The sequence below is a fragment of the Myotis nattereri genome (assembly GCF_964212035.1).
Source record: "Myotis nattereri genome assembly, chromosome: 2".
Taxonomy (NCBI): domain Eukaryota; kingdom Metazoa; phylum Chordata; class Mammalia; order Chiroptera; family Vespertilionidae; genus Myotis; species Myotis nattereri.
Window position 1 is genome coordinate 150,607,639 of NC_138076.1, and position 72,089 is coordinate 150,679,727.

General features: G+C 39.8%; 2 protein-coding genes across 2 annotated transcripts; both read left to right on the forward strand.

Moving 5' to 3' along the window:
- Positions 1–8,802: 8,802 nt before the first annotated feature.
- IL22 (interleukin 22) lies at positions 8,803–13,053 on the forward strand (the record flags this gene model as incomplete). The annotated part of the gene is made up of 5 exons (XM_081083971.1): positions 8,803–8,988; positions 9,401–9,469; positions 9,595–9,738; positions 10,637–10,702; positions 12,976–13,053. The coding sequence occupies 5 exons, from the start codon at positions 8,803–8,805 to the stop codon at positions 13,051–13,053; spliced, it is 543 nt and encodes a 180-aa protein (XP_080940097.1).
- Positions 13,054–35,085: 22,032 nt separating this feature from the next.
- IL26 (interleukin 26) lies at positions 35,086–50,881 on the forward strand (the record flags this gene model as incomplete). The annotated part of the gene is made up of 5 exons (XM_081084319.1): positions 35,086–35,256; positions 35,342–35,398; positions 35,572–35,700; positions 50,643–50,708; positions 50,795–50,881. The coding sequence occupies 5 exons, from the start codon at positions 35,086–35,088 to the stop codon at positions 50,879–50,881; spliced, it is 510 nt and encodes a 169-aa protein (XP_080940445.1).
- Between the last annotated feature and the right edge of the window lie 21,208 nt (positions 50,882–72,089).

Genomic DNA, 72,089 nt, shown 5'->3' on the forward strand with positions numbered 1-72,089 from the left:
CGAATCTACGAGGGCAAAATCCAGGAGCCACCAATTTCCTTTTGCCTCTCTTCAAACACATGATCTCCCTGGCCCCCGGCATTCCCATTCTTTGTGGGAAGTACAGACTGAGCAGAGGAAACCTTGAAAATTATTGCTTAAATTAGAGAAAATGTAGACAGGGTCATAGCTGAAAGATGGAGTTGATTCAGATGAATAATGACATTAAGAAAACTTTGATTAAACTATAAAACACATATAGAAAATGAATAAATCATGAATGTGTAGCTCAATATATTTTTACCGGCTAAACACACATAATCAGCCAGATAAACAAAATATTACCAACATTCCAGCTGTCGCTTTTATCTCATACCTGTGTCTGACCATCCCTACAAGTGGGTACTCTTCCAACTTCTAACATGATAGACCAGTTTTGCCTGTTTCTAAACTTTAAATGAAAGGAATTACACGAGTTGGATATTTTTATGTTTGGCTTCTTTTGCTTAGCATTTGTTTGTGAGATTCATCCACATTGTCTGGGTAGCAGTATCATGTATATTAGCATTGCTGTATAGTAGTCTAGTGTATAACTATACTGTAGTTTATCCATTCTTTTCTGCCCTCAGTCATGTTTACAACTTATTGAAAGGCTCCCATATCTCTCCTGAATTCAGTAAACTAGAAACCAACTCAACAAAAGAACAGTATTTCACAAATCTTATAATGACATTAACAAAATAAGTATTAACTGTCTCACAAAAAAGACCAGAAACAAAAGGAATGAGTGGATAGACAAAAAACAAAACATTTATAGCATTTTCCTACCCAGTCTGTGGCTCTTCCACAGCAGGTTATCATATCTTGAAAAGGGAATATCCATCACCCTAAAGCAGTGATAATTAGATGTAACTTACAAAGAAAGCTGAAAAGTTGGACACCTTTGAGAAAGGGTTTTTATAAATTCACTATTAACCTCATCATGCTAAACTGTAAACTTTTTTCCCCATATGTAAAGATCTTTTCTCAGTCTTTTTAAATTATTTTCTGACCCCTCTCTATAGATATGTTATTATTTTTCTTACTGTTGGCATGATTTTCTGAGAAGCCCTGCAGACACAAATTCCTATCCCAAAAGTTCTTGCAGTGTGAAAAAAGTTTCTCCCAAATATTTAGTTATAGTGCATTTCTGGTAAAACTGTATTCTACGTGGTTTAGTGTAAAAAGAATTCACATTTATAAATTGTGAATTCATTCATCAATGACTCAGTTCAAAAGAAATTATTTACAGACATCTCTTTGACACTGTAAGGGGGTCCAGTGTACTTTATCCAGTCTAATGTTTTTGGTTTGACATTACTCTAAAGAATGCTATTATGCATATTTTTTGTAAATGTCTCTTGTTAACAAACTCATTTCTGTTGAGTATGTAGCTAGGATTTAAATAGTTGGGTCATAGAGTGTGTATCTGTTCAGCTTTGGTAGATATTGCAAAACAAATTTCTAAAGTGATTATAGCAATTTATACTTCTACAAGCAATTTATGAAAGTTCCATTTGCTTTAAATGTTTTCCAACAGTTGGTATTGTCTTTTTAAAAAATTGTAGTCGTTCTGGTAGGTGTGTGGTTTTAGTTTTGCATTCCTTATTTCTTATTCCTAACTCCTCTCATACGTTTATTAAATATCTTCTTTAGGAAAGTGTCTTATCCATTTTTTCTTCAGGGTGGTCTTTTTCTTTTTGATTTGCAAGAACTCTTTATATATTCTGAATTAGAGCTTTTTGTCTGATATACTACAAATATATTTTCTGGGATTGTTTTTAACAACTTACGCTTATAGTGGTTCTAATAACAGATAGTGTCAGTATATATTTATATATTGAAGAAGGAAAGATCTAAATAAAGAGTTATTTCAAAGGAAGAAACAAAAAGATTTAGGACAGTTTGATGACAGAAGATGAAGGAGAAGGGAAACTCATTAAAATTTCAACTCCAGATTCATTCAACAGATTTGGTCTGTCCAAAATAAAATATCTAGTTATGTTGCAGAATCTTTATTTCCCAACTTGTGACTGTTTTTATTTTCTCTTGGTTGCTCCATATTTTGTCCACAAAGAGGGTCCTTATTGTTAATAGCTAATGACTCTTGAACAGTTATTATATCAATAACTCTATGTAGTTGGAGCTATTATTATTCTATTTTTACAGAACCTTTAGATAGCTTAGCTAAGGCCATCCAGTTAAATAAGAGGCAGAGCCAGATTCAAATCTAAGCAGACTGACTAGGGAGATCATAGTCTTAATGGCTATCTCCCTGCTACAATATAGGTGGGGCTCATGTTGACCACGGGACTTCAGTTCTTTAATTCAAACTCAGTGCCAGCCATATCAAATCCATGACCCAAAATGATTTTTAGTAATAAATGTGAAGAAGAAATAAGACTGTAGAGGATGAAAATGGAAAGAGCTCAATAGGGAGTAAAGGCAGCCGTTGTTGAGTCAGAAGACCTGAACTCCAGTTCGGCTTTCTCAAGATGACTCTGGCTTTGGGTAAGTCAGAAACAAATCTCACTGTTCCCAGCTATAAAGAGGGGATACAACTTCTTGTCTTTTCAATATGTGAGGGTGGCTGCAAAGATGAAAAGAGATAAAAATAATGAGAGTTACTTTTTCAAGAAATATTTATTTGTCCCTTTATCTAGGAGAACAATCATTAAATGCCTGCTGGATGCCAGACACTGTGCCAGGAGCTTATAAGAGAAATGGTCAAAAGGTAATTATTGCAATAGTCATGAAGTCACCTTTGCTTGTAATTCATTTAATCATCCAACTAGACCTTATTCCAAGGATTGTGCCAGATAGAGGCTGTGCTCTTCTGGAGCTTATGTTATAGTGAATGAATGGACGAGTAAATGAAAGATAAAGCATGTTGCCCCTTTTCTCTCACCCAGCACCCTGTGCATAGCTTCAGCTCTGCTCCATTTCCTAGACAAAAACTCACTCAGATGCTTTTCTTATTAGACCATACAAATGGACATTCTAATAGATAATACCACTTGTTTATGGCTTTTTATTTATAATAACTCCTCCTTTGGCCATCCTGTTAAGGATATCAAGCACTATTTCCATTTGGTTCTTATATTTAATTCCCTTCCTACTTAGTCAAGGACTGGTAAGCACTTCTACTTTCTTTACAGGCATGTTAATAAACAAATATGAGTACAATTTAAATTCCACATCTCTAATCAGTACTTAGGGACATTCAATGTTTTCTCTCAAAATTAATCTCACTTCAGATTAATTCTAAAACTGCTACAACACAATTGTTAACTATTACTGCACTTTTTAAGTATAAAACATGGGTCCTTGTGTGGTAAAATATTCAGAAACAAATAGATATTTGTTAAATAGAATGAGATGCTATTGGCTTAATATATTTGGTTGTGAGAATTTGGAAGTGAAAATAGAAGTACTTTTCTTTTTAAAACAGTGCGTTTCAGACTTTCCACTGGTTCAGAGTGACATCTTGTCCAACTGACCTAAATTAGTGATGCTTCAGCCTATTTATAGTACACACTGCTTTTGAATTAGGGCAGTGACAAGGGGAAGGGAAAGGGGACATTTTCTCAGGATTGACGTTTGTGAATTGGTTCTGTGTTTGATCATTTGTATTCAACAGGGTCATGAGAACATGAGGGATGTCTGGTTTTCTAGACATTTACTGGCCCATGGTTTTCCCATCAGAGACTGAGAGAGTCTGATAAAATTGCACCAAATATAGAGTTTTGAATATGACTTTTTAAAGTTATGTTTTAAAGTGGCATTTAGCCTATGCAAATGGTTATGAGAAATATTAATAACCCAAACTTATTAGAGATTTGGTGTATAAGATTCACTGATGTTAGTTAATTAACTATGACTTTGAATATCTGGTGTGATAAGCAAGTGTGAATTATGATGTTTTAATACTTACTAGTCAAAAAAATAATGAAATGAGAGACTCAAAAATCTATGACACTGGAGGCAGACATCAGGAAGCCAATGTCAAATTCTGTTTATAAGCATTAGAACAGTGAGGAATTTGTATAAATATTGCTTTCTTCTGTAATTGAAATTGATTTTAGTACTACTTGTTATTAGTAGAGAGGAAAATATAATCATTTATATTATAACACATTCCTGTGGTAGAGTCTTCCCTTTAAGATGACATATAGTACAGATTTACAAGTTTCAATCCTCAGGAAAAAGAGAAAGGTGGCTATGGTTAACAAGTGTCTTTGTGGGCAAGGTGTTAGCAGATTGAGGTAGCCATGGGAGAAAGTTATCTTGGGCACTGTCAGTGTTATCTTCAAGCAGCACTGGGAAGTAAATAAAGTTTGTATTTGAAAACCCTAGTCTCCAGCTTTGTTCTTTGCTGTGTACCTCTATCTCGCCTTTCCACTGACCTTAAAAAAAAGACCATGCTCTTCACGCTCTCAGGAGAGGAGGCCCCCAGTAGTCTCATTCTCCAAGACCACTTGGTACTCACACACACCAACTTGAAAGTGATTACTAATAGCTTAATACCTTGCTTCTTCTATAAAGTATCTAGGACTTAAAAATAATATACAAGACTTCAGTGGAGAAAAATTTGAAACATGATCAAAGTATATAAAAGAAGATCTTAAGTAGTAGAGAGATAGTAAAAGCTCTTGAGTGGAATGAATTCATATTATAAAGATGTTAATTCCCCTAAAATTAATATTTGAACTAAATGATAGCTGAATTAAAGTTTCTACATTTTTCTAGGAACTTTAACAAATTTATATAAAATATATATATGAAAGTCTAAGAATAGCTAAGGCAGCCCAGAAAAAAGTAGAGCAAAGAGGGTAGACTTTCCTGTCCAGATATAAAGACACTCCTCAGTAATAAAAATATTATAAAATTGGCTCAAGGATAGTAAGAAAAAAGTAAATAAACCAATGCAACAAAAGAGAGAGCTCAGAGATAGAGAGAGAGAGATAACTACTTATTATAGGAAACACATATGATAAAGAACTCACTATTTAGTAATTGTGTTGGAAAAACTGGCTCTTTTCTATGTGGAGAAAATAAAACTGGCTTCCTACTTTCCAACATGTACAAAAAGAAATTAAAGACCTGACTATGAAAGACAAAACCACAGAGCAGGTAAAAGAAAAGATAGAACAACTTTGTGACCTAGGGAGAGAGATCTTTCCCCACAAAGCTTTGAAAAGTGCAAACCATAAAATGAAAAATAATGTCTTTAATCCAAATTAAATTTTCTGTTGAACAAAGGACATATAGACAAAATCAATAGAACACCAACTGGGAGAAGAGCTTGTTATGCCTACAAACTAAAAGAGTAATTTATAAAATATACAGGGCACTCTTATAAATCATCAACGACAAAGCAACAGCAGACCACAGCCCTCTAGAACAATAGGCAACTGATGTTCATGGAAGGGGAAACCTAAGTGGCTACAAGTGTATGGAGAAAAATGTAAATTAAAACAACAATGAGATACCATTTTATACCCCCAAAAGCTGGCACAGTTAAACCTGCATAGTAGGAAGTGTGGGTAGGGACATAAGAAAAGAGGAACCTTTCTTCACTGTTATGAGAGAATATATCTGTGCTGCCTTTCTGAACAGCAATCTGGCAGTACCTAGTAAAAGTGAATAAACTTACCCCTGTGACCCAGTGGACCTACTCCTGGGTTGCCATTTCAAAGGCATTTTTTTTTAAAGTAGAATAAAATGTGGGAATAAGTAGAATAAAATGACTTACATGAGGTTCCTTCGTGCAGCAATGCCAGTAGAGCTGGCAATTGGAAGTGGTTTAGGTGCCTATCAAAGGGGAAACAAGTAAAATGTTGATACACACCATGGAATGCCATGTTAGATAAAGGAGCTACATATAGCAACGTAGTTATATTGCAAGACCATAATGCTAAGTAAACAATTAAGACAAAGAATCATTCCTGTAAAAAAAATTTCCTACATGCACTAAACCACATCCTGTTTTACAGGGATGCATACATATTCAGAAATATATATCAAATGCATTAGAGCAGAAACCTATGGCAGGCATAGAGGTGGTGGTGGGTGTTTGGTATGGAGGGAATGAGAATAATGAGGGTAGAATCACATACACATATATGCACACACACACACAGAAAGAGGGAGAGAAAGAGAGGAACCTTGTGTGGAACAATGATCATATGTGTTGTACTGAGGAGTATGAAGAATAAAGAATATTTTACCTGGGATACCGAAAGTCCTACTTTTTCTAGAGAGATGTAGAGTTCAAAGGAAGGCATTGTGGATTTCCAAGCATCTGCTAACAAGTTGGAGCGTAGTTTTATCATGTGGTCAGTGAATATTTATTCATCATCTCTCCATGCTGGGCACTGTTCTGGGTGCTAGGGATATTATAATGAATGAGACAGACTAGCCTCCCTTCTGGTTGGTGATTCTGGTTAGTCTTTCCTGGATTCGGCTAGGTAAATTGTTTCATGTACCTAAGATCAACCTTGGGTACAGTCTATATGAGGCCCGGGGGCATGACTCTGGGCTTGCCCTTTATCTGTGTTGGCTTCTGGGAAAGACTTGAAAATTCATAAGGAAACAACTGAAGAGAAAACCCATTATGATCTGAAGTTATGTAACACACATATGTCTTCAGCTGTTTTTTTTTCACAGGAGCAATTTTATTCTATATTCATAATCTCTCCTAATAACAAATATTTTTGAGACTCCTTGTATGACTATTCACAAATCTATATACAGCCAGAGAGCAGATTTCATTTTAGTGGGTTTTGGTTAAGTTCACGAAAATCTAAATCTTGGACTCCATTAATGCTACCCATTAATGGTTGTTCACCGGGGCCCTACAGTGAATAATAGACATTCTAGTTTTGTTTCACAGCTATTTATTCCCTATTCAGAAATAATACTGAAGCTGGCAACTAGTACTGGGTCAAATCCCAACTTTGGAAGTGCTACTATAATGGCAGTCTCAAAACTACCTCTATGCATGTTCCCACAGATATTTAGTAAATTATTTAATTACACAGAACTATTTATTCATTCATATGTTCCTAGTGAGTACTTCCTGTGTATGTGCATAAAACTGTTTTAAGGTTGGAGGTTAAAAAATTGAAAAAGACAGAGACTCTTCCTTCAAAAGCATATAATTCAATGATGTCACAACTTATTTTTCCATGGGAACAAAATTCATTATACTTCTCAGGTTCTCAGGCAAACCAACAAAAGCCTATTTAATACATAGACTCGCTTAACTTTGGTGCTAATATCATTCTATAGACAAAAATGGTCATATCTTATATAAAGAAAAAATTGGATAAAGAAGAGTTTCATCATTTCCGGCTCATGAACAACCCCAAGAAAATGTTTGGAACAAGTCCAATTTTCATTTACTTTTCCCTACCCTTCCCTTTTGCATAGTTCTCTTAAGGTCATCTTTCCAAATGCTATATCTTCATGCTATTCTAACCCTTCACTGTGGCTCCTCACTTAGGTCTGTGCCATCTCACAAAATGCTCAAGTTTCTACAGTTACTCACGTTCCTTATTCCAGTTCTTCAACACTCCTGATCTGCAGCAGCTGTGAAGAGAAAAATCTATTGAACTAATTTGTTCAAATTCACATTCCTTCTTCTAACAATAGATCAGTGCACTTGCTCTCTGCTCCCACCCTTTAGGAGGTTTTCCAGTCTAGATTTTAGGTGTTATTTAGAAGTCAGTGTAGTTTTAATAATTTAAAGTCAACATATTGCCAAATTCTCTTCTTCAGATAGTCATATATATATATATTTATACACACAAATTTGTTATAAGATTTTGGAAACATTATTTTGAGACTTGCGTGTTGTTCAGAATGAGTGCAGGTAAAATTTCAAGATGAACTACTATACCACTGTATTTTTAAAATACTTGCATGTTAAGAATAATAGTGATAAGATTGTTTGACATTAATATTTACAAAGTTAAATTGATATTAATTTTAATTCAATGAAAAAAATTTAAGATATACTTCCATCTACCATAATTGTTATGATCACTTGAAAAAAGAATGGGAGGAACATAGTGCTTAGATTAGCCAACACTTTTATTTTTAAAGTGTGAGTCTTCTTCAGGATTTAGCATATTAAAAATAAGATAAAAGTATTTTAAAAAATGGAATTATCTCCAAGATGTCATCATTTTAAAGCAGAAGATATAGGACACAGGTCATTATTTTTTGATCAACTCTAACGAGATAAGAATCTATAAAGCTCGAAAGGAAAATGAGTCCGTGACCAAAATGCTTACTCAGTTACTATAAATATTATATGAAACATGGACTCTACAAAGACAAAGCAATTTTTTTCTTTGAAAAATATGTCAGGTTTAGAAAATTCTAGGATTTACCTGTAAAAGCACCGTCTGGGACCCAATAATGACGCTTTAGGGAAACACTTGCATATCAAGGTGGGAAGGATAGGAGGCGGCGTTTTGTGGGCTCCTATGGTGGTTAGGTAGTTCTCAGAAGATGACACTGGAAATTAGATAATTGCTGATGTCATATTTTCACAGTAAAAAAATTGGTGTCCCAAGGGCTATAAAAGCAGCGGCTTCTACCTTTCCATCACAAGCAGAATCATTGAAGCAGGTAAGTGTTTCAGGCAAACTTAGTATGATTGATTCATTTGTTGTGCTACTTCTTGACACTTAATTATCTTCCTTTATGTTCTTGTTTTCTTGATACCAGGTTCTTCTTCCCACCTGCCAATTGCTGGAGAAAGAGTTGTCTTCAATGGCCACCCTGCAGAAATCTGTGAGCTTTTCCCTTATGGGGACCCTGGCCGCCAGCTGCCTTCTTCTCATTGCCCTGTCAGTGCAGGGAGGAGCAGCTGTGCCCATCAGGTCTTACTGCAAGCTTAATAAGTCTGACTTCCTGCAGTCCTATTTCAACAATCGCACCTTGAGGATGGCCAAGGAGGTACTCATCTAAATCTCTCTCTTTCATATCTTACCTACTTGGAACCCAAATAGTTCTTACATTTTTCTGCAGAGCACATCTAAGATCTTTAAGAACCCACCATTTATCTCTACTAGTAGACCAGAGATTATTTTGTCTCATCATAGACTCTTTGGAGATTGGGATTTATCAGAAGACCTTCCATTTTGGCCTTTAAAATATGTACATGGAGTTTTACCCCCAAAGGAGCCCAGCTGACTATTCATTTTCTCTGGACTCCTCTGTGCATTGTTTTAAACTCATGCACAATCTGAGTTCTTTCCTTAGTCTTCATTGGGCTGCTCTTGGGAGAGGGGATAAAGTACATCTCTACTTACAGACTTTTGTTCTATCTCCTCAATGTCCAAACACTTAGTCTCTTCTTCTCTTCCAGGTTAGTTTGCTAGATAACAACACAGATGTTCGTCTCATCTGTGAAGATAAACTGTACCATGGAGTCAATGTAAGTCATAGTAGTGATGAGCAGGGCAGTGTGCCATCCATGGTTACTTGGAGTGGTGGTGAAGATGGTTTGGATCTTCTGGATGGAACCTAATAGGATCCCTGCTGTCTTAATTTTGCCTGCAGGAGAATGAGCGCTGCTATGTGATGAAGCAGGTGCTGAACTTTACCCTTGAAGAAGTGCTGTTCCCCGAGTTTGATAGATTCCAGCCCTATATGAAGGAAGTGGTGTCCTTCCTGGACAACTTTAGCAAAAAGCTTAGCCAATGCGTAAGTTCTCTCAGCTTAATTTCACCCACTCCTAGCCACTCCTAGTCACCTGCCTTCTCTCCTTTAGAGCCCCTCCCTCAAAATCCTCATTGCCTCCTTCTATGCTGGCAGTAAGAGGTGCCTCAGTGACATCATTATAGGAGTCATTTGGAATCACAGAGTATTTGCTTTAATTGAGTCATATTTTGAATTTATGGTAATGAATGGGGTCTGAAAGACAAGTACATAGAAGTCTCATTTGTCCTCGGGAAAAGCAACTCAGGTTATGTGAGATGCAAAAGGTCTTTGAACACCTAGATGTGGAATTGGATCCATTGAATAGACATTGATCAAGGGAAGGGATGGTAAAGAGAGAAAGAGGGAAATAGGAAGGTTTAATGTTCCCTGGTGGGTGGGCAAAGACTTCTACCCTGTTGATGTCATGGGAAGTGATAAAATCAGAGGTGTGTGAATTCTATGCCCCTGAACGTTTAAAACTATGAAAAAACTTTGAGTGAAGTGGGCAGAGCAAAGGGGACGTAGTACCTATTGAGGAGGGTCCACTGTTCACAGACGATGTTTTATGTCTGTTTCTTGCTCTGAGCATGCATTTTTGACGAGGTACAGCTAGGGTTTTAATCTTGACCACATTTGCATAAACCACTCTACTCTTTCCACAAACTTAAACCTCAGTAAGATTTCCCAAAAGTGAATAAGGGAAATGACTGGATTTTGGTGTCCAAGGGAATTCAAGAGCTCAGAAAATTTAGGTCACTGGTGAAATCTGGGTCATTGTGGGCACAAATGCTAAGAACTTTAACTCCAGGTGAATTGTAACATACCTCAGTTGGGGACGCTGAGATTCATAAAGTATCAGTACAACAATGTTAAAATAATTACTCTGTTTTTCATTTTCTAGCACATTGAGGGTGATGACCAGCATAGCCAAAGAAATGTACAAAAGCTGAAGGACACAGTGAAAGAGGTACTACTAATAACTATTAATGCTGAATAATTAAGTAGGAGAGACAAATGTTTTCTCTTACTTTCCCTTTCTTTCTTTTACCCCCCAAGTTATGATTCTTCTACCATTAGGCTGATAATTTAGGTATAGATGGATATAGATGTGTGTCTATATTTATAAATCATTTGCCATTTTTTCAAATCATAGAATTCTAGAACTGTATGGGAAGTTAGGTTGTTTAATCTCAACACCCATGCTCTGGGGATGACCAGTTGCAGAGCCTGGGCTAGAATGCAGTTCTCCTGAATCCCATCCAGGCTAGCACTCTTTCGGCAGCAATAGGTATTAGTTTTAGTATTATTAATTCCTTGGGAAATGTAAGATTCCTAGTAGTTCATCTAATCTGAAAAATCACTTGTTCAAAACAGAAAAGGGCCTGGGAGCATATTTACTTGAAGTGATTGTTAAAGCCATTAAATTTGATTATTTAAAACTTGGAGAAATAAACCCAGAACAACTGTAACAAAAGAGCTTGACTTGAATGTAGGCTGAATTTCTGGAATGATTAATACTTATATTTAGTTACCATAATATAATACTTGACAGCTATTGATTTGAATGTAAAATAAACCCTCAATTTTTACACAGTTGAAATAGAATAAAAATATTAGTAGTAGATTTATTATAGTAACATGGAAGTTAGAAATCTTTTTCTTCCTCTGTCCCTTTCCCTTCATTTCTACCCTCTTCTCCACCTCAATAAATCCTTAGATAGACAGTGAGCATCTATCTGGTGTAGGCTAGTGTATATTTCTACAGTGAATGATACTATCATGTGGCCTATTTGGGGAAAAGCACAGCAGTAGAAGGCTCAGATGACCAATTGTGACTAATCTCAAAACCAGAAGAATGATTAGTTGCAGCGAAAGTGATGCTCTTATAAGCAGGTACAATTAAACCTGAGAAACATGAAGGCTCTAGTTGATGAAAATTTCAGCAACAAGCATAATCACAATTCCCCTCTTTTTCCATCTTGATGGGTTTTTTTCCCCAAAAGTCTTTCTTCCTGAGCATAACTTAATGAACATAATGGTTGTGGCCTTGGTAGTTTTTGACTGTGAAGCTCAATTCTCTTGTCATAGAATTACAGTATTACCTAGATGTGAAGGGATGACTATTGGCATGCCATAGCCAAAAAGTGCTTTGCCCTTCTGGTTTGAAAAAATCTCTGATGTCAGTTTACTCTGTGGTCTTTAGAAGAGTGAAGTGTGTGAGAGAGAAATCTGATGGTGGTCTGTGAGAAAACAGATATTTTAAAGCTTTTCTCTATTTTGAGAGAATCAACTTTGACATGTGCAGTAGGTTGCCACGTGGAAGAGTGGCTATGCTTTTTTTACCCTGTCACTCCAGAAGGCATAGGCAGAGCAGATGAGTGTTGCTGAACATGAAGAAAAATTGGTCAGCGCTGTCTGAAAAGGGAAGGAAGTCTTGAGAGGTAAAAGCGGAGAGCAGGCTGTAGTAGAATGGATGAAAAGACAGTAGGACAAGGAAACTAATTTTTTCCCCCACAAATATCCCTTGGCCTTAATACAAAGGAAGAGTGGAAAGGTGGAAGAAAGCAGGAAGAGAAAGGAGAGCAAAGTATAGAGGACAGATGAATTTCAGAGGAGGGTGCTTTGAACTTGAATTTGGACCCTCTTCTATTGGGTTTGAAAGCCTCATTCATATACTACTTGGAAGAAGAAGAAAGAAAGAATGGTAGAACCTGTATTTGGCTTTCTACTAATTAAAAGCAACTGAATAGGACTTATTTGATATTTTCACAAAAGTGAAAACCTGTTTCTTTTCTTTTTTCAAGAAGGTGAGAACAGAAAACCTCATATGTATTGGTCAATGTAGTTTTGATTCAAGGCAACTGTTGTAAATAATTTATTGGTCGTAGACAGTTGTAGGGCTATGGGGTTGGGAAGGCCTAATGGGTGGCACTCTGGGTCCCCTGTCATAGCTCCCATCTGGCTGCTCTGGTAAGGAAGTGGTTTGAAACAACTTCATTAGCATGAGGTACCACAGAGATTGATACCTCTTGGTGCACTCTCAGTTCAGATAGCCATAATTGTAAGGGCTTTGGAAAGTCATATTATATTATTGCTAAAGGGTATTACTATTAATTTTTTACAAAGGCTAAAACTTGGTTTCTGTTCCAGCAACCTAACCAAGCCACTTTCTTCTAATTTGTCCCACTCTTAAAAATATGGTGAAAGTACTCAAATATTTGTGTTTTCTTCTTTTCATAGCTTGGAGAGAGTGGAAAGATCAAAGCAATTGGAGAAGTATACTTGCTGCTTAGGTTCCTGAAAAAGGCCTGCATTTGATATGGAAAAGCTGGAAAATGGAAAATGACTCTTCTTGCCTGTGGGAAATAACAATAAGATCCCAAAGATTTTCTTTCACCAAAAGGAAAATGGGAGGCCAAACTCCATAATCAAGGATTTGTAAATATACAAACCCCTACTTAGTTTAAAAAAGAGAACAATGTCACTTGTGTCCATAAGACTAGAAGGTAGCTCTTCCAAGCATAATGAGATTTATTGCTAATTGTAGTTGGCATTTTATACACAGAAGTTCATTTTTAAGCAATTGAATGCTGAATGGTCTATTCTTACTAAAAAATTACTTCCCATTCCTTTAGGGGGGAAAAACAACCTAAATAACTTTCTTTTCAAAATTAAGACTTTATACTTATAAGTTTATTTATTGCTATAAATATCATTTTATTTATGTCATTTTACTAATATGAATTTATTTATAGAATCATGATATTGCTACTTAAGTATAAGGCTAATATTAATATTTATGACAATAATTATGGCTCACTGATATGTTTATTTAAATTCAATAAATACTTCGATATCTTAAGTTTTGTGGCTTTATGATTTTTTCTTTAATATGATCATCATTATTGTCGTCATCGTCGTCATCATCATCATATTCCCATTTGCTAAATGAGCCATTTGCTCTCCTTTATCTTCCTGTTTTCTTCCACCATTGCATCTTTCCACTTTTCCTTTGTATTAAGGCCAAGGGATCTTCATGTAAAAAAATTTTAAAGTTTATCTTGTCTTACTCTTTTGTCATCCATTCTACTACAGCCTGCTCTCTGCTTTCTCCTCCAGTGACAGTAAGTACATACCTCTCAAGGTTTCCTTTCCATTTCAGACAGCGCTGACCAATTTTCCTTCATGTTGAGCTTTCTCTGAACAACATTCATCTGCTCTGCCTATGCCTTCTGGAGTGACAGGGTAAAAAAAGCATAGCCACTCTTCCATGTGGCAACCTATTAAACATGTGAAAATTGATTCTCTCAAAATGGAGTAAAAGCTTTAAAATTTCTGTTTTCGTATAAAAGACTTTATTATTGAGTCTAAGCAAATGAGGTGGCCATCAGCATTATCCCCATCTTACAGATGAGAAAACTGAATCAGAGCCATGTTTAAAACATTGTGTAACTATACGTAGTTGATCCTGATGGAGCTCAGTCTATCTGGTTTTTGGGATCTCTGCCCTATTGCCCATATAGATTTATTATGTTGATTCAGCATGTGATTCTGAAATAAAAAGGTAAGAAATGGAAATGAACCCATCTGTGTTGTTAGCAATTTGCAGATAAAAGAAAGGAGTGATGCTACTGGGGGAGAAATAGATGGAACCTCTATTGCTATAGGTGAACTTCTTTAGTTCTAGTTCAAGCCTATGAGGGAGGGCACGCTCTAGTTTTCCTGTAAATCAGGAAATAAAACAAAGGGGAAGCTTACTGAGCTGGAGGAGTCTATCTGCTAGTGGAGTTTAGCACTCACAGACAAGTCTTGTGTGTAGAAGGGGAGCAAGATAGTATGAAGCACACTGAAGAGAAAGCGTGAAGGCTGCACATCTTCAAACTTTGTACAGAAAAGAGAGCAAAGAGGTAGAGATAAAAGTTGGATTACCTAGAAGAATGAACAAATGACACCAGCACTGAAGAATCTGTAAGTCTTTCCACAGAAGGTGTAAGTTAGTGGGCAGCTGTCTAAAGTGTTTCCTTTTCCAAAAATTCAGGAACTTTGGTTTTATCCTTTAATTCATTCACCAATTGTTTGCCAAGTTCTTGTGGGATTAGGTCAAGCTTGGTGATAATTGGTAAGCATTACCAATTGTAGGTTCACTTGTAGATAAAGTGGAGCTAATATTTTTGGGCATGGCCTTTGAATGCTGAGAGGTATGAGAACAAAACTTTAGAGATGATAGGAATAAAATTACTCTGTGATAAGTTGGTTTTAAGACTCTTTCTTCTTCCAAATGAGTCTAAGTGCAATGACTTGAGCAAAATTTGATATTGTACTTGTTTTTGACCAATATTCTAGAAATAAAGACATAAATTGAAGAATACTACTCTTAAAATTGGATTTGTGACTACTTCCATCCTAGGGCAAGGAGGCTGAAAAACAGAGATTTAAATACTGAATGCCAATGAACATAAGGCATAAGGTGCTAGGATCTTCATCAGTTTGTCTTCATTGGTGACAAATTTGGCAGTGATGTGAGATAGTCCAAGTTCCTCATAGGTCTTTCCACAGAAGGTGAAAGTTAGTGGGGCAGCTGGAAGGGAGTCTTGACACAATCATTAGCACTTGTAGCATTCTTTTTTTAAACCTCAGTGGCAATGGCTAGCATTTGGCTGGCACTGTTGGCACTGCTCATATTCTTGCCATTGGTGGAGGCCTTGGGTGTGGCCTCTCCCAGTAGCAGATGGCAACATCCAGGTATTAAAGAGGACTAGCCTGGGAGGCTGTGTGAGACACAGCACCCTGAGACACTAACCATAATTTAGGACTGACAAGAAGCTGCTGGAGGGTTTTGAGCATGGGAAAAACTTGATATGACTCATATTCTATAAAGATCACTATGACTATTGGATAGAGAGGAGGCCTACTGTATGTGTTTGTGGGGCGGGGAGTAGGGTTAGAACAAAAGCAAGGTCAGAACAATAGTCCAGGGAGGGAAGGCAACTGCACTGGAGTAGATGGGAGTTGAGTCAGAGAAAACGTGTGTGTGACTTACTGTGGCACTCAGCTTGGGCTGCCTGGGGAATGAGAGCTATGTATAGACCAAATGCACTAGCAGGAAAAATAATCCTTTTGTTTTTCTTCTGATCCTTCACTTACACTGTAGTATTCACTAGCATGCAGTGCTGCATGTGGGAATTAAAGATAGACAGGTGATCTTGTTTTGAAAGGACTTTGAGATTTGAGTGAAGACACTTCCATCAGAAGAGAAGAATGCAGAGATCGACCCTGAACTGAGGTCCTATTGTCTCAGAGGCAATCACAGTTATAGCAAGTTTATCTCTGTACTCTCCTGTCAAGGAATGCCTATTTTTGAAAAACAGATAGAGAAGGCTGAGATGACTGATGACAGGATCTCTAAGAGGAAATTGCATTACTGCTACACCAAGAGGCTAGATAGACTATAACCGGACTGGGTGGATTTGCTGGATTGTCTTGTCAATTTGCTTGATAGTCTCGCTAACAGAAAACTGCATCAATCCCAAAGAGACAGGATCATCAAGAACTCCATTTCCATTTTGGAAATTAACCCCTTATCAGGAGTATCATTGGCAAATCCCTTTTCATTTTGTTGATTTTTTAAGTTTTTGCTGTACAGAAGCTTTTTATTTTGATGTAGTCCCATTTTTTTTTATTTTCTCCTTAGTTTCCTTTGCCCTAGGAGATATATCTGCAAACATATTGCTATGAGAGATGTCCGAGATTTTTGCTGCCCATGATTTCTTCTAAGATTTTTATGGTTTCATGACTTAGGTTTAAGTCTTTTATCTATTTTGAGTTTATTCTTGTGTATTATGTAAGTTGGTGGTCTAGTTTCATTTTTTTTCATGTACCTGTCCAATTTTCCATTTATTGAAAAGACAGTATTTACTCTACTGTATGCTCTTGCTTCCTTTGTCGGATATTAATTAACAAAAGGAAGACAAGTAATACAATTAAAAAATGGGCAAAGGATGCCAGGCTGGTGTGCCACAGTGGTTCAGTGTCGATTCAGAAATGAACAGGTCATTGGTTTGATTTCTGGTCAGGGCACATGCCTGGGTTTGGGGCTTGATCCTCAGTAGGGGGCATGCAGGAGGCAACCAATTGATGATGTTTCTCTCTCATTGATGTTTCTATCTCTCGATCACTCTCCCTTCCTCTCTTTCTAAAAATCAATTAAAAAACAGATAAACAAACAAAAATTGGCAAAAGTCCTAAATAAACACTTCTCCAAAGAGGACATACAGATGGCCAAGAGATATAAAAAGATGCTCATAGTAACTAATCATTAGAGAGATGCAAATTAAAACGACAATGAGGTATCACCTCACCCCTGCCAGAATGGCTATCATCAGCAAATCAGCAAACGACAAGTACTTGTGAGGATGTGGAGAAAAGGGAACCTGTGTACTCTGCTGGTAGGAATGCAGACTGGTATAGTCACTATGGAAATCACTATGGAGTTTCCTAAAAAAATTAAAAATGGAACTGCCATTTGACCCAGTAATTCCATTTCTAGGACTATATCCTAAAAACTTGAAACACCAATATATGCATCCCTATATCCATTGCAGCACTATTTACAAGAGCTAAGATCTGGAAACAGCCCAAGTGCCCATCAGTAACTGAGATGATAAAAAATGTGGTACATTTACAGCACGGAACACTATGCAGCTATTAAAAAGAAGGCTCTCTTCCACTTTAAGACAGCACGGGGAGTATTATGCTAAGCGAAATAAGCCAGTCAGGAAAAGACAAGTATTACACAATCTCACTTATATGTGGAATCTAATGAACAAAATAAACTAACATACAAAATAGATCTAGAGACATGGAAGCATGCAACAGACTGACAAATCTCAGAGGGAAGGGGTGGGGGAGGGAGAGATTAACCAAAGAACTTATGTGCATATATGCATAACCCATGGACACACACAATAGTGCTGTGAAGGCCTGAGGAGAGGGTAGAAGTGGGCTAGAGGGGATAAATGGGGGGGAAAGGGGACATCTGTAATACTTTCAATAATAAAGATATATTAAAAAAATAAACGCACTCCATTTCCTTAGGAATGAGGGTTTAAGTAACTTTACCAGGTAAAGGATTCCATCCAATGGAGATGCAGGCAGAGGGTAAAGGGAAAATGTAATGGATAATGAAACAAAGAATTTATGATTATTTAATTTAGATTCTACAAACAACTATAAAAGTAGGAACTATAGCAGATATAGTTTCTGTTAATAAATTATTTTCCTATTTTTTCCTCTTCCCCCCTCTTTATCTCTTATATGAAGAACTAGAGGCCTGGTGAACTAAATTAGTGCACAGGGGGGGGGGGAGGGGTCCCCTCAGCCCAGCCTGTACCCACTCCAATCCAGGACCTCCCGGGATTGGGCCTAAACTATCAGTTGGACATCCCTCTCACAATCCTGGACTGCTGGCTCCTAATTGCTCACCTGCCTGCCTGCCTGGTCATCCCTAACTGCCCCCCCGCACTGACCTGGTCACCCCTCACGGCCCCCCACTGGCCTGGTTGCCCCATGCAGCCTGCTGTTCAGTCATTTGGTCGTCCCTCACTAACCCCCCTGCCTGCCTGGTTGTAGGCAGCCATCTTGTGAGGGTGTGAGGGTTAATTTGCATATTGCCTCTTTATTATTATATAGGATACTTGTGGGGGCTAATATTTTAGTTTTCTGATGGGCATAGGACCACATTGACATCATCCTAGAATGATACAGTAGTTAATAAGATTGTAAGTATTTCCTGTGTTGGATACATTTTTCACCTAAAGACAAGAATGGATGCTGAGACAAAAATGATGAATAATTTCGATCTGGCCCTCTAGATCCATCCGCTGTTCTTTCCCACTCCACTTTGTGCTCTGAGAGGCTGACATGTATGAGTTGCCTCACATATGTGCTTGCTCTCTGGCTTTTGATTGCATCTAACAAGTGGGAAAGTAGTTTGAAGAATGAAAATAAGGTCAGAGTGATTATTCCTTTGGAATCTTCCTGCCAGATTGCCATGCAGGCCAGTTGTATATTTTTACAGAGAGCTCCCTGCAGACAGCCCTCTTCCATAGCGTTCTCTTTCCTGGTTCTAGAAAATTCTCTCAATCCTGTTCCCTAATAGGCTTCTGGCTATTGTTAGTTTCAGAACATTGCACTACTTCTTGTAGGGTTCCTTAAACTCTTTCCACACCTTAAAAAAAAAAATCAGTGCCATAAACGCTTCTCCACGACTCAGTTTGAATGTAATAGAAATTTTCTGCTGGGATTCTGACCTATGTATTCCTTTTCTCACTTTTATTCCCCCCCGAATCCTGCCCAGCAGCATGATGGAGCCTGCTAATTTAGCTGAGATCATTTATAGACCATATATAGAGCCAGTTTTTGGCATATCTGAATTGTGTGTAAATTTTTTACACAGCAATAAAGTACTAGTAAAATCAGAAACAATGGTAATACGGCTTCTAAAATTAAAACACGTTCTTTTAAAAATATTTTTATTGATTTCAGAGAAGAAGGGAGAGAGAGAGAGAGAGAGAGAGAGAGAGAGAGAGAGAGAGAGAGAGAGAGAAACATCAATGATGAGAGAATCATTAACCAGTTGCCTCTTGCACACCCTCTACTGAGGATGCAGCTGCAACCTGGGCATGTGCCCTGACTGGGGATCAAACTATGACCTACTGGTTCATAGGTTGATGGTCAACCACTGAGCTTCACCAGCAGAGATAAAATACATTCTTTAATTAAAAAAATCCTATTTCTCCAAAAGATTTCTCCATGAGAAAATAGAGGTGCTTAAGTCAACACACAAGTATCACCTAAAGCAGGGGTGGGCAAACTTTTTGACTCGAGGGCCACAATGGGTTCTTAAACTGGACCGGAGGGCCGGAACAAAAGCATGGATGGAGTGTTTCTGTGAACTAATATAAATTCAAAGTAAACATCATTACATAAAAGGGTATGGTCTTTTTTTTTTAGTTTTATTCATTTCAAACGGGCCGGATCTGGCCCGCGGGCCGTAGTTTGCCCACGGCTGAGTCCTAAAGGAACTAAAGAGCCCTCTTCTTCCCTTTGACTCAGGAATCTCTTGTTTCTTTCTGAGGCCCTCTCCTCCCCCTACCTTGGAAATCTTTGTTTCAGTCCAGCTGCCATGCCAGCTGGAGGATGGGTAGAATTATTACACCTGAATAATTCTGACTCCTCTAAACCTGTGGTTGCTTCTTTTGTGTGTGGCCCTTCTTTCTCCTTTTTTTTTTTTTTATAGCTGCAAAGGATATTCAGGGGGACTCTACATGCTTCCTTATTTCTATGAGGTTTAACCATCGGGGTGATTTTCTGCATCCCATCTCTTACTTTAGCAATCAATGCATTGCGAGCGGGTTAACCTCAGTACCACCTAGAAATCCACCAGTTGTGACCTTCCTAGCAGGCGCTGTTTCTTTTGAAACCCGCGTGCTGTGAGATGCTTTTATGAGCTGCTGTTTCATCTGTGACATTTTCATCTTGCCATGGCTGCAGATGCTATTTTTAGGCACAATGACTACCCAGGAACCTTATGAACTTTACATTGCTGCTTGACTCAATGACACCCTTGGAAATTTTAATGCAATTTAGATCTTAGGGTGTGCAAGATTCTGTGATGGGGGCTATGAAAACATAAGGTTGGATATCTTCTGGATGCTATCCTCGGGGAGCCTGCTGTCTGGTGAGGAGGACAGGAAAACAACTGCTTGGGGCACAAGCGAATTGAAATGTACTGATGACAGTCGTCACTGCAGATGACACCAAAGCTGTATTTGAGGTGATCTTTTGAAGGATAATAAGGATTTCCACAAATTCAAATGTCCTCTCCTCTATGAAGTCTTCCTGTTTTCTTCCCCTCTGCAACTTAGGCATAGTTAGTTGCCCCATCTTCAGGACTTTCAAAGAATAATTTACATCTCTTTTAGCGTTTATCACATCACATCACAGTTTATTTGTTATGTGTCTATCTCAAGAGCTTTTCAAGGGCAGAAACTATTGTTCATCTTTGGGTTCCAGGACCTAAACATACCAGGCACTTTACAGATGCTTGGTAAATGTTTGGTGGATCGATGAAGACAGGACTGAACAGCATTCTGGGCCCAAGGATCTGGATGAGCAAAGGGTTGGAGACATGAAAGGGGACAGCATGCTCAGCGGAAGGCCAGAGGTCATGTGGCTGGAGCTCAGGTTATGTGGAATTGTGCAGTGGGAGATGACCAGCAGTGGTAACATTAATTCTTTATTATTATTATTATTATTATTATTATTATTATTATTAGTTAAGGTATTACAAATGTATCCTCATCCTCCCCATTAACCCCCCCCCCCCCACCCCACACACTCATGCTCCCATCCCCCTGTTGTCCATGTCCATTGGTTTGGCTTATATACATGTATACAAGTCCTTCGGTTGATCTCTTCCCCTTACCCCCGCCCTCCCCTACTTTCCTTCTGGGGATTGATAGCCTGATTGCTGTTTCTCAGTCTTTGGGTCTGTCCCTTTTCATCAGTCTATTTTGTTCTCTATAATCCACAAATGAGTGAGATCATGTGGTATTTATCTTTCTCTGACTGGCTTATTTCACTTAGCATAATGCTCTCAAGTTCCATCCATGCTGTTGCAAATGGTAAGAGTTCCTTCTTTTTTACAGCAGCATAATATTCCATTGTGTATATGTACCACAGTTTTCTAATCCATTCATCTGCTGATGGGCACTTAGGCTGTTTCCAAATCTTAGCTATGGTGAATTGTGCTGCTATGAACATAGGGGTGCATATATCCTTTCTGATTGGCGTTTCTGGTTTCTTGGGATATATTCCTAGTAGTGGGATCACTGGGTCAAATGGGAGTTCCATTTTTAGTTTTTTGAGGTAGCTCCATACTGTTCTCCACAGTGGCTGCACCAGTCTGCATTCCCACCAGCAGTGCAGAAGGGTTCCTTTTTCTCCACATCCTCTCCAACACTTGTTGTTTGTTGATTTGTTGATGATAGCCATTCTGACAGGTGTGAGATGATAACGCATTGTCATTTTGATTTGCATCTCTTGTATAATTAGTGACTTTGAGCATGTTTTCATATGTCTTTCGGCCTTCTGTATGTCCTCTTTCAAAAAGTGTCTATCTAGGTCCGTTAACCATTTTTTTTATTGGATTGTTTATCTTCCTTTTGTTAATTTTCATGAGATCCCTGTAAATGTTGGAAATTAAACGCTTATCAGTGGTATCATTGGCAAATATGTTCTCCCATGTAGTGGGTCTTCTTGTTGTTTTTTTGATGGTTTCCTTTGCTGTGCAAAAGCTTTTTATTTTGATGTAGTCCCATTTGTTTATTTTCTCTTTAGTTTCCATTGCCCTAGGAGCATTATCAGAGAAGAAATTCCTTCGGCATATGTTTGCGATTTCGCTGCCTGTGGATTCCTCTAGTATTTTTATGGTTTCCCGTCTTACGTTTAAATCTTTTATCCATTTTGAGTTTATTTTTGTATATGGTGTGAGTTGGTGGTCTAGTTTCATCTTTTTGCATGTATCTGTCCAATTTTCCCAACACCATTTATTGAAGAGACTGTCTTGACTCCATTGTATGCTCTTGCCTCCTTTGTCGAATATTAATTGGGCATAATGGTTTGGGTCGATTTCTGGGGTCTCTATTCTATTCCATTGATCTATATGTCTGTTCTTGTGCCAGTACCAAGCTGTTTTAAGAACAGTGGCTTTGTAATACAGTTTGATATCTGGTATTGAGATCCCACCTACTTTGTTCTTTCTCAGGATTGCTGCAGCTATTCGGGGTCTTTTTTTATTCCAGATGAATTTTTGGAACGTTCGTTCTAGATTTGTGAAATATGCCGTTGGTAATTTAATGGGTATTGCATTGAATCTATAAATTGCTTTGGGTAGTATGGACATTTTGATGATGTTGATTCTACCAATCCATGAACACGGTATATTCTTCCATCTGTTTATGTCTTCCTCTATCTCTTTTTTCAGCGTCCTGTAGTTTTTGGCATATAAATCTTTTACCTCCTTAGTTAAGTTTATTCCTACGTATTTTAATTTTTTTGGTGCAATGGTAAATGGGATTGCTTCTGTAGTTTCACTTTCTGTAAGTTCACTATTGGTGTAAAGAAATGCCATGGATTTCTTAGCATTAATTTTGTATCCTGCTACATTGCCGAATTCATTTATTAAGTCTAATAATTTTTTGATGGAGTCTTTAGGGTTCTGTATGTACAGTATCATGTCATCTGCAAATAAGGACAGTTTTACTTCTTCTTTTCCAATCTGGATGCTTTTTATTTCTTCTTCTTGTCTGATTGCAATGGCTAGTACTTCCAGTACTATGTTGAACAGGAGTGGTGAGAGGGGGCATCCCTGTCTTGTTCCTGTTTTTAGGGGGAATGGTTTTAGTTTTTGCCCATTGAGTATGATGTTGGCTATGGGTTTGTCATATATGGCTTTTATTATGTTGAGGTATGATCCCTCAATTCCTATCTTGCTGAGAGTTTTTATCAAGAAAAGGTGTTGGATTTTGTCAAATGCTTTCTCCGCATCAATTGATATGACTATGTGGTTTTTTTCTCTCAATTTGTTTATGTGATGTATCACATTTATTGATTTGCGGATATTGTACCATCCTTGCATCCCTGGGATAAATCCTACTTGGCCATGGTGTATGATCTTTTTGATGTACTGCTGGATCCGATTTGCTAGGATTTTGTTGAGGATTTTGGCATCTATGTTCATGAGAGATATTGGCCTATAATTCTCTTTCATTTTATTGTCTTTATCTGGTTTTGGGATTAGGGTGATGTTGGCTTCATAGAATGAGCTAGGAAGTGTTCCTTCCTCTTGGATCTTTTGACATAGTCTGAGGAGGATAGGTTTTAGGTCGTCCTTGAATGTTTGGTAAAACTCCCCTGTGAAGCCATCTGGCCCCGGGCTTTTGTTTGCTGGAAGCTTTTTGATTACTGCTTCGATTTCCTCCATAGTTATTGGCCTATTGAGATTTTTAGATTCTTCCTGGTTAAGTTTTGGAAGGTTGTATTTTTCTAGGAATATGTCCATTTCCTCCAGGTTGTCTAGTGTGTTGGAGTAGAGTTGTTCATAGTATTTTCTAACAATCCTTTGTATTTCTATGGGGTCTGTTGTTATTTCTCCTCTTTCATTTCTGATTTTGTTTATTTGGGTCCTCTCTCTTTGTTTCTTGGTGAGCCTGGCTAGAGGTGTATCAATCTTGTTTATCCTTTCAAAGAACCAGCTCTTGGTTTTGCTGATCTTTTGTATTGTTTTTTTTGGTCTCTATGTCGTTTATCTCCGCTCTGATCTTTGTTATTTCCTTCCTTCTGCTTACAGTGGGCTTTTTTTGTTGCTCTCTTTCTAACTCTTCGAGTTGTAGAGTTAGGTCATTTATTCTCATTGTTTCTTGTTTCTTGCAGTAGGCTTGTAGAGCTATGAACTTCCCTCTCAAGACTGCTTTTGCTGTGTCCCATAGGTTTTGGATTGTTGTGTTTTCATTGTCATTTGTTGCCATGATGTTTTTTATTTCTTCTTTGATCTCGCTGGTAACCCAGTCATTGTTTAATAGCATGCTATTTAGTCTCCATGTGTTTGATTTTTCTGGATTGTTTTTGTTGTAGTTGATTTCCAGTTTTATGCCTTTGTGGTCTGAGAAGATGGTTGATATGATTTCAATTTTCTTGAATTTGAAGAGACTTTGTCTGTGACCCAATATGTGGTGTATCTTTGAAGATGACAAATGTTCACCTGAGGAGAATGTATGTTCTGTGGCTTTGGGGTGAAATGTTCTGAAGATGTCAATTAATTCCATCTAATCTAGTGAGTCATTTAGGATTGATGTTTCTGTGCTGAGTTTCTGTTTAGAGGATTTGTCCAGTGGTGATAATGGGGTGTTAAGGTCCCCTACTATGATTGTATTGCTGTCAATCTCTCCCTTGATCTCCTCCAGAAGATTTCTTACGTATTTGGGTACTCCTATATTGGGTGCATATATATTTACCAGAGTTATTTCTTCTTGTTGGACTGCTCCCTTTAGTATTATGAAGTGGCCTTCTTGATCTCTTTTTATGTCCTTCACTTTGAGATCTAATTTGTCAGATATAAGTATTGCTACCCCGGCTTTTTTTTCCACTTCCATTGGCCTGAAAAACCTTTTTCCATTCCTTCACCATCAGTCTGTGTGCGTCTTTTTTTCTGAGGTGGGTTTCCTGTAGACAGCAGATATATGGGTCATGTTTTCTTATCCACTCATTTACCCTATGCCTTTTGACTGGGGAATTTAATCCATTTACATTTAAAGTTATTATTGATAGAAACTTGTTAGTCGCCACTTTTGTTCTTTACTGCTGCGATCCTTCTTTGTTTCTTATTTTTTCTATTTACAGCAGACCCTTTAGCATTTCTTGCATTGCTGGCTTGGTTGTAATAAACTCCCGTAGACCGTTTTTGTCTGTGAAGCTCCTGATTTGACCCTCAATTTTGATTGATAGCCTCGCTGGGTACAGTATTCTTGGATTCAGACCCTTCCTTTGCATGATTTTGTATATTTCATTCCATTCCCTTCTTGCCTGATGTGTTTCTGTTGAGAAATCAGTCGCTAGTCTGATGGGGGATCCTTTGTAGGTAACTGTCTGTCTCTTTCTGGCTGCTTTTAAGATTCTTGCTTTGTTGTTGGTGTTTGCCAATTTAATTATTATGTGCCTTGGCGTCGGTCTTTTCGGGTTCATTTTGTTTGGGACTCTGTGAGCTTCTTGGATTTGTGTGAGTTTTTTCTTCCCTATATCAGGGAAATTTTCTGTTACTATTTTTTCAAACAGGTTTTCTATTCCTTGCTCAGTTTCCTCTCCTTCTGGCACCCCTATTATTTGGATGTTGTTTTGTTTAGCGTTGTCCCAGAGTTCTCTTAGGCTCTCCTCCTGCTTTTTAATTTTTTTTTTTCTAGAAGCTGTTCTGTTTGGGTATTTTTTCCTACCTTGTCTTCTAGCTCGCTGATGCGGTCCTCTGCTTCTTCTAGTCTACTGTTGATGCTTTTTATTGAGTTCTTTATATCAGTGATGTCATTTTTCATTTCTTCTTGGTTTCTCTTCATTTCCTCTTGGTTCTTCTTCATTTCCTCTTGGTTCCTACATATATTGTTGAATTTGTCTTCCATTCTTTTCATCCACCTTATGGCCATTTCTCTGAATTCTTTCTCTGACAGATTGCTTGCCTCCATTGCCTCCATTTCGTTTACTTCCTTTTCTGATGATGCCTGTTTTTCTTTCATATGTGGGTTGGTTCTTTGTTTCACCATGATCTCTCTTCTCCAGGTATTTGGTTATGTAGTTCTCTCTCTGCTGCGTTGATTTAAAGGCACAAAATACAACACAACAAGGCACAACGTACAAGGCACTGAACAAAATGTATTCACGATATTAATAACCCCAAATAAAGGTGACCACTTGACCGAAGAGAATTAGGGGATAAAGAAGAAAAAAGAGAAAAAGATTAAAGAAAAATAGAAAAAACAAAAAGGAGTGCTGAAATGAGATTGGAAAAGGGAGAGAAGAAAAAACAAACAGACAAAAAAAAAAGTAAGAGAGAGAATGAAATAGAGGTGGGGAAGAGGCTATTTGTATGGGGAGAAAACTCTAAGAGAACCGCAACTAATCTCAATGAATTCCAGCAGCAGATCCCTGGAGATTAATGCAAACTACAAACAACCACTAATATCAAGCAAGGCAAGGGAAAACAGAAGCACAAAAATAACCAGAGAAAGAAAAAATAAGCAAAACAGAAAAATGAAAATGAAAAACAAAACGATCTCCCAAACAAGCATAAAAAACCCAATATACTCAAAGTCCAGCAAACACTAGCAAAACAACAGAGAGAGAGAGAGAGAAAAAAATTGGATAGTTAAGAAAGATAAGAGAGAGGTGTATATGGATTTAGAGCAAGGGATTGGAAATTAGATATATAAGTAGGGTGAAATTTGGACAGTGGGTAAAAAGAAGGAATAGGGAAAATCTAAAGCAGGAATAGGGTAAGAGAAACCGGACAACAAAAGGGGAAAAGTGAGGAAGAGAGTTTTGGCTTAAGGGTAAATGTGAGATAGAGAGAAATGATGCTAAAGGAATGATGAAAATAGAATGTAGGACACTAATCCCAAAATAAAATAGAGAAAAATAAAAAAAATAAAAAATAAAATGACACTTGAAAAAATGGTAAAATGATAGCAATAATACTGGTTAAAAATGTAGTAATTAAAAAGGTAAAATCAAGTGATGAAAAAAATAAAAAAAATAATAAAATAGGTTCTTAATGAAATGGTGAAAAAAGAATTTTAAAAAAATATAAAAATATGCAGTAGTGAAGGTGCTTCAGATCTTCCACTCTTCTTTTTGGCACGCCTTAGTCCTGCCAGGCATTCAGGAGAGTGTTGAATTTCCCTGCGATACACTGTCCCTCCGTGCCGTAAACCACAGTCCTAATTTTAAGGCAGGTTGTATTTGTTTACCAGACTGCCTTTATTTATGATCACAGAAGAGACAGTTCGTGGATCTGCCTCTGGGTGGCAGTGTGTCTGGATTGACCTCCGAGGCTATAAGTCCTCTCTATCAGTATGGTGTTTTTTTTTCTCTATGGTACTTGAAACTGATTTGGGAAAGTCCACTGCCCAGAGCTGGTTCTTTTAATGGTTACTGCCCGCTCTGTTTCCCAGCTCCCCCAAAAGAACTTTCCCCTACAGGCTCTGCGAATGACCCCAACTGGGGAATCCCATGCAATGGGTTTAATAATCAAATGCACGGATCTAAGGGGAACTGTAACAAGAGCCTGCTACGTTGTGCGAATTCGCAAGCCTCCACCTTCCAGGTCTGCGCACAGTTTCTGTGTGCCCACTCGCCCGTGGCACCAAGCAGCCGGCACACCGGCAAAGTCCAAGGCTGCTTTTTTACATCCAGTCCAGCTATGGGCCTATTTCCAGCGTTCCCTTCTGCCAGCAGCCCTGTGGGGCACCTTCCTCACTCACGGGTCACGCTGGTCCCAACGGCTGCGGACTCTGTGGAGCGCAGATTTAGCCCCCCGCATGCGTGCGAGCTCGGTCCTCTCTCCAACCGAATTGCAAACTGCACCTTTAGGGGAAGTCTAACCTTTCCGTGAGAAGAAGCAGTGCTCGTCTGAGTTCACGCAGTTATGCTGCTTGTGATCCCTTGTTTCCAGGTTAGTAGCTGATCTCTGGATGCTGGCAACAGCCACCCAAGATGGCGCGGTCTCTGCTGTTGAGCTGGTGCACCAAGAGAGGCTTCAGCCACAGTCTCCAACCGTCCTTTTTTTTCCTGGGGGTTCTCGGTCTTTCCCAGCTGCAGACAGTCTCTCAGCTGAAAATCCTCTGCCTATTCGGGCTGTATGTTACCCGTTTCAGCTGCTCACCCTTATCTGCTCCAGGACAAGGCACAGGACACGTCCATTTATACCTCCGCCATTTTCTCCTTTCGTAACATTAATCCTATACAACTTCTTATTTCTAGTCTTTGGGAACTCAGTATCCATGGGACTATGTAAAGAGAGCCCAGTGAACGAACAGAATTTGGCTCACGCTATGCTTTGGCCCTTAACCTGATGTGGTAAGGCAATTGCATCTATGCTCTGTGTTTTAACTTTCTCCTTCTTGAGTTTGGGCAGCTGACACCCACTAATACTTTCCACCAACAATGCTCCACAAAAACTATGGGAAATGTGATATTGCTGAGGTATGGAGTGGAGTTCTTTCAAAATGCAATGAGATAGTTTCTGACGCAGGCAGACAAGAGATGTTGCCTCCAGGAGGACGTTCACACTCTAGGAGACCCTTCCACAGCCTACTTGGCCCTCTTTTGTTGGTAACAAGTGAAGTGTGAAGGCTGCTGGGAAGCCCCTGGTCTAAAGCCACGATGGTGGTAGCATCGTCTGAGTTCTCTGTCCATGGTTTTGTCAAAGTCTCCATGCTTTTGTCTTCAGAAGGTGGTTCCAATGTACTGGGGTTCGTCACCAGAGCATGTGATATCTGCTCTTTACTGCCTCATAACTTTGAACTGCAGATTCCTGGTCCTTAAAATGAAGAGAGAGACACCTACCCCTCATGTAAGAATGAAATCACTCCATCTTGGCTGAGAGGGAAATCTTCTCAATTCAATTTTAATGATGTTTAAAAAGAGAAATAAGGTGCAGCATCCCCAAGTGGCCCCCATTTCAAGTACGGAGTCCAGGGAGGTGTCTGCTTGCCCTATCCAAAAACAGACCCACCCCATTCCCTGGCAGACCTCCTCTCATATCTTTTTGGCCAGAAATGACACATGTGTTCATGGCAATCATTGGCCTAGATTTGGGATGGAAAACTTTTTCTGTATGGGGCAAAATAGTAAATATTTTAGGCTTTGGGGTCTGCCTATCATCTCTCTTGCATTTTTTTCATATTCTTTTCCTCCTCCTTCTCTTCCTCCTTCTCAACCTGTTAATTCAGTGTAAAACTCCTTCTTAGCTCATGGGCTTTACAAAAACAGGCTGTGAGCCAGATTTGGGCTATAATTTGCCAACCTTTGGCTTAGATTATTCAATTCACTTTTCTGGGGCTAGCCACATCGACACCCCAAAATCTTCTAGGGAATTATTTTGTGAGAAGCTAATAAGATCTACTATGAGCAGCAGATGACAAATGTATTTAGCATTGAGTATACTCCAGAGTTAACAAATGCTGCATTAAATTTCCCTATAACCACAAATTGTCATAGCAGAACCATGAAATGTAACCATGACTATATTATCTCATCTTGTTAGCAATTTAAAAAATAGATTTTATTTTCTTACAATTTTAGTTCACAGCAAAACTGAGAGGAAGGTACAGAGATTTCCTATATATGCCCTGCCCCCCACATATATCGCCTCTGCCACTATCAACATCCCCCACAAGATGAATCTAGCCTGGCTCTAGCTATTTTTGATGACAGTGAATTTTTTATTACAATAAAAAGTGAACCTCTGTATCACATCTTATGGACTATTTCAAATTCTCTTGGCTTCTCTTGTTCCCAGCTGCTACTGCAGTGGTCATTTCTGGCTCCTTCTGTCACTCTGAACTCAGAAAAAGGGCCAGGGGGCAGATGGTGGAATCTGTCTTCCCTTAATTGCTGAAGGGCCCAGGGAATATTTATCGGTGTGAAAAGTTAACTCCCCACAGGGCAAAGCATTGGAGAAAACTGTGGTATATTTTTTATTCCCTTTCCTCCTTCCCTTGGTTTCTGTACAGCCTGTCTGGAGACATCCTAAGTGGCCAAAAGACTGGTTGCCTCTCTTCATAAAACACTGGCCAGATCACTGATTTATCACCAGGATCTGTTTGTTAGATCTGTTTCTCCTTTCCTTCACTCTTACTGATCCCTAATAAAGAATTGACACTCAAGCTTTGCCTCAGGCTCCTTTTTCTGGGGAACTTGGGCTAAGACAATTCATTACCAGAATCTAAGTTCTGTGAGGATAAAGATTTTGGTTATTTTGCTTATTGCCTAGAATATTGCCTGACACCTAGTAGGTGTTCAAGGTATATAAGATCTGTATATACTTGGTGTTCCAAATGTTACACATTTTAACAGCTGATAGCTCAATTTTGAGAATAAAATTTATTTTAATAAAAACTGTCTTCATAATTATTCAAAGTGTGTGTATACATTTTCTTGGGTCTCTCTCTCTCTGTGTATACATGCACATACACATATATACCTCATATAAAACATCTGCTATGAGCATCAGAATTTATCTATACATGTTCAGATATATATAATATACATAATACATATAATATATATAATATATAATATATATAATACATATAATATATATTACATGTATATATAATATAGTTTGCATTTAATCTTGAAAGATTTAATGAATGCATCGATTCATGGCAGAACCCTTGGCAGAGATGAGCACCAAAACAAATTTGTGTAAGGATAAGAGACCTCTTATTAGCTGATTCCCTTCACCGAGAGCACCCAGGTCTGCAATAAAAATAATCCCCAGATGCATTTAGCTAGTGTATAGGAAGTTATGAGAAAGACAGAGATGAAAAGCAGTAGCCAGCATTGCATAGCACCAAGTTGCACAAGAGGTTCCCATCAAGCCTGATGCATAGCTGATCTGATCTCCTATATTCTGGTCTAGTTTGAAATACAAAGGAGAGGCACGAAACAATACTGAAGGCAGGGGAGGGGAATACCATTGTGGGCTCTATAGATCTTACAGACCAAATGAGAAGATAAAGAGCTCTTGTGGCTGCCCAACATAGCTCAGACGTGAATTGAGAAGAAACACCCAGAAAGGCTCTCTCAAAGCAGAACTGATTAGTCTTTCTCCTTCCTTTGTAGAGCTCTAACTGGCCGTTGGTCTTTTCTCACCTTACAGGTCATTCTGTGGTAATTGTGGGGTGTATTCAGTAATTCAATATTATTTATTGAGCACAGACTATGTGCTAGTCATTGTTTAGATCTGGAGTAACAGCCATGACCAAGCAGACAAAAATCCCTGCTTGATAGAGCTTAAGGTTTTAGGAAAGGGAGATAGACCGTTAATAAAATGCGTAAGTAAATATAGAATATGTTAAATCACAACAAGGGGTTTGGAAAATAAAGAGAGAGAGAGAGAGAGAGAGAGAGAGAGAGAGAGAGAGAGAGAGAGGAGCTGGGAGTGGGGTTGATTCTAACTAGGGTGTTGTATTAGTTTCCTAGGGCTGCCATAACAAAGTAACACAGACTTGAGGGCTTAAGCTACAGAAATTAATTTACTCACAGTTTGGAGGCTAGAAGTCTGACATCATGGTGTCAGCAGGGCATGTTTCTTCTGAGGTCACCCTCCTTGGTTTGTAGATGGCCAGCTTCTTTCTGTGCCTACACATGTCTTCCTTCTGTATGTTTATGTTCACAGCTCCTCTTCTTATGAGGGCACCAATTATACTGGATTAATGCTCACCCAGCTGACCTCATTTTAATTTGTCAACTCATTTAAAGACCCTCTCTCTAAATATAATCACATTCTGGGGTCCTGGGGGTTCGGACTTCAACATATGAATTTTGTGGGGGATTTAGCTCATAACAAGTATCTTGAGAAAGCCTTGCTGAGAAGATGATATTTGAGCAAACTTATTGCCATTGGAAGAGCTGGCCATGCAGATATCTGGGGGAAAATCATTTCAGGAGAGGGAACACAATGCAAAGGCTCTGTGATACAGGCATGCTTGGTGAGTTTAAAGAGCAGCAAGGAGGTACTGTGACTAGAGCAGGTAAGTGAACAAGGGGGAGAGCAGTAGGAGAAGAGGCCAGAAAGGTAAGAGAATGGCAATATCATGGCCCTGAGGTCACTGGAAGGACTTTGGCTTTTTATTCTGAGTGTGAGGGAAAGTCCTCAAGGAAGGAAATCATGTTGCTAGTGGTCTGCAAATTCCAGTTCAAATGCATTGCCTCGTCTGAGTAAGTCTATTAGGTGCTTTATGCTGACTCCCCCAAGGTCACAGGCTGAAGAGATGGACCAATGATGAATACATTTTGATAGAAAAATACATTGGTTTCTAGGACTCTCACTATTGTGATTTCTAAGTTCTGTCTCAATTCTTGCAGTTATAACTGTGCACCTTCTTTTTGATGCACTTAGAAAATGAGGCAGAAAGGCTATTCTTTAAGCCCATATGTGCTTTGATAAAACTTTGGAGGATGCTTGGATTTGTGCATTGTGCATCCTTTCTTTCCTCATCAACTGTCTTCTTTGTGATGAGTTCTCATCTCATTTCAGAGGGTGTGTTTGCTACCAGCAGAGGTGCTCTGGTGGAAATGAGGCTTGGGCTCTTCAAAGAGATTCACTTACTTTTTGAAACATCAGAAAATGCTCCCAAGTGTTTGGACATTTTATGTGATGCTCTCTCTTAGCTCCGTCGCCAGCCCTGGCTGCCTTGATTTAGAATTTAATCTTAGGCTCTGGTGCTTGTTACTGACTCTGCCTAGTTGTGATGACTCTCTTCCTCACAACCAGATTCCTAGTGTCGACTAGCCCGGGCACTGTGTCACCTCTATTATTGCTAAGCTTTGGTGACTCAGCTCTGCTTTCCAATGGTCATGGACTACGTTTACTTCTTTAAAAAAAAATATATCTTTTTGTTTAATTCTCATTGTTGAAAGTATTACATATGTCCCCCCTTTTTCCCCATTGACACCTTCTAGCCCACTCCCACCCTCCATCCCAGGCCTTCACCACCTATTGTCAGTGCCCATGGGTTATGCATATATGAATACAAGTTCTTTGGTTGGTCTCTTGTCACCCACCCACCCTCCCCTGCTTTCCCTCTGAAGTTCAACAGTCTGTTCTTTGCTTCTATGTCTCTGGATCTATTTTGTTCATTAGATTCCACATACGAGTGAGATCATGCGATACATTTACTTCTTATCTCGTGGCTACTTTCCAAAATGAACCACACTTATTGCCATAGGAGGAATTGGGGCAGAACTGAGGATGGAAGTCCATGGAACATCTGCCTTCATAGCCCCTAGTACCTAGCAGTAGTCTTTGTATTGGCAGATCCTTTTTTTTTAAATCCTCACCCGAGGATATTTTTCCATTGATTTTTAGAGAGAGTGAAAGAGAGGGAAAGATAGAGAGAAATATTGATGTGAGAGTGTTGGGACTCAGTTCCTTCATCCTGCTCCACTACACCAACTGTCAGGTATTCGATGCAGAAGCCATGATATATTGTGGGTATAAAAGAGATCTTCATTGTAGGAGACAGTGGCCATGTAGCTATTGCTAACAAGGAACCACTAGACAAAGCAGTTCTTCAAAGCAAAGTCCCATACAATAGCTGCACACCAGCTAGGTAACAATACACCTTTCCCACAAAGCAGTAGCAACCTCTGTGTCCACAGCTGTAATACATCTTCCCCATAATACAGCCCCATACTAGCTGGTCAGTACCAACTTTATACTACTTAGACAAAAGAGGCTTCTCACCAAATGGTGACCCTTTGGGTTATAGAAGGGCACGCTTGCGCAGGGTACATACAGATGACTGTGTCCATGCTCTTGTACCCGTGTATAGACTTTGGACATCCTGATTAAGATTCCCACACTCAGAGTGGCCTCGAGTATCTGGCGTACTCTGAATAGGGTCCCCCACAGAAAGAAACACATCGATTGGTTGCCTCCTGCATACCCTCAACCAGGGCCCTGGGCCAGGGAGGAGCCTGCAACCAAGGTAGGTGCCCTTGACCGGAATCGAACCCAGGGCCCTTCAGTCCGCAAGCTGATGCTTTATCCACTGAGCCAAACCAGCTAGGGTTGGCAGATCCTTGATAGAAGTTTCTGATGGAATCAATTTATTTAAATTAAGCAGTTATAGTAGTATCTCATGATGTGGAAAGGAAAGTGGTTACTCAACTAATATTAGATGTGCTTCTTTCAATGAGGCACCATGATAGGTACTGAGGATTCAAAGATAAAAAGACAGGGTCTTTCCTTAAGAATTCACATTCTACTGGAAGTTTAGAGTTAGGAGAAAAGTTCGTGTAGTCAACTTGGCTAGAGATAATAAAAAACGTTAAAAATTGTGGGCCTTAATCCCAGGTTCAGTTCCAAATAAATCTTGAATATATTAGGGGCCTTATAGTTTCTGAGCTGGAAAAATTCTTGAGAAAAGTTGGACAACTTCTCTCCTGGATTTTGATGCTGGCTGCAGAACGATGGCTTCTGAGGGAAGAGGAGCCCGGGGAAAGGTGTGGCCAGGGATGAATAGAACTCCATATGCCATCACGAGCATGTTTCCCTGGCTTCCCATCTACTCTGCTGTTCAATTTTCCCGGGATACTCCTTAGAAAAGGAGATTTTCTTTTCACTTGGGAATTAAAAGAATTCACACACCTCCTGGAAATCAGGCTTTCACATTGACATGGCATGACTTTTAAAAATAATGACATCTGTTGTGATATGCAACTCAAGTTTTGACTTTTTTTGTGGGGTAGGGGGCCGAGGCCCCAATCTTACCAGTAAATTGGAGCTTTTGCTTAATGTCACAGATGGTGTGGTCAACGTTTTTTGATTATGAAGCACTCTTAAAAAAAAAACCAGCCTAAGTGATTTTCCTCTATATAAACTGTATGCTATCTTTCACAGCATCTCATTGGAGAGGCAGCCTTGAGGGTTAAAGTAAGTAGGTTATCCTCTCATCTGTGAACACAAGCAACTCTCTGGCTGCTGTGAGTGACACAGGCCGGGTGAGGTGGAGGGAAATGCAGGGGAATTGCATTTTGACGTCTGGGTTGCTGTTTGCCACTCTATCTCTTGCTATTGCCAAGCACAAGCAGTCTTCCTTCACCAAGAGCTGTTACCCAAGAGGAACACTGTCCCAAGCTGTTGACATGCTCTATGTCAAGACAGCAAGGCTCAAAGCAACAATTCCAGTAAGTACGAGGCTCTGCTTACAATGATGACGTAGAGGACATTTATAATTCTGGATAAAACTCACTTCTCTCTGTTTTATTGTAGGAAGACAGCATTAAAAATATACGATTATTGAAAAAGAAATCAAAAAAACTATTTATGGTAAGCCAGAGGGCCTTTCTTCTCCCCCAGGTTTCTAATTGTTCGATGTTTTTCCCCCTCCATTTAAATTTTCCCAGATGGTCATTAAGTAACAATCAGGGGGATGTTTCAGTGACATTTTACAAAAGCGATGCACGGTTTACCTTATGCAATTTCTTATATCTTATTTGTAGAAAAATTGCAGATTCCAAGAACAGCTTCTGTCCTTCTTCATGGATGATGTTTTTGGTCAACTCCAAGTTCGCAAGGAAATACAGTTTGTGGAAGAATTTCACAGCTTTAGGCAGAAATTGAGCCGCTGTGTAAGTATGCACAACAAATGTGGTGAGTTTGACCCTACAACCCTACCTAGAAAACAGCATGTGTGAAGCTGTCTCCACATCAAAGGGTGAGTAAAAGGGCCTTTCTAAGTGTTGGCTTGTAGTCCACATGGAGAGTTCATTACTAGGGAAACAGGGTCAAGTAACCATGCATAACTCAGAGCGCCACTGTTTAGTATAGCTCAAGAAATGGCATGTAAAACATATTGAAGCAAGCTAAAATAACATGGAATGCTACTCAAATACAGGGGTGGTCAAAAGCAGGTTGACAGTTGGTCATATGGAAAAGAATTAATAAATGATAATAGACCATGTGTTTTGTGTACTCACAACTGTGAACCTACTTTTTCCCACCCTTGTATTTATTTAATTTTTAATCATGCCCTCTTTATGATTCCCAAGTAGTTCATTCATTCATTTGATAGTTCTTAAGTACCAACTATGTGCCCAACGCTATTCTAAGCTACTTTCTTTTTCTTTCCCATATTGCTGAGAACTTCTAGACTGCCATTTTCTTGTTTATTTACTTAAGTTTTTTTAGTTATATCTTTTTAAAGGCATGGTCTCAATCAAAACCAGATAAAGGGGTGTGATATGTCTTCTTTGGGATCTAAATTATTTGATGTGGTGTATGGTCTCTGTCACCTTAAGCCAGTTGTTCTCAACCTTCCTAATGCCGTGACCCTTTAATACAGTTCCTCATGTTGTGGTGACCCTCAATTTCATTGTTACAAATTGAACATAATTAAAGCGTAGTGATTAATCACAGAAACAATATGTAATTATATATGTGTTTTCCGATGGTCTTAGGCGACCCCTGTGAAAGGCTCGTTTGACTCCCAAAGGGGTCGGGACCCACAGGTTGAGAACCGCTGCCTTAAGCAATGGGGAATTAATTAAGAAGATAAAAGTGACAACATTTCTATAAAAACATCCACAGTTATAAAGACCAGTGTAGAAAAAAATAAAGCACAACACAATATTAAGGTATCCGCGCAATATTAGTTGCCTTGCCTCTGTGGGGAGTGTGGAGTATTTTCCAGGACTGGGTTCTGAGCGTGCCTCCTGCGGCTGTGCCTTGCTGGTGCGAAGGGGGGAGTGATGATGGCTGCAGCCCTTGGGATGGCAGGTGGAAACGAGCACTCTGTTCTTGGGCAAGATGGTTACTGAGACCTAAATGCTGGACAGTTGGAGGTAGATTTTTATTTTTCAAGAGTTAGGATATCTTTGTCTTGTGGTTCGTGAAAGGGTCAGGAATCCAAATTATAGCCCATCATACAAAGACATTTTGTGAGGGTGAGCTGGTCATTAGGTAAAAAAAATTCAATGAATCTATGTTCACTTTTCTTTGGTTAGTTTGTGTTTAAGTCATGTCCTTGTTTGGGGCTTGGGCTGCATGATTTTTAAATAAACTTTGTCATTTCACTAAGATAACAATAATGATTAAAATTGCAAACTGGTACCTCTTTTTAGAACACAGAGAGATTGCTCTGGGCCAGTTCCTTTCCCTGAAATCATGGAAAAGCCGTCACTCATCTTTGGTTTATTCTATATTTAATCTATAAACTCTTTTTAAAAAAATATATTTTATTGATTTGTACAGAGAGGAAGGGAGAAGAAGAGGGATAGAGAGTTAGGAACATTGATGTGAGAGAAACATCCATCAGCTGCCTCCTGCACACCCCCTACTGGGGACGTGTCTGCAACCAAGGTACATGCCCTTGACTGGAATTGAACCTGGGACCCTTCAGTCCTCAGGCCGATGCTCTATCCACTGAGCCAAACCGGTTAAGGCTAATCTATAAACTCTTATTAAGGCAGTGACTAGTATAGGTTCTTAAGTGGAATTATTATATAATTTTATATTTCTTTTAGCTTCCCTAATTAGATGATTATTCTCCCAAGAAAGAGAGTTTTTACCACTAAAAGACTTGAATAGGGGGAGAATAATCCACTGCAGCACCCGCTACTGGGGGAAATAGAGACCCATGGCCATGACTGTAGGCTCGAGTGGGGTTATCCAAAGGACCAGTACACTGTTCCCATGTCAGTATCTGGAAACAGGCATCCTCTTCAGCTTTTTTTTTTTTTTTTTTTTTTTTTAGTATCTTCTGTTTTTCTTTTTTGCTAGAGAACCTCAGCTCCTCTGTGTAAGTGCTATCATTTGCATTAGCCATCCGATTTAATTCAATGTCATTCTAAATGAAGTTTGTTAATGATAGTGAGGCGCTAGAAGAAATCCTTGCCCGATACAATACAGTGTTATCTGAATATCTGGACGATCTCCCCTTACCCCCCCGCCCCCCCTCGCCGCCCCTACCTCCCCAAGCCTGTCTGTTTTTACCATTAATTCAGTCTCCTTGGCTCAAATAGCTAGAAAACAGATAATGACAGTTATAACCCAAAGCAAGCTGAAAAACTTAGAAAACACAGAACTGTCTAGGAACTCTGGTTTTCCTTGATTTTTTCCCCTTGACTTGTTTTTGAAGTGTTTCCTGAAGGGACCTCAGTCTGTCAATGGAGATGCCCTTTCAGGGACTTCGGGCGACCGCAGCACAGCTTGGCACTTTTGGCGGGTGGTGGCCGCTTACCTAAGTGGCTGGCTCCCCCTTATGGCCAAATGGCAATACAACACCCAATCAACCTCCCCAAGAGCCATCTAATTCATTTACTTCTTACCTTCTCCCACCTGTAGCCAACCATTGTTAGCTTTAGTTAATTTGTCTCACGTGCTCTGGACTTTATGCCCTGGGGTGTGTCTGCCACCTCCAGGAAACTGAAAAAGAAAGTCAGAGGATTAGCCTGCGCTTTGGAAAGCCTTCTCAGACTTTTTAATCTTTTGGGCAACCACATTTTTTTTTTTTTTTGCAACAGAAGCTGGTATCAGTGTAATATAAATTTACTCAACATCTGATCTTGGTGGAATTCTAAATTAGTGATTGGGGCAGGGTTTAAGCAGGGAGAAGTTATAAAATATAAAGTAGGTAGGCAACATCAACCTAAATGTGATATTAATAAAAAATGGGCACTAAATATAGTCAATATATAAACAGGCAATATAGAAAGTAATTACACTTGCTGTATTTGTCCAGTTGTCCTTGCTGTCAAGGTTATTATGGGAAAAATTAGTTAAAACACAAATCTTTCACTTTAGGAGTTTTGCAGTGTGTGTATGTGTGTGTGTGTGTGTGTGTGTGTGTGTGTGTGTGTGTTGGTGGAAGGATCCTAGTGGGGAAGGGAGAGCATGATCACTATACAAACATTTATAACAAGAGGGAGAAAGAAAAAGCACCATAGTAACAGTACTAGTCAAGCTCTGGGCACTCAGAGTAGAAATTTGCATGTCTAAATGGAGCAGGGAAAGTGTCAAGGAGGGACTTTGAGAGGAACCTTGAGTTTTGTGGGTTTTATTTCTGCGGAACCTCAGCATATTTCAAAGCTGGTCCCAGGGTTTTCCCATAATCCAGAAACAGAAGAAAATGGCCCAACCTTCGTTTCCGGGACCCAGCACTCTGAACTAATGCTTAGGTTAGTGTGATGCCATAGTCTAAATAGGCTGGAGGTGTTGATCTTTTTTCAACCAACACCGCATTTATGGTGTTGTTTCCAGAATTAATTGTTGTCTGAGTTCAAAACAATTGACTTACATGCAGAATTTTGGCACATAATCCACTTGCTTAATGTGAGTACTTGGGTTTGAGTTTATGTCAACCATAAATCATTGGTATGTGTTCTTCTGAAAATGCCCCCCTCCCAAACCTGGAAATAACAAAAAAAGCAAAATATATTATATAAATTGCTTTATGTAATTTAGAGAATCCAACAAGTATTTATTTTGTATCATAATACATTGAAATAATAGTAAAAATTACTACAACTCTTTATAAACTGTTACCTTGTAATGATGATTTAAAATGTGATTGTTCTATGTGATTGTTTTATTTCTCTTAACACTCCCCCCTGCATCATCAATATTTACTGAGCATTTATTGACATTTTTAAATAATCATCCAGGATTGGTAAAAAACAATTACTCTGCTAAAGATGCAAGGATATTTTAGTCCTGATAATGTTTTAAAATATCATAATCTGCCCTATTTTGCCAGATGGAATTTGACTCTGGATGAATTAGTTGATTATATCTTGAGCTAGGTGGAATTTTTCACTTATTAAGAGCAAAGTACTAAATTACTCCTTTAAAATTGACAGTAAATTCCTTGATATTTTTAGGAGCGTTTGTATTGGGGAAATACTACAACTTCAGTAAGGGAATACTCATGTACTACATTACCAAATATCATTATCTTGGGTTATATCTGAGTTATCTTTCATGGGGGTTGTTTTGTTTCACCAGAGAAAACACTTAAAAACGAAGTCTAGTATAATCAGGAATTAGATAGTGGATCACATGTTGTCAGCTGGAGATGTTCAATATCTCTTTCCATTATGCAGCTGACATGGAGCTTTAAGGTTACTGGCTATAGATAAGGGTACAACTCTTAACATCATTATCATGAACCAACCATTGAACATTTTAGGCTTTAGCTTTCTTAGTTCAAAATTCAGATACAAAATTAAAACGTCTATGGCAAATAAATAGTCCTGTTTCCCCCTTCTTGCTTGTTCTTTCCCAGGTAACATTGTGCCACTTACTACCATGTGATGAAGGCAAGGAAACAATTATCCACATTTTGAGGGTTTATGGATTTATACTTGACTAGAGGCCCAGTGCATGAATTCGTGCACTGCTGGGGTCCCTCGGCCTGGCTGGTGATCAGGGCCAATAGAGGCTGTGGGGGTTGGCCAGTCGGGAGGAGGGGCCACAGGAGATTAGCTGATGGGGGGAGGGGGTGTGGGATGTTGGCTAGCCCTGGGAGGTTGGCTGTGGAAGCGCACTGACCACTAGGAGGCAGCTCTTGCGCTGAGTGTCTGCTCCCTAGTGGTCAGTGCACATGATAGTGACTGGTCATTCGGTCATGTGGTTGTTTGGTCGCTTAGGTTTTTATATATATACTAGAGGCCTGGTGCTTGAAATCATTCATGGGGGGGGGGGGTTCCCTCAGCTTGCACCCACTCCAATTGGGGACCCCTTGGGGGATGCCTGACTGCCAGTTTAGGCCTGATCTCTGTGGGATAGGTCCTAAACAGGCAGTGGGCATCCTTCTTGCAATCTGGGACCACTGGCTCCTAACTGCTCACCTGCCTGCCTGCCTGATCACCCTTAACTGCCCCTGCCTGCCTGCCTATCACCCCTAACTGCCCTCCCCTGCCGGCCTGATCTCGCCCCCAACAGCCCTCCCCTGCCGGCCTGATCTTGCTCCCAACTTCCCTCTGTTGGCCAATTTGGTTCTGATTGGTTGGTTTCTATGACGTTCAGTGTCAAAAGCTCCACCTCCTAGGCAGCCATTGGCTTCCCACAGCACCCACATTTGGTTCTGATTGGTTGGTTCCTATGCCAGTCAGCATCTCTGGGCCTATTAATGGGGCCTGATCAGAAAGGCAAGGCTGATCAGCAGCCCTGGTGGAGGCCTGGAGAGAAATGGAGGCTTGGCTGCTGGTCAGATTAGGAGAGAAAGAGAAGTAAGTGCTGATCAAAAGCTGCCACAGAGGCAACGGATCAGTCCCTGCTTCTCTCTTCAGGCCTCTCTCTGGCCTTATTCGCACCCCCCCTCAGCAGTCAGTACTAACTGCAGGACTGACTTCTGGTTGGTCGAGTCTCTGTTGTTACTGGTCGTTATGACCCAAGGTTTTTAGATATTAGGATAGATGTGTAACCATGGAGTGGCTGAAATCAAGGGTTTTGTTCCCTTCCTTTTTTCATTTTTTCTTCTTCCTTCCTCTCACCTATCTCTTCTTTCATAAAATATTTTCAGAATATTTTATATACCTGCTCTGAGCCAATTTGCTGAATAGCTGATTTGCAAAATGAGCAACTTTTTGAATCTGTTGTTTATTTTCCCTCTCTTCTTTCTCCTTCTTGCAATTAATTTGTTAAATAAATTTAGTCACTTGTTTAAAGAGGCTTTCATAGTTTATATTTTGCTGATTGCATTTTCATAAACTAATTTAATATATTCTTTTCTTTATTTCCCATACATTAGTAATTACCTATAGAGACTTGATCAGGTTCAGGCTTGATGTTTTGGCTAGATTAGTTCATATGTAGTGTTGTGTACTTTCATTAAGAGGCACATAATATGTGGCATCCATTTTTATCACTTTTGCTGTCATTGGTAATTATTGTCTAGATATATTCATAAGGCATTGCAAAATGACACTTAAAAATTCTATTATGCTTTATTTATTAGCAGGGATGTACATTAAACAGAACATAACTATTACTAGCTATTTGACTGTCCTGAGGAACTTATCATGTAAGAAAGGCAGAAAAATACTTAAATATTTTTCTTTACCAGATTTCAATATAAGGAATTAATTTTCTAACATTCTTTCAAGCTTGTCAATGAGTTGTTATTTTCTCTTCATTTCATTATTAACTCATGGACTTAAATTATTTTTTTATTTTTGAGAAACCTTTCTAATTTCTATAAGCATCCTGCCTTTTGGGTTTCTTTGCAATTCTACTAAGACTGAAATCTTTAACTACTCTTAAGATATAGTACCAAAAAAAGAAAAAAAAAAGATATGGTACCATAGCCTGGCCAGTGTTGCTCAGCGGTTGAATGTCAACCTCTGAACCAGGAGGTCGTGATTCAATTCCTGGTCAGAGCATATGTCTGGTTTGCAGGCTTGATCCCCAGTGTGGGGCATGCAGGAAGCAGTTGATCAATGATTCTCTCTCATCATTGATATTTCTAGCTCTCTCTCCCTCTCCCTTTCTCTCTGAAATCAATAAATATATATATAGTTTAAAAAAGATATAGCACCTTGATGATTATCCTGAGAGACCTCAAGGTCTGAAATCTCCATTGTATTTGAATGTCATCTCAGTGTTTCTGGTAACATTCTGAAGATTTTGTAGCACCTATTAAAATGTTATATTTTTACTTAATCTGATTTGAATAATTTAGATAGTTATTAAAAGAAAATAAATTATGGGTAACATAAAATACCTTTATTTTTATCATCTTTGCTAGCCATGGTATTTAGCTAAATGGTATTTGAGAAGTTGACCTATGCATATGTAAGAAGACATTTTAAAGGTTTTTATAGAACTGAAATACTCTGACTTGAAATGGAATTTGATAGTTGCTTAATTGAATTCACAAAATAATTTGCCTAACTGCTAACAATCAAAGTTGAAACTGAACAAAAATTCCATTAGTTTTCAAGATTTTATCATCTACTTTAATTAGCATTTGGAGAGCCTGCATAGTAATTGGTAATTAGAGAGATGCATATCTTTATATTGTGTGTAATTAACTTAAAGTCTGATAAGTCTTAGCAAATAGAATATTTGTATCTCTATTTCTTGGAGTGTGTTAGATAAGTAATTTTTAGCATTAATTGCAACTAACTTATCAACTTGTGAAGCATTACTAATTATTTATCCTTGTAATTTCAAATATTTTTTAATTGCAATTGGTTGATCTGATAAAGCTAAATGTAGGAAGTGAGACCAACCCTACTTTATTCTTTCATTAATTGCAAAGTCCAAATCCTGTCTTCAAGGAGAGCAATAATCTCATCTTGTATTGTTGGAAGAAATAAATGAGATAATATATCAAAGTGCCTAGCATTTAATAGTTCTGTAAAATTGTTAGTGTCTTTCCTTACTCCTTTCCATACACAGAACACTAATTTTCTTATAATTACATTTTCTCAAAAATTTCCAAAAGAGTAATTCTCCTAAACAATCAAATACCTTTCTAGTATCTATTGTTAGTGTTTACTTGCATTATGTGTATAACTTATACTAGCACTTTGATTTAAAGATAAATAGATCAAGTAAATTGGTTTTAACCTTGGTAAATATATTTTCTTTTTCTTTTTTGGTGCTCATCTATATTTTATTTTAATTTTATTTTTTTAATTGTTGACACTATTACAGATGTCCTCCACTTCTACCCCCACCCCTTTGCCTACTTCCACCCAGCCCCCATCACACACACACACACACACACACACACACACACACACACACACACTGTTGTCTATTACCATGAGCTATGCATATATGTTCTTTGACTAATCTCTTCATCTTCTTTTATCCAGTCCCTCCCACCCTGTTCTCCTTGACATCTCTTAGTTTGTTTCAATGTAGCCATGCCTTTGGTTCTATTTTGTTCATCAGTTCATTTTGCTCATTAGATTTCACATATTAATGAGATCATATGGTATCTGTCTTTCTCTGACTGGCTTACCTCACTTAGCACAAGAACCTCCAGGTCCTTACATACTGACACGAAGGATGAGATTCTTCTTTTTTACAGAGTCTAAGGTAGCTATAGGTGAGTGAAATTATAGACACTAATTTATATCAGATGATTCTGTTAGTTATAGAGCATATAGAAATAGGACAATGTTTTGTAACTCTCCTGATATATGTTCACACAGGTATTGGATATCTGTCTTGCTTTTTAAAAATTAAATGTCTGATTATGAACTTGCTTTTGAAGAGAGCCACTGGCTAAAAGTTTGTTCACCCTTTCCTCCTTTCATGCAACCTGCTTGGTTGCAAATATAGTTATACTTTCTTTTAATCATATTAATTTAAAATTTTTCTTTTTAAGTTTCCTATAAACCTGTCTGGTCTCAGTCATTTTGTGTTGATGTCCTAATATTCAACTTTTGCCAAACTGACATAACATTTTAAAAAATCTATTTTCAAGATGGACTATACTTATATACTGTCCTCAACTGTTATTTTAATGAACCTCAGAAAATATTTGTGATGTCACATAAAAAACTTCAAAAAGTTAATAAGATTTGCTGAAAAACCTATATGCTGTCATACAACAAAATGAAATTAGTCTAATCTTTAATCTAATCCCTTATCATTGACATTCTGGGAGAAAGAAAATTTCAGGAAACCTAGGCCATGGCCAAAGTAGGAACTGCCTTAACTATTAAGGTTAACTAAAATAAATAAAAAAGTAAAAAATAAAACAAAAACCAAACAAAAAAACCCTAAACAAACAAAAGGAAACAAAAAAGGATGGTTATAATCTAGGGAGGTAAAAAAAATATAGATCTTACGTATACTTTTACACTCTTTAAATGGTTAGAGAGTATGGAATATACCTATAATAGGAGATCCTAATATATAAAAACCCTGGGTCCGTCACATCCACAATGACCGGAGGCTCAACCTAATGCCCAGGCTGTGTGCACAGCAGGCTCTGGGGGCTGGGTGGGGACATGTGGCAGCAGAGATGGGGACAGGGGAGGCAGGGCCGGCACTCAAACACTCACTCACAACCGCACACACGCACAGACACACACAGTGCCCACCAGCTCACAGCCTTTTCTCCCTTTCTTTCCCTCCCTCCCAGCTCACTCTCAGAGCCTCTCTCAGAATGAGGAAACAAAACAGACTGGGCCTGAAGAGGTCTGGATGGAAGGGAGGACAGGCAGAGGGTAGAACTGCCCCCACTGGCTCCACCCCCTCCCAGCCAGGAAAGAGGGAGACAGGGAGGCAGGGAGGCTTGGAGGACTGCTAAGAAAAACAAAGAGAGACAGAGGCTGGGAGAGACTGGGATGGAGAGATAGAAACAAAACAGACTGAGCCTGAAGAGGCCTGGATGGAAGGGAGGACAGGCAGAGGGTGGAGCGGCCCTCACTGGCCCTGCCCTCTCCCAGCCAGGAAAGAGGGAGAGGGAGACAGGGAGGCAGGGAGGCTGGAGAACTGCTGAGAAAAACAAGGAGAGAGAAACTGGACGAGATCAGGCCGGCAGGGGAGGGCAGTTGGGAGCAACCAGGCTGGCAGGGGAGGGCAGTTGAAGGTGAGATCAAGCTGTTAGGGGAGAGCAGATAGGGGCGATCAGGCAGGCAGGCAGAGGGATTAGAGGCAATCAGGCAGGCAGGCAGGTGAGCAGTTAGGACCCAGCAGTCCCAGATTGTGAGAGGGATGTCTGACTGCTGGCAGTCAGACATCCCCCAAGGGGTCCCTGATTGGAGAGGGTGCAGGCTGGGCTGAGGGAACTCCCACACCCCCCCCCCCCTGCCCCCAGGGCCACTAGTAATATAATAAAATTCCTTTTGTAGAAAGGATTGGAAGTTGCTCTTTGTGAGAACACAGTGTGAGCACTTATTTCTCTGAGAGACTGTGCATGTGTAGCTGTCCACTCGCTGACACCCATATTTCATTTTCTCAGAATTTTCAGTGGGGAGGGATTTTTAATTTTTGCTTTAACTACCATACACAATACACATTTATATGATTTTTCAAATACATGAGGACCCTGTGGACACCAATTAAGGACTGTATTACTTGTTCATACAATTGTTTCAAACAAAGTTCTAATGCTCATAAGTTCCTAAGACATGCTTCAAACTTACTCAACCAGTGTCCCAAAGCAGTAAGCTGATGCTTGCATTTCATTCATTGGTTCATTTAGTAAACAAAAATTTGTTGAGTATCTAGTATTTGCTGGACACTATTCCAGGTGCTGGGGATTTAATAAAAAGTGGCAGGTATCTCTGTCCTCGTAGAGCTCCTTGAAAATGCTTTCAGCCGGTTTCAGCTCGTCAAGGTTGTGGCAGGTGCTGTGGAGGGAGCACACAGTAGGCTGTGCTGCAGCAGGGCTAATGGATAGCAAGCCATGGATAATTGAGTCCAGGGATTTCAGCTGAGACCTCAAGGGTGTTTAAATCACCTCTGCTCTCTCCAGCCTCGGAACATCATGCTTCCTGTGCCTACTCGTCCCTTGTCCCTGGTCCTTCCACTCCATCTTATCCTGCAAGATGCAACTCCCTTATTTTTTCCTTCTGGAAGCCTCCCGGGATGCCACAGTCAGATTGCGTCTTTTCTGTCTCCCAGAGCAGTTGTATTTTTAAAACCACAGTATTTATCACATAGTATTGTAATTTTGCATCACTGTCTGTCTGAATAGATGAACCATCACTTGAACCCCAAGGCAATTTCCATCATGTAGGGTAATTTTATAAATCAACGCCATGTGGGCGGAGATGCTACTGTATGCCTAGCAATACAAATGTACTGACTTGATGAATGGTTAGGCCTCGTGTTTGTTATTCTATGACTACTTCACACCCTTCTTTGATCTGGTCCCTAGTTATTCTAGCCTTACTAATAATTTACCTTTAGTCTAGGTCATATCTGCTTTGGTTGAGTTTGTCAAATCATTCAGCCATTTTTACAATAAAACTACTTACCCTTTGTTGCACATCCTGTTTCCAGCAAATGTAACTATACACTAAAATATAAGATAAAAGAAACAATTTGTTTATAAAATCCTCCTTTTAAGCAAAGCAATTGAAATCATGACAATAAAATATGGCTGTCCTACTATGTCTGTGGACATATTTACGTCAGGAAAATTTAGAACTTTTTAGGTCAGAACTTTTTCTTAAATTAATTTTTCTTTTTATTGAATTCATTGGGATGACACTGGTTAATACAATTATATAGGTTTAAGGTTTGCAATTCTAAAATACATCATCTGTATATTGTATTGTGTGCTCACCACCTCGAGTCAAGTCTCCTTTCATCACCACTTATTCCCTTTTTACCTTATTCTACCTCCCCTCACCCCATCCCCTTTCCCTCTGGTAATCACCACACTGTTGTCTGAGTCTATTAGTTTATTTGTTTTTTGCTTGATACCTTCACCTTTTTCACCAAACCCTGCAACCCACTCCCTCTGAAAGCTGTCAGTCTCTTCTCTATGAGTCTGTTCTATTTTTTTTGTTAGTTAAATTTTTTTCATTAGATTCCACATATGATAAGTCTTTCTCTGACTTATTTCACTTGGCATAATGTTGGGTCAGATCTTTACTAGGGGTCATTTATAATAAACGGAGCTCAAGGCACCAGAAAGCATCCCATAAACCAGTACAACGCTGGTGGCAACACTGGCACTAGTAAGTGTGTTATTTATTTATTTATTTATTTCCAAACCTTGTTTTTCTCATTTTCTACTCTCTTATTCCACTTAGGGTAGCATATGCCTTGGATGGAGCAAGGTCAGAAGCACCTTTGTACTTGCCACCCTGCTGTGGGATGCACTGCAGACCAAAGTTTTCTGGGCAGAGGATATAGTCACAGGAAAGCCTTAATGATATTTAACTTCTGTAATGTCCAGGATTTGGTTGGCTTCTTTGGTCTCCCACTTTCAGTGTTAAATCTTCAGATCCTAACATATGCGTATTTGATATTGCGCCCTGTAACTTGCATCTTCTGTGCTTTGTGGCTAATCCTTTCATGTAAGAACTTTGATATAGTGCCTTGGAATTAGGCAAGTATTACTTCTCTTCTTTTTTATTGAGTTTTTTTTTTCTAATTGCAAGAGTTGGGCCTACTACTTTTATGTTAGATAATTTTAGGCTAGAAGGACTTGTATCTGATCAAACTATTCATTTATAAGATAATGGGCAGACTTCTTTAAATTATCTCCATACCTACTAATGTGGCTGAAACTAGGCTTGCTATTTTTAGAATTTTCTTTTGTAGTTCCAATCTGAAAAGAAAATGAACAAAGAAAACAACACACACACACACACACACACACACACACACACACCCCACAGGGTTCCTTCTTTTATTTATTATAAATAAATTTTCAGGTTGAAACCTTTCTCTGCCAATCAGCTTAGTCTCTTAAAGCCATTTCTGACATTTCCCTGGTGTAATATGGAGCAGAGGTCTTTGAGCTAATCTCTCTTTGAAACTGGATTTTGAAAGTTTTCAAGAGATTGGCTTAGTTGGAATATTTTTTCCAAGTTATGCTGTTTATTTATTTTTTTGAGTTTAATATAGTGTCTTTAATCAAAGACTCTGGAGTCAGAATATTTGGGTTCAGATCTCAGCTCTTTCCCTTACTTACTACTATGCATGAACATAGGCAGAATATTAACTTCCATGCTTCAGCTTCCCAATCCGTAAAATGAGGATAATAATAGTACCTACCTCATAGGGTTGTTGTGAGGACTGAATGAATTCATACAACTAAAGCCTTCAGATTAGTGCCTGACATATAACACTAACATATTACATGTTGACTATTTTTACCTAACCATCTTCTTAGTATTTCTGTCTTCACTTGAAGGGGAATTGGATAAAGATGAGAGCTCCGGAAATGCTGAGTTTTTACCTCCTAACAGTAAACTTGCGCTTTGTTAATTTTTCTACCTACAACTATTTTATCTACTAACACTATCTTGCTCATCATTATGTCTTTAGTACCTAGCAGATGGCCCAACAAATAGTAGGCACTTTAGGAATGCTTAATGAGTGAGTGAATTCTTTCTGATTATATTCTCTGACGTTGGCTACCACTGTCCTGGATCTGTCATACTTTGCCTTGGCCTCACAGGATTGGTTTGAGATGAAATGTCCTCTTCTTAATTCAGGGCTCTTATCACAGGGATGTCCAATCCTGTGCTTGCGAAGCCCATAAACTGCACCTTAACCAGAACATTCATGTCTGCACTTCTTCTGTGCCTCATCATCAAATCCCTTCCCTCTAAGCAAGGTCTGACCGGAAGGTAGAGTCCCCATCTATGCAGAGTCGTGACACCATGATTACTTTTAAGCCTTGAAACAGCATTCAGGATATAACTGTCAAATCATTTCAGTTATTTTCTCTTGATAGGAAAGGAGCCTGAATGATGTCTCTTCTCTCCACTTCTCCTCTTTGTATTTTGGCCAACCAACAGGACCTGCTGGTTGACATTGGCCATGTTTCATTTGTTGTAATAGGTGTTGTCATTTGGCTGCTTCCACTTCCTGAGTTTTAACTAAGTGTTATCTTTACTGATGCCCGACACTATTTTACCACTACTCTTGTGATACCTCGGGTGAGTGACTCACAGGCCCGGAGCTTGGTTTTCTTTTCAGTAAATTGAGAAGACTTGGCCTTGTAATCTCCTTGGTCTATTCTAGAGCTAAGGTTTTATGGGCGAAAACTAAATAGATAAATTATGTATTTTTACCTTTTTCTTTCCCTTTCTCTAAATAACTTTATGGAAATTTGTGGGAGAATAGAAGGTGAAGTTAATTTCTTCCTCCTTATCTCCTAGGCAGTCCTGTGCTCAGATAGGATTTGAAAATTCACCTCCTCAAGGGAGACTGGCAGTCTTTACCAGCCAGGCTATAAATCATCAGCCTCCTCCTTCTCCTAATTTAGAAATTAATATTAATTTCTTAGTGCTTTCTCCTGGCAATTGACCCCTGAATATTGTCCCGTGCAATGTGCATAACAGCCATGGTAATTTTTCAAAAAGTAAAACTCTTTTGTCCTCCCACACCCCACATGCTACCCACATCTCTCTTGTTCAGTTGCTCCAGCCAACCTTTTTCTTTCAGTTTCTAGAAAGCACTTAGTCTTTCCTGCCTCAGAGCCTTTGCACACCTTTCCCTCTGCCTGAATAATTCTCTCCTGTGCATCTTCTCCAACCACCTCCATCTTTCTTTAGCTTCTAAAATAACTGGTTCCTTTTCATTTTTCAGATCTTAATTTCAATATCATTCTTCAAACGAGCCCTCCCTGACCAATTGAAAGTCGGTCATTCCTATAAATCCCTCTCACAGAGTCTCGTGCCTTACAAACTCAGCCTTCATTGTAACTTGTAAACTTTAATTTTTGTTTCTTTTCTTATCTATCATCTGCCTCCACCATGAAACTGTATGCTCTGTGAAGACAGAGACTGTGTATTATTTAATTCCAGTGCGTATCCATGCCCAGAACACAATACCTACTCAATAAGTGTTTTCTGAATAAATGAAAGTACTATTAGTGCCTCTTCGACAATATTATCTGTATTTACTGTCGATTTCTTAGATTTCCTGTGCTTCATCAGCTAGAGAGATGAAATCCATTACCAGGATGAAAAGAACATTTTATAGGGTAAGTATCCCAAATCCTTGCTTTTAAATACTGTATTTTTTTAAATCGACAAGATTTCTGCTTTTATATCTCTACTTTATCTGCAGATTGGAAACAGAGGAATCTACAAAGCCATCAATGAATTGGATATTCTTCTTTCCTGGATTAAACAATTCCTGGAAAATATTAAGTAATGCAAGAAATCAAGTGCATTGATTTGATTTTTTGAAATATAATGAAAACCACCAGCAATAAATTTAAAACAGCATATTTCTTTTTTAAATTTTGTGCATAGTACTGACAGCAGGATTCAGAATGGACTGGAGCAAGCATGTCAAACTTGTGGCCCACAACAAATATTCATTAATGATTACTCATTTATTTCAGCCCTTTGTATTCAGCATGTCTCTATTGAAATAAACCTATGTTTCCATGAAAATTGAAGCTGTTTTTTTGCGGCCCACATAAACTTAAACCTTGTTTGTTTGGCTCGTGTTAGCCTTTGAGTTTGACATGCTTAGATGAGAAATTTAACAAAAATAAAGTTTTGTAGTACTTTCATTCTGAACATGTTTTGTTACCCCCAAACACATTGAATACATTTAATTGAAAGGTGTGTAACCAAAATTAACTAATGTAATATTTGTGAAGGGGAAATGACAGATTTCTAGGAAATACTATAATGTTATTGGGACTGAAATAAATGATATATGTGATTATTGTCCACTTAAGGGTTTCATGATTCCTAATTATACCCAGTGTGAACTTAGTTTCTAACAGATTTTGAATTTAATTAAATAAAACTGTTTCTTTCTCCTAAATGTCCCTTTTATGACAGCATGCTAGAATTTCATTGAGTACAATAGGTAACAACCAGATCAGATAAAAAAACAAAAAACACCCAAGTCAGCTACTTACTTGGAATAGTTTACTAGCTGCCTTTGACAGACAATCTATGCCACAAAGACCACAAATGATGCCAGAGTTTGATAATGCTCCGTACAATTCAAAAAGTTGATAGAGGCCAAATAAAAGTCTAAATACAGCTTAGATACCACCACAGCAAACTTCTTATATTGTCTAAATACCATACTTGGATACCTAGACCTTCAGTTCAATGAATAATATGGACTGACCATTGTTTCACATTAAACAGACTCAGCTTCATAGCTATTGGCATACTAAGCATGGGCAGTTTCAGACAGCACTTTGTGTGACAGCCAGGTCACACCCACAAAGCCCCTGCTGCACACAGACAACATTGCGATTTGGTGTTTTGTGACATAAATAATCTGGGCTTCTGAAAGGCTTTTGTGGATTTTGTCCTTGGCACCTCTTCTGTTCATTGCTTCCCCACCATCCAGTTCTTCTTTTCAATCTTATGGTCATTATTCTATTCATGAGGGCCTACCTTCTCTTGGTTGATCTCAGATTCCAAAATTACCTCTTTGTCTCTACCCTTCTTCTTTCCTGCCTTCCCCATCAACACCCTGTGGTCTTATCTCTATCTGGGGCCTCATTATTAGGCAATTCCACAGGAAAGGAAAGGTGGTGAGCAGAGGGGATTGGTGAGGGTTCTGCATCTTGTGCTGTTGATGTAGGGGTTCCCAATGTAGGTTCCCAGGCCATCAGTAATGGGGCAGCATTTGTTCCTCAGAAACGTTTGGAAGAAGGGATCAAGAATCTATCCTCTGGCTTTGCCATGGGCCTGAGAAGAGGTAGTACACCCACAGGCTCTCACTGGCCCACTTTTAGGGCACTCAGTGTTTCTGGGAACCGGCACCCCCCACAGCCGAGGTTGTGCTGCACTTCCACAGAACCTGGTGTCTCCAGTCTTGTTACAAACCATTCATAAAGCTCCCTTCTTACTTAGGGACTCTAGACATCAGAGGGGCTCAGAATTATTTATTTGCTGGTCAGCAAATTTCAGGTCTTTAAGGGATAAAATTTCGCCTGTGTTTCCCAATATATTTGGGTGATTGAATTCAATGTGTGTGTGTTTTTTTTAATTCCCCCCCCCTCCACACACACACATTTTTAAGTTTGCCCAGAATAATCAATAGGCTGTTCAACTCAGTCAGAAGCACTATAGAAATTTAAAAATCATCACCAAGTAAAACTCAATATGCATGTGCTGGTGCCTATTCACAAATAAACTTTTCCAAATGTCAAGGAAAAAAGCATAGTTTTAGCATGTCTGAGTAAAGACTGGTACATTGAAAAGGCAGCTGGGAAGAGATAAGCTGTCCTCGTGCATTGTGAGAAAAGCGTGTTTGGTGGGTCACTGTGTGCTCAGGGTGAAGCCTTCCTTCTGATTCATAGGTCCCACTCCGGCCTTATGCGAACCAGAGATGGTCATATTTTTTGAAATGGGCGCATACCCTGAATGCCCATGAGATGATCTAGAAACCTCAAATGATTTAACACTTATAGGAAAAATTCCTTCTGGTAGATCCCTCCCCTCCGGCCCCAGGTCATACCTAGGAGACCGAATTTTCTATTAAAGTGTCTTATCTGTCAGCATATAGTTAGAACGAAAGGAGCTGAATCTGCTCTTACCACAAGGTAGAGGGTAAGTGGTCTGAATCCCAGTGAGTAGCCTGGAGTGGTAGAAAAAGCCCTCAGTGAAGTCAAGGGACCTGGTTAGTCTCAACTTCCTTGAGGTCCTTGCTTACATCATCAAGAGGGTAACTCATACAAAATATGGATTTCCCTCTCAACTCATCATCCCTCATCACTTTTCTCTAAACCATTTCTCTCCCACTGGCATGCTTGTATTGACTTGTTTGTTTATTGACTGTCTCCACCATATCAGAATATAGGCTCTGTGTGGCAGGACTTTTGTCTGTTCTGTTTCAGGTAGGGTCCTCAGCACACAGAACAGGACCTATACACAGGACACTATGTAAGTATGTGGTGAGTGTATGAACCCATAAAATAATGGATTGAGCCCGGCTGGCGTGGCTCAGTGGTTGAGTGTCCAACTGTGAACCAGGAGTTCATAGTTCGATTCCTGGTCAGGGCGCATGCCCAGGTTGGAGGCTTGATCCCCAGTGTAGGGAATGCAAGAAGCAGTTAATCAGTGATTCTCATCATTGATTTTTCTATCTCTCCCTCCCTCCTCCTTCCTTTCTGAAATATTATGCTAAGTGAAATAAGCCAGTCAGAGAAAGATAAATACCACATGATCTCACTCATTTGTGGATTATAGAGAACAACATAGACTGATGAAAAGGGACAGACCCAAAGACTGAGAAACAGCAATCAGGCTATCAATCCCCAGAAGGAAAGTAGGGGAGGGCGGGGGTAAGGGGAAGAGATCAACCGAAGGACTTGTATACATGTATATAAGCCAAACCAATGGACATGGACATCAGTGGGATGGGACATGAGTGTGTGGGGCGGGGGGGGGGGGGGTGAGAGGGAGGTTAGGGGTTAATGGGGGGGATGAGGACACATTTGTAATACCTTAACTAATAATAAAATAAAATAAAATATTTTAAAAAGGAGAATGGATTGAGGCCTTGGCCCTGCTGCTCTTAGAATGTGTGGCCAATGTCAAGTTACTTTACCTGTGGGCTGGTCCTGATTGAATTAGCTACCACAGGTGATCTACACAGATGCCTGCACAATGAGGAAAGGCGGTCTTCTGTATTCCAGCTACACTGCCCTCTCATTGTCTCACACACTCTCCTCTTTTCCCACCACCTGCCTCCAAGTCCATCCCTAAGACCTGTTTTGCCTGGATAACTTTTCCTAATCCTTTAAAATTTCATTCAAGCATCCTGCTATTAATAGCTTCATACATGTTTTATTTCTTCACAGCACCTATCATAATTACCATTACTTTACTGGGTATATATTTAATGTCTGTCTCTCTCACTAGACTGTCCCTATCTGATTCACTGCAGTTCTGCCAAGACCCTTATAATTAGTAAGTGTCCAATAAATATTTATTGAATGAATAAGTAAATAAAAAAGTAAACTGAATTGGATAGCCTCCAAGGTTTCCTCCAGCATTGGCATTCTCTGCTGCTATAATTTCTCCTTGAGGAATGTAATCTAGCTGTGCTTCCCAACTTGAGTCCTCTAAGAGCACCTATATCATTATTTGCGTAACAAGAATTCAAATTGGCACATTTTTCTTACTTATCCCAAATAAAAGGTAACTGTAAATAACTACACAATTCTTAAAATATGTTACTAAACTCAAACAAATACACTCTTAACTAAAACGTGTGCATTTGTGTACCATGTAGAATCATCTTACAAACCCCAGGTGGAATGTATCTCATACGTTGGGAAACACTGCATTATAATGAATTTCCACTGCCTCATTCTGGTCCAACAGAGAAATAGTTGGAAATTAAAACTTGATCATTTTAACCTACCCACAGATACCAGTTTAGAAAAAGTCAAGCCACGATGTTTAGGTTTCAAACTGGTTTCAGAGCCCCTGTCATTGTTTCCAGAGACGGAGGTATGAAAGCACGCTCACCCAGTCAGTCATTCCATGGTGTGATGACGGTGGCTCTTGACAGAGGATGGTGGGATGGCAGTACAGCCCTCAGCCTTCCCCCATCACCCCTCTGGGAGAGCAGTCTTTGCCCAGGTAGTGTGGTCAATGCAGCGCCCCAGGGAGGGAAGCTATAGGAGTCACTATCTGTCCTGTTAGCAAGGCCGCTGGAGTGGTCAGATGTACATGTATCAGTCGGAACAAAAAGTGAAAGCTCAGTCGGGCTGAACAGGAGTCGCAGAAAGCAGATGCAGAACTGCGCTGTAAATCACACGATTCACATAAGGATTACTCTTATAAGAGTGGAGTCCTTCACTAGGACTGTGAGTTATTAACTAAAATGAAAACCAATCAATTCTATTGATTGCTTTTTATCTCTTAGTCTCAAACCAAAATACAAAGTTCCTCTTTGGTGATTTTTATAAGAGTCAGAATAGTGACTACTTTTGGGGAAAAGGAAAGGCTTGTGGATAGAAAGGGACCCCTGGAGGCTTCCCGGGTAGGTGTCCATTGTTTCTTGACCTGAATGATGGTTACACGTCTGCTCACCTTATGTTATTAAGCTGTGTGTTTGTTTTGTGGGGTTTCTGTTTTATATTTTACAATAAAACTCTGAAAACCCGAAGCAAAACCAAAACACAATTCTATAAACAGTTACTGAATACTTCAATCTGCCGGTCATGGCTGATGTAATAACCTACACTAATAAAAGAGAAACATGCAAATTGGTGTCACTCCGCTATGCCCACCAGCCAATCAGGATAACTATGCAAATTAACCCAACAAAGATGGCGGTTAATTTGCATATTCAGGCACAGAGTGAAGACTGAAGGCTCTGGCCCTAGTGAAGACTGAAGACTGAAGAGGCTTGGCTTCTCTGCTGTGGTTGGAGCCAAGGCCTGGGTCCCGGGTGCAGGAGGAAAACTGATGCCAGCAGCCAGAGGAAGGAAGGCCTATTGCATGAAGAAATTCGTGCAATGGGCCTCTAGTCCTACATAATAAGAGAGGAATATGCTAATTAGCCATTATGCTCTGAGGTATAACGATCAAGTGCATCACGACTAGATCACGGATCAGCAGGAGGTTGGGCCAGCGAGGTACAAGTGGGCTGCAGAGAGCTATAGGAGAGGGCAGGGCAGCAAGCTATGAAGGGGAGGAGAAGGAAGGGGGGCAGGGGGAGCTACAGGAGGGCGGGGCAGTGGGTGGAGAGCTACAGGAAGGTGGCAGCAACCTACTGGCTACAAGCAGGCAGCAGAGAGCTACAGGATGGGGCAGGACAGCAAGCTATGAGGGGGGGGCAGGGAGAGCTACAGGAGGGCGGGGCAGTGACCTACTGGTGCAAGGATTCGTGTGCAGGGCTACTAGTGATAAATAAAACTCATAGTTTCTCTCTAGCAATTTAGAACTTAGTAAGGTAGATAGGAAGATAATCATATTATGAAATGCAGGCAATAATGGGGATATATAGGAAGTGTGGTGGGCAGGGAGGTCAAGACACACTGCTCTGAGGAGGCAAAGTTTGAGGTAATTTAGCCTTTAAGACTCAGCTCAGATGTCACCTCTTCCTGAAAGCCTTCCTTGATCCCCTCCTCCCAGCCCTCACTCCCAGGCTGGTTTGATGTCCCTTGCAGAGCATGTTTTTAGAACAGAATTTATCACGTTGCATTGTAATTTTCTGTTTGCTCTTCTAAATAAGACTGGGTGCTATTCAGGGTTGATCCCTTGGTGCTTAGCATGGTGCTTGCCACATTTCAGGAATTCAGGAAACATTTTTTGAAATGAAACAATGGAGGAAAATGATGACATTGAGGCTAGAAAAGGGAAAATGGACTTGGGAAATGTTTAGGAGGTAAAAAGGATAGAACTTGGTGACTGACTGGTTGAGGGGAGATTTGGGCTGAGGACATAGTCTAGCATGACCCTGGGGTTTTACAATTTCTACTGATTTATAGCACTCAGAAAAAATCATTGTAATGATATTCTAGCATTTCCTTTTGGTGAGACACACAAATGCTTTGACATTTGGATTTCATAGGAGCATTAGACTCTCATCATTTGAAAGGAGTAATTAGGTCACATTGTCCAACTTTACATCTTATACCAGAATCTTCTTAATACACTGCTCCCATCTGGCATATACTTGACCACTTACAAAGACTAAACACCTCCTGGAAGAGCCCTCTCTAACTTTAAATAACCTTTTCTATTGGTCTGAAATCTAACCTCTTGAAACTTATCATATATTTTTCCTAGTTTCAAAACATGGGGTGTGGAGTAATTTTGACCCATCTTCCACAGGATGGGTGGATTAGTCAGGGGGTATGTTGAGGAAGAGGAGGCTCTGCTCATTCCCTATAAAGCTTCAAGGTGCCCTGTCCAGTGTGGCTCAGTTGGTTGAGCAATGTCCCATGCACCGAGAGGTCACAGGTTCAATCGCTGGTCAGGACAGGTGCCTGGATTGCAGGCTCGATCTCCAATAGGGAGTGCAGGAGGCAGCTGATGGATGATTCTCTCTCATCTATATTTTTCTCTCTCTCTCTTTCCCTCTCCCTTCCTCTCTCTCTCTAAAATAAATAAATAAATAAATAAATCCTAGATAATAAAGGCCTAATATGCTAAGTGTCCAGTTGGCCATTAAACCTATCAAAGCATAATATGCTAATAATATGTTAAGGCTGCTCAACTGCTCGCTATGATGTGCACTGACCACTAGGGGGCAGACAGTTGACCAGTTGACCAGTTGCTATGACGTCCACTGACCAGGGGACAGACGCTCTGACTGATAGGTTAGCTTGCTGCTGGGGTCCGGTTGATAGGGACTGAGCAAAATGGGCTGGACATGTCCTAGAGCCCTCCTGTTGTCCCTCCCTGGCCCCGATCATGCACCCATGGAGTCCTCGGCCTGGCCTGCGCCCTCTCGCAATCCAGGTTGAGGGACTTCCCCCGCAAGTGCACGAATTTTGTGCACCAGGCCTCTAGTAAATAAATAAAACATATATATTTTTTAAAAGCTTCAAGCTGTAAGGTACATATACCCTGTGTGTTCACAGACCAGAACTTAGAGAGTCACATCCAGCAGTAAGGATGGTGGAAAATGCAACTTTATTTGGGGTAGCCATACATTCAGCTAAAAATCGAGGGCTCCAGTGGATATTAGGTGACACAGTCACATATTAAATATTTGTAAACAGCCACCACTTCCTCTTGTTTCCATCGCAGCTTCCTCATGTCCACCCAGCTTCAAGTTTTCCGACTTGTTCTCAAACAGCAGGGCTTTGGGCATTTTCAATACCTGGAGATTGTTCTCTTCCAGATGCAGTCCCAGCTGTTCTCAATGAGGCCCCATTAGATTCTTGGGGCCATTTTTGTTGTTGTTTTCATGGTAATTCCCTGGCTTTCTTTTCTTTTATATTTTATTTGAATTTTTAAAAATTATATATATAAACTTGTAAAATTGAAATAATATTAAGACATATATAGAAAAAATCATATCTCTCTGCCTCTCTACCTCCACCTTCTCAAGTGAGCCCATAATGGTGGTTTGCTAGGGCTCCTCCCATAATTTTTATTTTTATCAACAACATCTATATATATGTGTATATATGTACACACACACATATATGTGTATATATATATATATATTCCTTTTTTAGAAACAAAAATGATATGATGCCATTTATTTCACACTTCAACCAGTTCTTTCCACTTAACACATCAGGGAAATCTTTCCATATGTATATATGGAAAATATATACATATATTTTATTTAAATAGCTGCAAAATATTCCATTGAATGAGTACAGCATAATTATTCAATCATTCCAGTTATTCTTTTAATTTTTAGTTTATACGAAACAGACTGTAATAAGCATCCTTGTTTGTATATCTTGTCCTGTGTTGTTATTTTTATAAGAATGATTTCTAGAAGAAGGATTGCAGGGTCAAAAGACATGCTAAACACTGCCACACCATTAATGGTTCACAGTAACTCTTATATTGCTAATTTCCCTCACATTCTTGTTAGCACTAGATATTATCAATATTTTTCCATTTCTGCCAGAGTGATGATTAAAAATGGCATCACCTTGACAAGTCAACCATCTTTTCACATGTGCACTCCATTTACATTTCCTTTTTTCGACGTATATACCCCCAAATGTCCTATGAGACATTTATTTAATAAGTTTGAAATCTTATCCAAACCTAACAACAAATGGTACATTTTTATTGGTATTAATATTTTAAATAATTTAATGGTGAGAAGCATGCTTTGGGTAAAGCATTGTGCTTTCTTTCTCCTCTACAAAGCCCATATTTCCCAGCAAGAGATCGCTATGCAGATGGCTTCTCCCTGTGTCCCTCAGCTGAGATTGAGGGTTGCTCTACCCTGACCCTCTACTGCTCTAGGTATTTGAGGAAAAGGAAGACACCCAGCCATAAATGTTTGCATCTGCTGTGGAGGTAAAGATGGGGACTGAGAATCCTCCAGGGTAAGGTGCCCCCTACTTGCCTATTCAACTCCTGTCCAAAGGTTTTCCCAATTCCTTCAGCTCCCCACCCCCCAAAACATGATAGTTCCAAATCCTAGTAAATTTGGGATTAATCATTCTTGCTCTTCTTTCCCAAGAATAAATTCTGACCTATGCATTCCTAGTAGCCTTTGATCACCAGGGATAGTACATTGGTGTCCGCCGGGGCCCCCCTCCTCCTTCATTTAATGTATTCATGCATCACTGTTGTTATGTTTTTAACTAATTAGGAGAAAAAATCTTCATAAATAAAGGTAGTTGGCACAAAAAAAGTGTGAGAGGTGGCCATTCCCTTTAAAATTGCACACCACATCTCTGTTTCTTCTCTCCATAGCATGTATCACTTCTAACATATTAAATAAATTACCTACATATTATTCTTATTTAATATCACCTACCTCCCTCTACTAGAATTGAAATTCCATGACGAGGGGGATTTTTGTATGAATTGTGTCTCCAGTACCTGAATAGTATCTTATTCAAATAGGTGCTCCATAACTGTTGTTGACTAAAGACAGGAGTGAGTGGTGGTGTGTTCAGAGATAAGGGAAGGAGTCAAAGGACTCCTGTTGCCAAGAATGTTGAAAATCCATGGCTGGTTCCTAACTCACCTATGACAGGACAGAAGCTCTTATAAGGGACTAGAGGCCCGGTGCACGAAATTTGTGCGGGGGGGTGGGGGATGGGTGGGTGTCCCTCAACCCGGCCTGCACCCTCTCCAATTTGGGACCCCTTGGGGGATGTCTGACTGCTGGTTTAGGCCTGATCCCTTTCACAATCCAGAACTGCTGGCTCCTAACCGCTCGCCTTCCTGCCTGCCTGATTGCCCCTAACCACTTCTGCCTGCCAGCCTGATCGCCCCCTAACCGCTCCTCTGCCGGCCTGATTGACGCCTAACTACTCCCCTGGTGGCCTGATTGCCCCCAACTACCCTCCCCTGCCAGCCTGATCACCCACAACTGCCCTCCCCTGCTGGCCTGTTTGCTCCCAACTGCCTCTCCTGCTGCGACCTGCCTCCTCTGTGTGGGATGGCAGAGATGCTGGGACAGGCCTCCTCTGACCCATGTAGAGCCATGGGACCCACAGGCCTCACCGCACAGAGCGGCCACTGGGCCAGCCTCTATTGTGCATGCAACAATCTTATGGCGGCCATCTTGTGATGCCACCTAGGCTTTTATTATATAGGATGGGTGAAATGGCTTCCCAACCATGTGTTTACATTTCCTTTAAATAGAACTGTTTCAAAGTTGTTGATTCTAAATGAATCTCTGGTGATTTTCTCTTTTCCATTTACCCATTTCATTTATGACTGAGTCCTGCCTAGTCTACATTAGGCTTAGAGTGCCTTAGACTGTGAGGGCATATTTGGGGCTTGGAGATGAACAGCCACCAGTGTAGGTCGCCATCACAAGTAAGATGATATTTAGAGACTCTTTGAACTGGGAAGAAAGCCTTCTCTTTATAGAAATCAGGTCCCTCTAACACTTTTTAGCCATGGTAATTTTAAAAATTCTGGTAACAATTTCATGCAATGTATAACCTATAGTGGATGGTGAATCCCAGCTTTTCATCCATATATTATGGATGAGACCCTATCCTAGAGCTCCATAGTTACCATGACTGGTGCAGAATTAAGGAATGGGCCCATGACCCAAGAAGGTCCATCAGAGTTAATTCCAGGATTTGCTCTCTGAGAAGAGAGTCTTTCTCTTTTCTGCAGGCCTTAAGCTTGAAAGACTTTAGGCTGAAGCACTGTAGCCATGTCACCACCATGCGGACAGAGCCCGACTGAGAATTAAGCGCTAATTATTCAGTGTTTGGGGACCCACACTACTCTGGGGTTCTTTCTACCTCACTTGGATCCTACTATTAAGTTTTACAAGTGAGTTTCTATCTGAAAACCACAAATTGGATGACCCCAGGGCTTGGTTTGGGGTATCTTCTAATCTCCTTTAGAGATTGTTATTAGATATATCTAATTCAACCTCATGGCTTTATATACTGTCCATGTGCTAATGACTCCATTAATGTCTCCAGGCTGACCTATCCCTGAATTCTATACTCACACATCCAACTGTACTTGACATTTCCATGTAAGGCATCTCAAACATAATATGTCAAAAACAGAAATTTTGTTTCTTTTAAAAAATAAGTTCATACTCTAGTCTTCAGCAACTTGGAAGTAGTACTAGACAGAATGACATCATGGTTAAGCACACAGACCCTGGAGCAACAAAGCCCAAATTCAAATATAGGCTGTAATGTAAAAGCTCAGTGAGCTTAATCTCTCTAATCCTTCCTTCTCTTACCTGCACAATAGGGGTGATGGGTTACCTATTTTGTACCTATCTGTTAGCACTGTTTATGATGATTAAATGAGGTAATATATACAAAATTATTATATATATGACAACATATAATAAAAACTATAAAGCATGAATTACTATTTTTATATGATAAATGACCACCTACTAAGTTTTGGTATCCTTGATTTCTTCTCTTCCTTCATATCACCAACCAAACTCATCAATGTGCCCTTCAGTTCTATCTCCCAAATATACCCCAAATTCTTCTTATTCACTTCTCATCAGTAAATCCTGGCCCACATCACTGGTATCTCTGTAAAAGATACCCCCATCGGACTGTTCTCATCCATCGCCACTCACCTCTTCCCCTTGAAGCCAGCCTCATCACAGCTTCCAGAGTAGACTAAAGCACATCCCTTCCTGTTTGATACCTTTTAATGGCTTCCTTTACATTGAGAAAAAATCTTATTATCTGGCCTGGAAGGTCCTACATAACCTGCCAGGCTTTTCTCACTGACCTCATCTCTTTGCTGACTTTTCTGTTTCTGAGACATTCAAGTTCACTGTATGAGGGCTTTGTACTTGCTACTTCCTCTCCATGAAAGGTCCTCCTCCAGTGCTTTGCCCAGCTGGCTCCTTTCATTCAGGTCTCAGCTCAAGTTCCCCTTCCCTCCAGGTGACATTCCTGACCATCTTCATGAGAAAAGAGGTCTTATCCAAATAGTTTATGACCCTTCCTATCTATTCATTGGTGGCACCTCTTTTATTCTTACTCCATCTCTGGCCTAGTTAGATGACTTCTCCAGATGTCATGAAACCTGCAAAATTCTCATGCTACGTATCACACCATATTGCAAGCTTTGACTCCCTTGTCTAACTTTCTCACCAAATCAAAAGCTCACGAAGCGTGGATTATGCCTTATTCATCTTTATTCTGCCAACATATAATGAAAACTTAGAACACAGTAGGGGCTCATAAACTCATTGGAATGAATTAATGAGGCATTACTTACCACATATAGCAAAGGCTGTAACAAGTGTATCAGAATGAGAAGAGGCATAATCATTTCTTTGAGGATAAAAGCAATGATTCTCAAAATAAGAGATGTTTTGAGGACAATAATTCTTGCTATTAAACTGGTTAATTTGCGGCAGAAGAGACCACTGAGGAACATGATGTAAGTTTGCTTTTTCTGTGATTTTCTAATAGCTGTTGGATCTCATACACAGACAGCTATTAGTGTCCTTTAGTCACTTGTAATTGTCCATCCAGCAGCTTCTAGGTGAGGTAACTGAAGAATGTTTTATTAGTTTCAGAACAGGTTTATTGGGGGGGGGGGGGTTAGATTATAGGTCCAATCTGGAAAAGATTTAGTTTATCACTTATTTCTAGCAGTTTCTATTTTTAAAGGCTATTTCACAGCTGTTCTACTGTCTCAACAACCAGGCTTTCTAAATTCTGACACACTGTATGATATTCAGAAATATGTTTTCGGTGGCCACCTGGTTAAATGCATGGTCTAATATGAGGCTTTCACCAGATCAATGTCCAGCTGGCTAATGAAACAGATGTATATCATCAGAGTATAATGGCTTATAGAGCACTTTGAGTACACTATTTTGTTAATCCTGAAAATAACCCCATGGGATAGCATAAACATTTTCCAGATTGTTAGCCTGACATTTAAAGAGTCTATTATCAGACCCTCTACTCTTACCAGTCCTAACACAAAGTCTGGCACGTAGTAAGGACTGAATAGGCATTTGTTAAATATGTGACTGAATGAGTTTACAAATCCATCTCTCACTAACCCTTGACATGTATGCTTCTCTCGAGACTAATGCATTAAAAAAATCTCACCATTAAGACAAGCTTATTCTGCTTTCAGAATTTTGTATGTGCTGTTTGTCCATTTGCTAAGCCCTCTTTAGTTCTAAAGTGCTTAGAGCAGCGGTTCTCAACCTGGGGGTCGAACGACCCTTTCACAGGGGTCACCTAAGACCATCGGAAAACACATATATAATTACATATTGTTTTTGTGATTAATCACTATGCTTTAATTATGTTCAATTTGTAACAATGAAAATACATCCTGTATATCAGATATTTACATTATGATTCATAACAGTAGCAAAATTACAGTTATGAAGTAGCAAAAAAAATAATTTTATGGTTGGGGGTCACCACAACATGAGGAACTGTATTAAAGGGTCGTGGCATTAGGAAGGTTGAGAACCACTGGCTTAGAGGGACAATGGGACCAAGTAATTGAAGTTGCCATCAAATCAAGAATATGTGGTCACCATAATAATACAGATCCTTTGGACCTGGCAGTAAGCATTAAACACAAACTAAGGAGCACCTCCTTCCTAAGGAAAAAAAAACACAAATGTGATGCTCACTAGTATTTCTCACTCTGTTCCTTGATTATTAGTGTTTCCCCAAGATGTTAATAATTTAAAAAGAATTTACAAAAGTGTTTTCTTATTTAAAAGGTTTGGGAAAATGGTGAAAACTATATTTTCTACCTGGGAAATTATGCTACAAATTGAAATAGCAAAGACTTGAAGAAGTTCTGCATTAAAACAAATCCAACTCTGTTTAACCTGAGTTTCTAGAAGTTGTTTGAACCAAGACTATGTTAGCTGTATCACTTAGTGACATTTTGTGTCTTTCTTTCACAGAAAAGAGTCTGGGAAACACCAGTCCACACAAATGATAATCTTGAGATGACGCAGCGTGAGAAAAGATTTGACACTTCTGACCCAACTCTATATGCCACCCAAGGAAAACGAGATAAGTGTTAAAACTGATTTGCTTTGCTTTTTGAAATAAGAGGTGGAAGCCAGTTTGTCCCTCCAGTTCCATTACATTAGGGAAAAAAAAGTGTGCAGTTCAAACTTTCTCTCTGGATCTTCCTTCAGCACATAAATATGTAGAGATCCCTCTTTTTACAAAAAGAAACCTTATCTCAAACTCATCTGCAACCTCTAACCACAACCTCATTGTTCTATTTATAGCTAACTTTCCTGCAAGAGCAGTCCATGCTTGTCCTCTGCTTCCTTAATAGCCATTCACTACTTATACTACTTCAGATCATCCATCCACCCATCTATCCATCCATCTATCCATCCATCCATCCATCTATCCATCCATCCAGTATTTCTTTGTGCCATGCACAGTTCTGAGCACAGGGAACAAAGTCTCCACTCTTATGAAGCTTACATTTTGTTAAATGGAAATGGACAACAGACAATAACAGAATATATTATATTCAGGCATATAATAACTCGAATAATCCGAACTATGGAATAACAATAAAGTAAGATAAAGAGGATAAGAAATGGGGAAAGGTGAGGATCGAGGTCCTTGCCATAGGAGTGCAATTAATCTGGTCATGAAGATTCATCCAGAGGGAGACTAATCATTTTCAAGATCATAAATTTTGATCAATAATTGAAGGAAGGAGTGCTATCTTTCCCTGATGTGAATGAAAAAGACTGTAGCATCAATTACTGTTGTTGGTATCTCATTACCATGAGGAAATTTAGCCTAAGAATGAAGCCAATACAAGGTGGCAAAAATTTAGAAAATCACAAAGAAGTAGAGCTAGATTCTAAATTAAACTATGCCCTAACCCTGCTATATGTTTTAGTCAGATGTTTTTTGTTACTTGCAACCAAATCCTAACTGCAATTTAGATTTCAATCCTCACTCACAAGGGATCTGTGAGCCTGGGTTCAATTTTGGGGGATTCTGAGTTATTCTTAGGGGTTTCTTTGTTGTCCCTATTTCCACATTATTACTCTCTTTTGATAATGATGATGTCCTGTCAATGTCCAGGTGCTGGGACAAGGTTTCCAAGGCCCTATGGTTGCCAAGGAATATTCTTGGCTTCCATGCCGGGGCCTCAGGCAGCCATGGACCTGAGCTACATAAGTCCCGGGAGACAACTTTTAAAGTCCGAATGGGCTGTGAGGCCTAGCTGTGGGCCACTGAAGCATACTTGGGCAATTTGTTCCAGAGAGCACGGATCACCTCCGCAGCACTCCAGAATCTCCTGGGGGCAGTGAATGATCTGGATTCCCAGCCAGGCACTGCTTCTTTTAAAAAAAAAAAAAAAAAAACACAACTTTTTTTCAAACAAATATATTTTTGTTGATTTTTTACAGAGAGGAAGGGAGAGGGATACAAAATTAGAAACATCGATCAGCTGCCTCCTGCATACCTCCTACTGGGGATGTGCCTGCAACCAAGGTACATGCCCTTGACCAGAATCAAACCTGGGACCTTTCAGTCTGCAGGCCGACGCTCTATCCACTGAGCCAAACCTGTTAGGGCGTCACTGCTTCGTATAAGCACTGGTGAGTTCTACACTGGGTCTTCCTGGCTAGCTTCTTCTGTCTGGATAGCCTGGGAGAAATTTTTAACACACAGATACTAACAATACTAGCATCTATCTTCCTCATCCTTCAAAATATTTCAATGGCTTTTCATTGTCCTTATAATAATAAGCAAGCTCATAAAATGGCCTCCAGCAGGGCTGGCAGTCGGATGAGGCTGGTGCGGCACCTGGTGTGCAAATTTTAAGGAGAAACTCACTTTCAGCCTTATGCAAGTAGTACTTGCCTGGTCCTGAGAGAGTGTTCCTTACATTTTACCCTATTTACCTCACTGTCCTCACCCTCATTCTGGCACTGGCTTCTTGGGCATTGTGTATTCTCATTCAACTTCATCTCATAATAGTATTTCCCTAACTGTCCTTGCTCTTTAAACTTTAAACTTTGTATCTTTCAATTTCCTCTTGTCAGGAACATTTGCAAGGGGCAGAGTGGAAGCTTAGAACATGGACTTTGGCCAATCACAATGGATGTCCAACTAATCAGAATGGATGGAGGCTTAAAAACAAATGCCAGGACTCTACCTCTGTGTCTAAGTGTCAGCCCTGGGAACCTGCACATTCTGTTCTCTCTCTGTAGACCACATTTCTTTCTCCTTTGAATATTATTATTGTTATTACTAGTGACCCATTGTGCGAAATTGTGTAAGAGCTGCCCCCCCCCCCCATGCCACGGGACCACCCCGAATCCTGGAGTCCCTCCCCACATGGCCGGCACACCATGGGATGGCCTCTGTGTCCTGAAGTGCCATCCTGATGCTCCACCTCTGGGCCATGCGCAGCAGCCGCTGGGCTCCGCCCCCATGGCGCACACACCAGGCTGTGGAAACCCCAGCAGAAGCTGCGTGAAGCAGACACTGGGACCTCCGCACCCCTGTGGGGCCACAGGAACGCCAGCACAAGTTGTGTGGAGCAGCCGCAGGCCCTGCCCCCGCTTCCCCGCCCACGTGTGTGTGCCACCATCTTGTGACGGTGTTATGGTGTGAGGGTTAATTTGCATATTACCTCCTTATTATATAGGATTGGCAAAAATCCTTCTATGGTGCATACCATAGGCCTGGCACTATTTTAAGCACAACAAATATTAACCTATATAATTTCCATAATAATACCATTGCTATACCTATTTTTACAGATGATAAAACTAAAGCATGGAGAGTTTAAATGAGGTATATAAAGACCCATCTACACTAATAAAAGAGAAACACGCAAATTGGTATCACTCTGCTATGCCCACCAGCCAATCTGGATGAGTATGCAAATTAACCAAACAAAGATGGTGGTTAATTTGCATATGCAGGCACTGAGCAAAGACTGAAGATGACTGAAGACTGAAGAGGCTTGGCTTCTCTGCTGCGGCCGGACCAAAGGCCTGGGTCCCGGGTGCTGGAAGAAAACCTGTGCCGGCAGCCAGGGGAAGGAAGGCCTATTGCATGAATCTTAGTGCAACGGGCCTCTAGCTGGTTAATAAAATCATGTAGGTTTCAAGTGTACAATTTTATAATACATCATCTGTATATTGCAATGCATAATTACCACCCAAAGTCAAATCTCCTTCACCCTTTATAACCTCCCACCACCTCTCTTTCCCTATGGTAACCACCATACTGTTGTCTGTATCTATGAATTTTTGTTTGTTTGTCTTATTTATTTATTTGTTGTTTTCAGTTTTATATCCCACATATGAATGAAATCATATGGTTCTTGACTTTTTCTGTCTGACTTATTTCTCTTAGCATGATATTCTCAAGATTCATGTTGTGAAACTGTCAACAAAATTAAAAGGCAACCAATTGAATGGGAGAAGATATTTGCAGACAACATCTCTAAAAAGGGGTTAATATCTAAAATATATAAAGAACTCATACAATTCACCCAAACCAAAAAACAAACAATCCAATTAGAAAATAAGCAGAGGACCTGGACAGACATTTCTCCCAAGAAGACATACAAATGGCCAACAGATATATGAAAAGATGCTCAACTTTACTAGTTATTAATGGAATGCAAATAAAAACTACACCTGTTAGAATGACTGTCATCAACAAGACAAGTAACAATAAGTGTTGGAGAGATTGTGGAGAAAAGGAACCTTCATTCACTGCTGGTGGGAATGTAAACTAGTATAGCTACTATGGAAAACAACATGGAGTTTCCTCAAAAAATTAAGAATGGCGTTACCATATGATCCAGCAACCCCATTTTTGGGTATCTACCTAAAATTTTTGGAAACATTTATTCGTAAAGATATGTATGCCCCTATGTTCATTGCAGCATTATTCACAGTGGTCAAACATGGAAACAACCAAAGCGTCCTTCCATAGATGATTGTGTAAAGAAGATATGGTATATATGTACAATGGAATACTACTCAGCCATAAGAAAGGATGATATACTGCTATTTGTGACACCTTAAATGAAATAAGTGAGAGAGAAAAAGAGACAAAGCTGATTTTTTTCTTGATTATTTGCTCATTTTCAATATATCATTTGTTTATTCAACATACATTTATTGAATGCCCATTGCATGCTAAGTACTGTTCTAATACTGGAAAACAGTCATGAAAAGAGACAATACCTCTGCTTTCAAGGTGATTATAAGCTAATGGGGAAGCAGAAAACAACAACAACAGCACAGATGATTTCAGAATGTGATAAGTTCTATGAAGGAAACTGTCATAGAAATATAATTTTAAAAGCTGGCTGGGGTGAATGGGTTATATTAGATAGGATGTTCAGGACAGATTTCCCAGGTAGAGTAACATTGATATTTAAGCTGAAGACTTTGAAAGATCAAAGTGAGACAGCCATGTGAGTTTCTGGAAAAAGAGCACTCCAGGCCAAGGAAACAGCAACTGCAAAGACCTTGAAGTAGGGAAGACCTTGGAGTATTCAAAAAATAGCCAAGGGGTCAGGGTGGCTGGAGTATAATAAACAGTGAGAATGGGACAAGATGGGTTGAAGAAGCATGTGGGAAGTAGACCATGCAGGGCTAGGAGGACAAGTGGAGGAGTTTGAATATTATTCTGAGAGTAAAAGGATATTGTCAAAAGGTTTTCTTTCTATCAGTATTCTCATCTCTTTGTTATAAAATCTTGAAACTTACAAAAAAAGTAGAGAGACTTTTATAAAAAGAGACAAAAAAAAGATAAGGCCTAATACACTCAGTATTCAGCTTAAAACATTCTCAGATCTGACAGTTTAGATTATTTGAAAGAAAATTTTGTATGTAATAGTTGTATCCATAAATACTCCAGTATATCTAATAAATGAGGACTATTAAAAACACACAACTGGCCCTAGCTGGTTTTGCTCAGTGGATAGATCGTTGGCCTGTGGATGGAAGGGTCCCAGGTTCCATTCTTGTCAAGGGCACTTACTTCGGTTGCAGGCCTCTCTCCAGCCTGGACCCTGGTCAGGGTTCATGCAGAGGCAACTAATCAATGTGTTTCTCTTACATTTATATTTCTCTTTGTCTTTCCCTCTTCCACTCTCTCTAAAAATCAATGAAAAAATATCCTCTGGTGAGACTTAAAAAAAAAAATTACCCTCCCCCCCAACTAGAATATTACTATCTATATATATAAAACCCTAATATGCAAATAGACCAAATGGCAGAACAACTGAACAACCAAACAACCGGTTGCCATGATGTATGCTGACCCCCAGGGCGTGCGTGCGGAACATGGTGGGTGTCTGCTGCAGCAGGATGGTGGAGCAGGTGAGCGGGGGCACCAGATCAGGGCAAGGTACTGGTCACTGTCATTGAGGTGAAACTCTGGTGGTTACTGAAAATTCTTTGCTCCTGGGTGCCACCTCCCCCTGTTCCTGAGGGGCAATTGGGGCCAGCAGCCACCACTCGCACCCACTGCCGGTGCCCAGTGCTGGTCCCAATCGCTTAGCACTGTCAGTGGGTGCGAGCGATGACTGCTGGCCCAGATCCCCCCTGAGGGCTTCTCTACCTGCCCCCGCTCCTGAGGGGTGATGGGGGAAGCAGCCGCCACTCATACCCAATGATGGTGCCGGCCCCAGTCACTCTCCACCATCAGCGGGTGCGAGTGGGGCTGGTGCTGTCAGGGTGTGGGAGCAGCAGTGGCAGGAGTGGGGCTGCTGGCAGAGAGGAGACCAGAGACCGTGGAGGGAGGGGCTGGGAGGGGGCAGGGAGAATGGGCCGAGACCCGCCTCTGTGCCTACTGCAGCCTCATGGCCCATAGTTCCTTTCAAGGTGCATGAATTCATGGCCTGGGCCCCTAGTCACATATAAAAATTGATAATAATTTATTAATATCATCAAAATTGAACATCTCACATGGAACAGGGGGTCCCCCGGGGGTGAGGACGACGGAGCCCAACGAGCTGGGGCATCTGCATGCATGACTCCGGAGACCAGGTTCAGAGACACAGATCTAAGTTTATTGAGGAAGTACAGCCGTATATAAAGGGGTAAGCAGCCAATGCAATAGGGACATGCTTGCTATGTTATCCAGTGGGCATGAGGGTCGGGGCTAAGAGTAGGTGGCTCCTGGAGATTTGTCAGGCGAGCCTTGCCACTTCCTGGTGTGCCAAGGAAGTCTGTTCACTGGAGTGTACTCACAGCGTTGTTTTGGCCTCAGCACTGAGATAGATCTCCTGAGCTCTACCCACATCTCTCCCTTCCCTTTTTATAAGCGCCTGCTGGATGTGGATAATCATAGCTTGCTGTGCATCTATTCTTTGGATCATGGAATAAAAGCAACGAAACAAGTAGAATGCAAGGAGGCCTCCTGCTGCTAGCATGGCCCATATGAATATGTTAGCAGGATTCAACCAGGAGGTTAGATGGCTGAGGGCATCACTCAATGGGTTTGACTTGGGTATTGTTGATTTTTAGGATTTCTCACTGGAGCTGATAGGTGCTGTTTAGGAATGCCTGGCTGAATGGACCTTTAAGGAGATTTGCTAATTTTGGCACTCCCAGGAGGCATTTCTCACTGGAATGGGTGTTACACAGATGGCAGCGTATCTTATATCACATTGGGTGTGTGATATTTGCCATAAATTTTCGAGGTCTTCTTGGATTAAATCTATATGTTGTTGTAAATTGAGTAACACCCCCCATACCTGTTAGTTTATTGTTGCTTGTGTAGCAGAGGCTTGGGCCGTGACCTCTGATAAGGAGTTTAGACTCTGCACTGGTAATCCCTCCTGGGGTAGGGAAGTGATTCCTGTGGCCATACCTGCTATAGCGACTATTATGGAAGAGATTATTAATATTACTAGTCCTACAGCCCTTTTTTCTATTTTCTGGAATTCCTTATGGATTATTAGTTCAGCCTGCCCGTCCCAGTCACTGACTTCTACTGGAACCCAAAGTAGGGAGGGGGTGCGCATGGCTAGAGCGTAGGCATGGTTTGGATTCCAGCAATTAGATAGTACACAAGATTGCTGGGTACAAGCAAAAGCGCTATAATTGCTTTGTAAGAAGAAGAAGGGGGGTCTCACACAGGGCCAGTAACTAAAACTATGAGTGGCTTTGGGGTTGATTGCGATGTTATTCTCCCATCTACTTGCCGGCTTTTTCCAGGTGCCGTTATACAGGCGGGCCCCTTTTAGGCCTGTGAAGGCTCTTTGATCAATACATGCATTGGGCCCACATAAATCCCACCGCCCGA